Below are 72,089 nucleotides of genomic sequence, written 5' to 3' on the forward strand. Positions count from 1 at the left end.
TTTCTGATATTGATTTTGTAGTCTTTCTGGTGATACAAACCGAAAGGAGACAATAGTTATACACAGAACAGTAACAGCTATGTTTTATTAGAGTCATCTACCTTAGTTTGTCCTCTTTCTTTCTGCAATTGATTATCCTGTGAATTCTATACTGAACTTGCAAGGTTAAGCACCTGGCTAATTTACAATTGAAGTTTTAACATGAATCACTAAGAAACACTGAAACATAGGTCTTCACTGCTGGTAACTACAGAGATAAATTTACCTAAATGTGTATAAAGTTGTCTGAAAAAAATGTGACACCTGCTAATTATGCAATATCATACATTATCACATACAATTAAATAAAGGGAAACATAGCCAAAGGTAAGTATACATTATGAAGAGTGATCACAGCCTCCATATAATTTTGGGTGGATAGTGTACATTGAATTTCTTTAAGGTGTTTATTGCTGTCTTTCCCCCATTGAGGGGGCTGCTTATCACTTATTTAAATGACCTAGAACAGGAATCAATGAAACCTGAAAATGGCTGTGGTCATCTGCAGAATGAAGACTTATTTTATCAGTGAAGTATTCTGCCTGCATACTGTATGAACACTATCTCATAGTGGTTCCTTGTCATCAGTGATGACCGAAGCTGTCAGTGATGGGAAAGAGTCACCAGGGTCAGTTGGTGACTTTTAAGGGAAGCACATTTACTAATGTGTCCCAAGTATGGGGCATGGTGCTGGGTAATGTTGGTAGATGTTAACCAGTTATTTTTCTACCTTCCCAAACACTGAAAGAAGCAGTGGGGGTTCAAAGAAAGATCATTATAGTAGGGCTGCATTAAACTGAACATGTTGGTTGGGCCTACAGTGAAAAAACAATTAAGCTTTGTCGTGTATAAGTACAGATTACTGATTTGTATCTTTTTCTGAAAACAGTGCCAGAGAAAGAGAGCAACATACCATGTCAGATGGCTTCAAGATTCAGTGATGATTTCAGGAGAAGCCCAGGCTACTGATAGTAACTGGCCAGACACCAAGTGTGCAGTGGTGTGACTCCATATCCTTGCAAGGATTAAGGCAGGCTGCAATCAGAAAGTAGTCCATTATCTGGACAAGGGTCAGGACAGAAGTTAATAAGAGATTTTTTTTATTATTCAAGCAAGGGTCAGGAACAGAAGAATCCACAAAAACACAACAATCAGGTACAGAACCAGGAAGCAGAATGCTATTACAAGCCTAGAGCCCTGAGCTTGTGATGTTCAAATAGAGTGCTACAGCACCAAAGGCTTTAGAGTCTACTAATACTTTGGGCAGAGCCTAGGCCAATCAGGGAGAAGAAGGCTAGGCAGACAGAGCTGACTCACTGCCTAGATGTTGCACTCTTTGAGCAACACTGTCGCCAGCCAATAGGAGAAGGGGTGTTTTGTTACCAGAGCTGGGCCTGTTGCCAGACAATCGCTAACACTAAGGGCTCAATAACACCATGGTGCAGTGATATCAGTTTTTCTGCATGACTCCTGCAAGGACACTACAAAATCAATTGTTCTTTAAGTGCCTTGTTCACACTTCAGCACTGGTATCAAGTGCAGATTTTTTCTGCTTAGGAATCTGCAGTGTGTATAAAACTCATTGAAGAGCACATGAAAACCGGTGTCTCTGCAAGTGAAATCTGTGTGTCCGTTTCCATCAGTTCTTCTGCATGTATGGTGTGAACAATGCCTAAGAATAGGGAAGGAAGAGTGGCTGAACAGCTTTGAGGGAGGAGAGGCAGCCGGAGTGGCCACAGGAAGGGATCCAGGAGAAGAAGGACTCATAGCACCCCTAAACCCCTAACAGTATATAGTTGAAATGGTGCTTAGTGGCTAAATGGTTAGTACTTCTGCCTGGAAGTACTACAGTCATTGGTTCAAATCCCAACCACAGCACCACCTGCCTGGAGTTTGCATGTTCTCCCTGTGCCTGCATGGGTTTACTTCGGGTACTCTGGTTAATTCCCACACTCCAAAGACATGCTGGTAGGTTAATTGGATCCTGTCTAAATTGTCCCTAGTATGTGTATGTATGAATGTAAGTTAGGAACCTTAGATTGTACGCCCCTTGAGGGTTAGGGACTGATGTGAATGTACAATATCTATGTAAAGCACTGCGTAAATTGACAGCGTTATATAAATAATAGTTTAAATGAACAGGCTTTAAATTATCTAACTGTAATAACTGTTGACATAGAATTTTACTTAAGGAAAAAAGTAATATAATAGTGCAATAATGCCCAAAGAGCAGGTAGGTCACAAACAACTGAAAGAGAAGTGTTACCTGCAATAAAGGAGAGACGTGAATTATTGGACTGGGTTAACCAACTTACAAACTTTTCACATTTATGAATTTCAAGTAGGTAGCTTGCTTTTGCTCTGCGTTGGTCTCCTGTATCCTACATTAAAACTCTTTACTTTCTCAAATAGCAAGAAGCCAGGAGGACTTTTCAGCAGCAGACACATATTGTGATACTTTGTCTAACATTACTGTGGATTTTATGAGCATGAAGGAAGAAAATACAGGCCTTTTATACGGTAATGTTTTGCATAGCATTCCTAAAACAAGGCTTGAGCAAACCATTCATCGAGTAATGTTATCCTTACGGCCCTAATTTGCACATTAGTAAGCCAAATGCGTAATGAAAGCTTAGACATAAAAATGAAAAAGCTTAGTTTCACAGTTAACATGTGACAACTCATTTATGTTTATGTGTTGTTTTCACAGGCTTGGATATATTTAAAACCTCCATCACTTTCAGACTTTGCTTATTTGTTTGGTTTCTAAGCACAGTCATAAAATGCTTGCAATTATAAACTAAAGGAAACCTGAAGCTTTAATGTTACCATTTAGTAATAACGAAATATCTAACCTTGGTCTAATTTATATTTTCTAAATGTGCATCATATTTCCTAACACTTCATTATTTATTAATAATGTAAATAAAGCAGATAGTGTACATATTCTTCAAACTTTGTCATGTAGCCAAGCTGCCAGTTCTTCCATTCCCTGCAGATGAGAAATTTCTGTGACCCAATCCTTGGTAGAAGGAAGGAGGTTAGATCTCCAGTGTCTGGGTATCACCATTATGGCAGCTGTAAGGGACAAATGAAGAACAACTTTCTTGGTACTTGAAAAGTATCCTGTGAGCATGGGGAGGAGGGCAACTTCTAGTGTTCGTGAGATGCAAAGGCTTGTCAAATGTTCATATATTGTAAAGATCTGCATCCAGAATGGCAAGATGAGTAGGCAGGACCACCTGATGTGTAGCATAATGCTAAAAAAGTGGTGGTGGCTAGACCTGAGCCTGCCAACATCCCTAACACAGCAATAATACCAATTGCCATCCAATGGGACTTTTTATGGAATATATACAGTCATTTATCATAAAATATATTTATTTATTTATTTATTCAGGATTTTGGTCTGACGTTTTGGCAGATAACATCTGATTCAGGTGGTGGTGGATAAGATTACAACTAAGCAGACAGAAGACCTTCTTGTTCTTGTGGCCTTTGTGTGGGCATGCTGTCCTCCTTGGTGGGCCCTCCCCCTTACTGGTGGCATGGAATGAAAAGGCTTTTACTTTTATAATGTTGGCTGATTTATTTGTGTATCTTTGGTGGTCATATTATATGGCATACCCTCAACCCCTGAAAAAGAAAAATGAAACTTGTTGGGTGTGTTGCAAATTTATGGATTGGTACAGGCAAACTGAGCACTATGAATTTTATTTAAAATCCCCATCAGGATTTGATGGTTATTCTGTAAGATGGTATATGTATTAACAATCATTTTGTAGAATGTGTATAAATCAAGATATATGACTTTATGATATATGATTGTAATATACACTATATTGCCAAAAATATTGGGACACCCCTCCATATCATTGGATTCAGGTGTTCCAATCACCTTTATGGTGTATGTGTATAAATCAAGCACCTAGGAATGCAGACTGCTTCTACAAACATTTGTGAAAGAATGGGTCTCTCTGATCACCTCATGATAGGTTGCCACCTTTGAAATAAGTTCATCCATGAAATTTCCTTGCTACTAAATATTCCAAGGTCAACTGTTACTGGTATTATTACAAAGTGCAAGCAGCTGGGAACAACAGCAACTTAGCCACGAAGTCAGCTCATGCTGAAATTCACAGTGCACAGAAGTTGCCAATAGTCTGTAGAGTCAGCTAAAGACCTCTAAACTTTATGTGTCCTTCAGATTAGCACAACAACAGTACATAGAGAGCTTCATGGAATGGGTTTCCATGGCCGAGCAGCTGCATCCAAGTCTTACATCACCAAGTGCAAATGCAAAGCGTCAGATGCAGTGGTGTAAAGCACACTGCCACTGGACTCTAGAGCAGTGGAGATGTGTTCTTTGAATTTGCAAATCATGCTTCTCTGTCTGACAATCTGATGGACTTGTATGGGTTTGGCAGCTGCCAGAAGAAAGGTACTTGCCTTACTGCATTGTGTCAAGTGTAAAATTTGGTGAAAGGGGGATTATGGTGTGGGGTTGTTTTTCTTAGAGTTTGGCCCCTTAGTTCCAGTGAAGTTAACTCCTAAGGCATCAGCATACCAAGACATTTTTGACAATTTCATGCTCCCAACTTTGTGGTAACAATTTGGGTATAGCCCCTACCTGTTACAACTTGCCTGTGCACTAGTGAACAAAGCAAGGTTTATAAAGACATGGATGAGCAACTTTGGGTAGAGGAACTGATTGGCCTGCACAGAATCCTGACCTCAACCGGATAGAACGCCTTTGGGATGAATTAGAGCGGAGACTGCAAGCTAGGCCTTCTCGTCTGACATCAGTGACTGACCTCACAGATGCGCGTCTGGAGGAATGGTCAAGCATTCTCATAGACACACTCCTAAACCTTGTGGACAGCCTTCCCAGAAGAGTTGAAGCTGTCATAGCTGCAAAGGGTGGGCCAACTCAATATTGAACCCTACGGACTAAGACTGGGATGCCAGTAAAGTGCATGTGTGTGTAAAAGCAGTCATCCGAATATTTGGCAATATAGTGTATATTGACTAAAAAATCTCATTGGATGGAAATTGGTATTGATGTTTAGCATACTACCTTTCTCTTTCATGTAATGCCAGCAGTGATCTGATAACTAGTGGGAATTTTGGTGTCCAGAGTTCAGCTTTTATCTGTTATTTGCAGTGCTATTGAGTTTCTGTGGAAATCTGTTCTATACATGTATGTGGTACCAGTAAAATATAACAGTCTGCTGTTGTCAAAACCAATTATTGAAGCAATAAAGAATGGTCTTGTCCTTTAATATTACAGCTGACTAGTTTTGGTAGTAAAGCTGTTTGATCTTTAGACCCTTAGGTCTAAATTACTGATTTACTAAAACTGTAACATCTGGTGCAGCTCTGCATGGAAACCAATCAGTATCCAGGTTTTTTGTCAAACCTTAAAACAAAACATCACCCACAAAGGGAAGTTCTGCTTGTTTGCCTCCTCCCACCCTCCTTTGCCACATTGGGCACTTTTTGTTTGGGGGGGGGAGGTGTAACGGGTATCTGGTTTTCGCAGTCTACATACACAGGTCCCAGAAGACTGTGAGGCCAGTCACATAGAGCAGCTCTGCTCACACAAGCACAGTAGGAAAATCAGCTGTGAAGCCAGAAGGCTTCACTACCAGTTTCCCTTAACCAAAAGGCTCCTGCACCCGAAGCCAACTGAAGAATCAGCTCGGGTGAGGACATCGCTGGTTTCCTGTCCTAATATTAAAAGATAGCAGATATGTATTTTTAGCTGCTGACTTTTAATATAAGGATGTTTTTTTGTGGGGGAGACTGGAGATCCACTTTAATTTAATTTAGTTGCACTCATCAGTTTTAGTAAATCAACCCCTTAGTGGCATGTGTATAAAGCAGTGAATTTGACTTTCACCAAGCCTTTACTGGTGGTGAATCAATCACTGTCAATTAAGACACATGCACCTGGCAGATTCACCTGCATTGAAAGTTTGGTAAATGTCAGATGTATTACTTTATAAAGATGCCCCTTACTGCTTACTGCAGGTAATGACTTTCACATGATATTTTTTTCAGTTATTTATGTAATGATGTAATTGTTTTGAAAAATTAAATATTTTCTTTCAAGAGACACCATCAAATTGCCCATACAACAAAAAGTGACAGTAGCTTTAAACTTTCCCTCCCAACCCCCTTTTCGACTATCCCCAACATCCCCCCATCACAGCCAACACCAAAATACCTGGTGTCAATGTCTCTAATTCAGGTGACAGTGGTTTAGCTTAGTGATTGGCTTGTAGTTCTGAGCACAGTCACATGAGCAGAGGTCACATGCTCACCCATACCCAGAATCACCAGATTTTTTGAGCCAGCCGAGGTAAAGGCAGAAGCAGGGGATCACTAAAAAGTAACATTGAACTTAGGGGCGGTCTTTTCACAAACACTGTCACTTTGCCCCTGAATGAGTAAGATGATAGTATGATTTGTTATATAAGTTCCCGAAAAGTTTGATTTACTATATTTTGACAGTTAGAGACAGCTAGAAGGATGACTTGATTAGGAGGTTAGCTAAAGAAACAGATTTTCGAAAACTCTGTCTTCAAATTGTCAAACAGTTGTCACCTGTACATAAACAATATATGGGTTGCAGTCCTGGACTGGGACAAAAAATAGGCCTGGACACTTTAGATTGTGCAGCCCACTCTAAATTACTGGGGTGGGGGGGAGTTAAAAAAGAAGAATCAATGGGTAAGTAGGAGGGGGGGGGAAGCACACACACACCTGCCTCCCTTGAATTTACAAGCTCACATACATACTCATATCCACATAAATACCTCCCTCCTGCATTTACACACATTCAACCCTCCTGACCATATATACATACACACCATAAATACACCCCCCCACACATTTACACACAAACACATATCATCCCCCCCCCAGCATTTACACACACACCTACCTGCACACAAATATACCCCCCTGCATTTATACACAAACACTCACCTCTACATAAATACACCCCCTGCATTTACACACATACTTACCTCCACATAAATACTACCCCCTGCATTATACAGTGAAAGGAAGGAAGAGAGAGACAGTGAGAGATAGAGGGAAAAACTGCTGGAGCTCAGCCACTGACAGCATAAATTTGTCATGGACTGAACAATCTAATACAAAAACAGTCAGAGTCTACAAAGGCACAATACCTGGCTCCAATGCTCATGCTAAAAAGCATACAAAATTTACAGAGCACCATTATTACATTCACTGCTCACTGTCACTTTCCATTCTTGGAACATACATTAAAACATACATTGAGGGGAATTCACTAAGAGTGGAGCAGCTCTGCATGACAACCAATCAGCTTCTAGCTTCAGCTTTTTGAGTTAAGCTTTGACAATGAAAGACAAAACCTGATTGGTTGCCATACACAGCAGCTCCAGTTTTGATAACTTCTTTCTATACAATATGGAGCAACTATGCAAATCAGCTTCAACTTGTTTGCTTAAGCATTGGTTATGAAAGCTAGAAGTTGATTGGTTGCCATGCACAACTGTTCCTGATTTGGCCTACTCCAGTTTTGGTAAATTCTCCTCAACAACATATGTCAACAATTGTAGGCATTTGTTGTAACATTTAGAATACATTCAGTTGTCATGTAACCTGGCAAAGTTACAAACACCAAAAGGGACATAATAAACAGCAGTATAGAATATAATAAGTAATGATGATAAGATAATATGCACAAGTACAGAAGCCCATCAGATGTAGCTGATGACAATGTTAGGTACAGTTTGAATGGCTGCTATGGATGGCAACACTTGGCACATGGGTACTTGATTTAGTAAATAATCTTGACACTCACAAAGCAATCTAATAAAGGTGTACTATGTGGCTTCAAATGTGCGATTCTCTGGACCTTGTTCAGATTTATCCAGCCCATAGCAGGCACTCACCTGGGAAACTTCATACAGCAGCTTATAATGCTCCTCTAGTTTCTGAAAAGTGGACATATTGCAACCTATTGTAATCTGCTTGAAGGGTATAAGGCGTCTAATTCCCTGTTCTGGGAGCAGAAGATGCTATAACAGGGGATCAACCTCCTGACTTGATTATTGCTTTTCACGACTCAGTGTGACTTCTACTCATGCACACCAGTGTGAGCTGTCAGCCAGGTAGTGATTGCAGCATCCTCCTCTGCCTTCCCTCTTAGCTTCTGACATTGCCGTACTCCCCATCACTTCCCATCCACGGGCAGTAGTCATTGTGGCGGTCACGGAGGAAAGGCAAGCCTGTGAGGTCCCTCTGTCTGCTATACCAGCACTGGGCTGGCCTGGCCCGATGGCCAGTCTGGGCCTGGTGAGTTTCATTTTCTGAAACAAAGAACAATGCTTTTTGGAGCCTATAGACACCTGAGATTCCAGAGAAATTGTACACAGACTTTGGAAGCCTTAACTTGCATAATTCTTTTATTTTTTTCTAGTTTAACAGCAAGCTGATCCAAAAAATCTGATTTATTCCCCAACAATGATCTTACATGACGTTTCTGATCCAAAAGCCAGTGTATTGATTTTAGATTTAAATGGCAAGTAATTAATTTTATTTTTTGTTGCAAAATAAAACACATTGGAGACGTGCTCAGTCAGTTTGTATGAACTGGTATTCAAACCAAATTTTTTCATCTTCATTCTATTAATATTTAGCTCATATAGACATTTTATTCATGTTCCAAGGCAGTTCATATCTTCTTGTATTGGTTTTTAGTACATTTCACACATGTTTTATTGTACCCGTAACATAAAAGTTTAAAGATAAGGGGAAAGTTCTTCTCAGAGGCATTTCATGGATGATAAAATTTGCTTGACCTTAAGGTTCCCTCATGAGATTCACATATTGGGAAATTAAATCAGGTCAGTGTTAAATTGCTTCCATTTACACTTTTCAAGGATACATTTAAGAACACATCTGTGCCTCCTTCTGCTGTATTCTTGGTGACAGAACAAGCCAAAGTATTTTTTTCCAAAACTGGTGAAAATAGTAGAAATACATCTTTTAGTAATCTCTGGAGCTGAGTGCAAAATATTATATATATATATATATATATATATATATATATATATATATATATACACACACCCACACACACTATATTGCCAAAAGTATTGAGACGCCTGCCTTTAGACGCACATAAACTTTACTGGCATCCCAGTCTTAGTCTGAAGGGATCAATATTGAGTTGGCCCACCTTTTCAGCTATGACAGCTTCAACTCTTCTGGAAAAACTGTCCACAAGGTTTAGGAGTGTGTCTATGGGAATGTTTGACCATTCTTTCAGAAGCGCATTTGTGAGGTCAGGCATTGATCTTGGATGAGAAAGCCTGGGTCGCAGTTTCTGCTCTAATTCATCCCAAAGGTGTTCCATTGGGTTGAGATCAGGACTCTATGCAGGCTGGTCAAGTTCCTCCACCCCAAACTCACTCATCCATGTCTTTATGGACCTTGCTTTGTGCACTTGTTAGCAGTCATGTTGGAACAGGAAGGAATCATACGTAAACTGTTCCCACAAGGTTGGGAGCATGAAATTGTTCAAGATGTCTTGGTATGCTGATGCCTCAAGAGTTACCTTCATTGGAACCAAAGGACCAAGCCCAACCCCTGAAAAAAAACCCCACACCATAAAATCCCCTCTACATCAAATTTTACATTGGGCAAAATGCAGTCAGGCAAGTACCTTTCTACTGGCAACCACCAAAGCCAGACAAGTCCATCAGATTGCCAGACAGAGAAGTGTGATTCGTCACTCTAGAGAACACATCTCTGCTGCTCTAGATTCCAGTGGCAGTGTGCTTTACACCACTGCATCCGACGCTTTGCATTGCACTTGGTGATGTAAGGCTTGGGTGCAGCTGCTTGGCTATGGAAACCCATCCCCTGAAGCTCTCTACGCACTGTTGTGCTAATCTGAAGGCCATACGAAGTGTGGAGGTGTTTAGCTATTGACTCTGCAGACAGTTGTAGACTTCTGCATACTGTGCACTTCAGCATGCACTGTGACCCCGTTCTGTTATTTTACATGGCCTACCACTTCATGGCTGAGTTGCTGTTGTTCCCAGTCGCTTCTACTTTGTTATAATACCACTAACAGTTAACTGGATGGATTTATTGCACAGGTGGCAACCTATCATGGTACCAAGCTTGAATTCACTGAGCTTCTGAGAGCAACCCATTCTTTCACAAATGTTTGTAGAAGCAGTCTGCATGCCTAGGTGCTTGATTCTATACACCTGTGGCCATGGAGGTGATTGGAATACCTGAATCCAATGATTTGCAGGAGTGTCCCAATACTTTTGGCAATATAGTGTATATTGCCATTTTTTTAGGCAAGGTCAGTATTTGTGTTGGTGCACTCACAGGTAAAAAAAACATGATTCTAAACTTTATATTTTTACTAGCAGTTGTAACAACAAAGCATACATTTATCAAAAAGAAACATGCAAACTCACACAGCTACATGGCCTTGATATCTGAATCCACAGACAACATATTTGGCATTTTCAACTTTCTCATGATGTATGTTATTCTAGACACTGCCATTCAAATGTTCCTTCTTTAAGAGGAACAATATGTAGAATTAGTAAAGGAAAAATGAATATAAACCAATTAGATACTAGCTATACACTTTCTAGAGCACGCTTTGAAAAAAAAGTAATTTAATTCTTGCTGACAATACTGCCACTGGTATTTTCCTACAGTACTTTAACCCCTTTGACTTGACTTCTGTGCACCTAAGGCCTGTTTACCTAAGAAGGAAATGAGCAGCATTGTCTGTCTATGCCTTAAAACAACACTAAAATATTGTTTAAATAAAAGAAAATTCTATTTTGTTGTGTATTCTTAAAGTACAAGTTCACCTTTTGGACAAAAATAATAAATGCACATTTTTTACCTGCAAAAAATGTGCAGCAGTGCACCAGTAATCAGTAGATCACTGATGCCATGCAGGTCTCCTGCAGACGTGTCAGAATATCTGCTAGTCATATAGGATGTACGGTCAAGCAGATATTCTGACAGGAAGCTTAAATGAACTACCATAGTGCTCCACAGCGCCATGGTAGTTCATTGAAAACTACCAGCCGCTAAGGCTGCCAGGACTTGTAGGCACTCATTCACAGAACTCTGGGAATGAGTGATGTGGCCATGTGAGTGAAGCCCAGCATGGCCACGCTATTTTCAACTCTGACAGATAGTACGGGGAAACTTCTCCCCACACTACCTGTCGGAGGGAGCGGGGGCATCGGGCACTGCTGCGGGTGGAACACGTAACATGTTCCAAAGGTGAACTTATCCTTTAACTCAGAAACGTACCTTCTATTGCTCTCAGGATCCTAAAAATCTCCAAGTTCCTTATTTTTTCTCTTGTGGTCCGACATCTTGTTATAGGGTGGCACGTTCATTCTCCTTGGTCCCACTGTATATAGGAATGTAGCCACCCTCTCTTTCTTGTTTTCTAGATGGACTAAGGACTATGGACTATGAACCATGAGATGTGTAGGGTGTATAGAGCACACAACCACAACTAATGTGCACTGCTCTTTCCAAACAATGGAAGTTAGAGGGGAAAAAGGGAAAATTTGGGAGGTCACTGGGGATGTTACATGGAATCAGAAAAACAATTCCATGAACTATAGAATGCAGGGACATTTTTTCATTTGTAAAGATTTGGTAATGATTGAATACCCATCATTTTTTGTCTGTCAGTCTGTGTCCCTTTAGGGAGAATTACCTTCACTTCCTGTCCAATACACATAACAGGAAAAAAACAATTATATTATAAACAATTATCACCGAAATAAGTTCTCCCATTCCTTTGTGTTCCTGTTCTACATTTTAGATTGATGCTTGCTTACAGTCCTCTGTGTGAATCCCCCATTGAGGTCACAGATAGCAATATAAACCTGGCATGCATTCTAATTCTTCCCTTCTCTATTCAAAACTATTGCCACATAGTTTGTGTTCTTCCATGCTTTGTTCTATGGTATTTGAGCACAGAGAATACATATTTATTCATCAATAAAAGAAAGCAGCCTGCTATGGAACATTATTTGCAGTGAAGTAGTGTTTTGTCTAAATCTAAAGTAACCTTTCCAAGAGATCTTCTGATACAATAGCTATGTTAAATAGGTATATTGTAACAGGCTACACTAGGTATATGCCTATTTGACAGAGTAGTAACTTCTGATGCTACAGGGAATCTTAGGATGTAAAGGATATGGATGTCCTAAGCTCATTAATAGTATTCTAATTAAGTACTTTTTTGAATGAGCTTCTGATCCCAAAAAATACTCATTCAGTAACTACAGTTGAAAGGTACTGTGGACATACAATTTAACACTGTTCAGTGGTTTTGGTGTCTTTGTAGCAGCATCTAAAGTGTAAACTCTAGACAGCAAGAAATTCCAAAGGTATTAACTCAAAAGCATATGGTAGGTTACTAAAGCTACTATTTGAGCATCCAAACTCTACAAAATACAAATCGGCCAGAGATACAGGTTTTATCATGGATGAACAACAGAATGAGTGTCCTGCTAAACAACCAAAGATCCCCTTAAGCGCTGACTTCACACTAAAACAATTTAATATGCTTCAAAGAACTTACATTACTATTAGATGTTTGATAATAATGGGATTTCTAATTATGTATGTGCTATCAAAGAGATCGATAAGGACTCATTGCACTTGCTATGGAAATGCCCCAAGTTATTCTAATATTGGTAAAAAGTACTCCACCTAATAAATAATGTATTTCCAGTCCAATATTCCACTGAAACCCTGTTGTGCCTGCAAGGTGTTTAAGTGAATAGAAATGCGATGATATAGTGGACATTGTGTTACTAGGAGCATTATTTTGCTTCACAAGGCAATAACAAATATATTTCTTTGCCCTGCGAATAAACAGTGGATAGCTGCCTTCAGTGCTGTCAATGGAAATAAAGGACTAGAATACCACTGATCAGGAGGATGTCTTAGCAGGCCTGAAAGATTATGGTTACACTAACCAGACATAGCTATGTAGATCTCACATGGTACAAGATCTATGCTGGAGAGTTGTTTTAACATTTTTAAATGGATATATTTTGTCTAGTCCTGGGGGTTATACCTCCCATGGACTCAATGGATTGTCTCGTTGGCCTAACAACAAATTGTAACAAAAGACTGTAATGAATGTTGGAACCTACTATATACAAAATTAATGTAATTCGTATATGTAATACCAAGAGTCCAATAAATAAACGTTCTAAAATTTTATAGTTAAATTGATTGTGGTGGTACTGTAAAAATCCTATTAGTTGTGTTTAAATGAAATTTCTTTATGTCTCCTTGGCCTAACATATCCAGGCATTTCCAAAACTTCCAAAAAATTACTACCCATATTCTACCAGCAGCCAGGAGACTTATCACTCTCCTTTGAAGGATGATGGTTGTCCCATCCCAGACTCATCTTTTGGATACAATTATGGACATTAGGAGGATGAAACATCTGACAGGCAAAAATCTGGAATAGATTGTAAACATTTTCCCAAACATGGGCTAATTGGGATTATTCACCCAATGGTTTCCCCACTCTTTTTTCTTGCTACTGCATTCTCTTCCTTCAGCTCTCTCCTTGTAATGAGGTACAGACTTTCAGTTGGAAAGCTGGAGAAAGTGTTAATGGACTAGGAGTGTTGTAGTTCATTCACAGATCTCTGTGAATGAATGTCACATCTGTGCAGATGGAGCCCTCACTGTTACAACATTTTAAGAAGTGACAGCAGCTGCAGGGTAGAAGAAGCAGTACATGCTGCCAAGGGGGGGGGGGGGTTGATCTGGGAGTGGAATGGATTTGCTTAGCAACATGTTACATGGTGCCATTGGCAGCCTCATCTGTCAATCACTGGGTCCCTGCCAGAGATTCCCCGCCGGCACCCGGCAATCGCCAAGTATCACTGACAGGGAAGAGACCTGTATGTAAACAATACAGATATCTCACCTGTCGACTCCTGCACATTGCTTTGTATGGCTCTGCATAGCAGAGCCATACAAAGCAATGTGATGACACAGTGAAACACACACAGCACATAGTAAAACAGCACACAGCATACAGTTAACCCTTTGATTGCCCCAGATGTTAACCCCTTCCTGCGCAGTGCCATTAGTACAGTGTCAGTGCTTTTTATTAGCACTGATCACTGTATTAGTGTCACTGGGGATGTCAGTCAGAGTTAGACAGCTCATTCCCAGTGTCAGAATGCCCACCACAGTCCCGCAGCCCCGCAATAAGTCACTGATCACTGCCATTACTAGTATACAGAAAATAAATCCAGTATACAGTTGCAAGAAAAAGTATGTGAACCCCTTGGGATTACGTGGAGCTTTGCATGAATTGGGCATAAAATGTGCTCTGAACGTCATCTAAGTCACAACAATAGAAGAACACAGTCTGCTGAACATAATACTACACAAACATTAGATGTTGCCATGGTTTAATTGCACATAACATGTAAACATTCACAGTGCAGGGAGGAAAAAGTATGTGAACCTTTGGACTTAATAACTGGTTGACCCTCCTTTGGCAGCAATAACCTCAACCAAACATTTCCTGTAGTTGCAGATCAGACCTGCACAACGATCTGGAGTAATTTTGGACCACTCCTCTTCACAAAACTGTTTCAGTGTAGCAATATTCTTGGCATGTCTGGTGTGAATCGCTCTCTTAAGGTCATGCCACAGCATTTCAATTGGGTTGAGGTCAGGACTCTGACTGGGCCACTCCAGAAGGCGTATTCTGTGCTGTTACAGCCATTGTTTTGTTGAATTACTTGTATGCTTTGGGTCATTGTCCTGTTGCATCACCCATCCTCTGCGGAGCTTCAGTTGGCGGACAGATGGTCGTACGTTTTCCTGCAAAATGTCTTGATAAACTCTGGAATTCATTTTCCCATCAATGACAACAATCCGTCCAGGCCCTGAGGCAGCAAAGCAGCCCCAAACCATGATGCTCCCTCCGCTATGTTTTACAGTGAGGATGAGGTTTTGATGTTGGTGTGCTGTGCCTTTTTTTCTCCACACATAGTGTTGTGTGTTCTTCCCAAACAACTCAATCTTGGTTTCATCTGTCCACAGTATATTTTGCCAGTAGTGCTGTGGAACATCCAGGTGCTCTTTTGCAAACTTCAAACATGCTGCAATATTCTTTTTGGACAGCAATGACTTCCTCCGTGGTGTCCTCCCATGTACTCCTTTCTTGTTTAATGTTTTCCTTATTGTAGATGTGTCAACAAAAATGTTAGCATGTGCCAGAGATTTCTGTAGGTCTTTAGCTGACACTCTGGGATTCTTCTTTACCTCATGCAGCATTCTGCGCTGTGCTCTTGCAGTCATTTTTACAGGACGACCACACCTAGGGAGAGTAGAAACAGTGCTAAACTTTCTCCATTTGTAGACAGTCTGTCTTACCATGGACACATGAACATCAAGGCTTTTGGAGATACTTTTGTAACCCTTTCCAGCTTCATGCAAGTCAACAATTCTTGATTCTTGGTCTTCTGAGAGCTCTTTGCTGCGAGGCATGGTTCACATCAGACAGTGCTTCTTGAAACCAGTAAACCCAAAACAGGTGTGTGTTTTTTAAGGGCAGGACAGCTGTCAGCAACACATCCAATATCATCACACTGATTGGAGTCAAGGTTGCCTCACTCCTGGCTCCAATTAGCTCTGGGAGAAGTCATTAAGCTAGGGCCTCACATACTTTTTCCTCCCTGCACTGTGAATGTTTACATGTTATGTGCAATTAAACCATGGCAACATCTAATGTTTGTGTAGTATTATGTTCAGCAGACTGTTTTTTTCTATTGTTGTGACTTAGATGACGTTCAGAGCACATTTTATGCCCAATTCATGCAAAACTCCACGTAATCCCAAGGGGTTCACATACTTTTTCTTGCAACTGTATGTACCGCCGTTTGTAAACACTATAAGTTTCACGTAAACCAATTAATTTACACATATTGGGATTTGTTTTACCAAAGACAGGTAGCAGAATACATTTTGGCATAAATTTATGATGAAATTAGATTTTTAAAACTTTTTTACTGGACATGTTTTATAGCAAAAAGTCCAAAATATTGTTTTGTTCTCAAAATTTTCAGCCTTTTTTTTTATAGCGCAAAAAATAAAAAATGCAAATACCAGAAAGAAAAAAAAAATGGTCTGTTCAGGAAGTCGGGTAAACCCTCTGGAGGTCAAGTGGTTAAGGTTATAGAATATTGCAGCAAAAGCTGGTTTGTTAAAACACTGCTTTCAAATTATTCCTTATTTTTTCAGTTTCTTTTCTTTTTCTGTGTGTTATTTTAGTGTTCAAAGAACCAAGCAAATTAAAAACATAACTTAAACATAATTAAAATTGTCCCTTTGTGTTACCTACTTCCATTAGATGATAGCATACAAAAGTGAACACCAACAGGGTCTATCACCAACCTTCTGAATTTTTTTTGTGAAAAAAATGGTAATGCTCAAATGAAAGAAAAGGTAAAATAGAATGGATGTGCTGTTCTTTTTTTCTCACTTTTAAAATAAAAAATGTTCAGTCTGTTCCTTTTTGTAGTTTATTCTAAAAAATACAATTAGACAAAAAAAATCAATAAATTAAAAAAATACATGTAGCTTATTGGCTGCTTTAAGTGCAGAGTTACAATTGGATGTATAACACCCTTGCAATGAACTTGCAGAGAAAGAGAATGTATACTGTAGATAAGTATAGATCCTTGCAACACCTCCCTGGAGCATTCACTTACTTTGGTTTTGCGTTTGCTTTTACCTCCAAAGGAAACACAAATTATGTTTTTGAGCAGTTCCCTATGAACATACCGACTTACAAGTGTTTTATGGCAAATCTGAACCACCATGTTGTATAACAATATAGGTAGAAGCTGTACTGTTCAATTTAACTACCAGTGAATTCTTTGTTTTGCAGAACTTAAAATAGAAGGATGTCTATTATACCAGAATATTCAAAGCACAATTTTATAAGAAAAGGGATGTATTATTAAAGTACTGCATATCAATGGTAATGTTGCACAGAATAGATTGAAATTGCTTCAGTCAGTGTTTAAAACTATTAGTCTTTGCAGTTAGGCAATTCAAAGTGTTGTTGTAATGAGAGCTGGAAATGGATGATGTGAAACATTGCAGCAAGTGACATACTTATCATGTCTTCAGATTTCCTTTGTGTATAGTCTGTAAGTGGCCTAACAAATGAACTCAACTTGTACCTGTGAGTACCTGACAGCATGAACAATGGAAATGATTGTTTTGTGCCTGAACTAAGCATGACTTCAAACCTTAAAATGCGGTCCCTGCAGTATACAACAGAAAAGAGGAAGACACCTTGATTTAGCTGCTCAGCAAATTCAGTTCAAAATAAAGTGTGTTGTCCACATACCAAGGTCGCACATAAAAAGGCCAATAAAAATTAATTAAAACTATATAGATTCCATTTGATGCCATCTCAGGGAAGCATATGCAACTGATTATTGGTTTAGAAAACACATGCATTTTAGTAATGCATAATTATACTAAAATGCCTATGTGACCTTAATATACAAACTTAAATAACCACAAAAATTCCATTTGTTTTTTGGAAAGAAAGGTTCTCAAAAAGTCATTATAATGCAAGATACTAAGACTGTGAGCAAGGTGCAGCAACCAATACCAACCCATTAAAATATATGTGTTTCTGATCTGGCTACAGTAAACTAAAACCTGATTTGTTACTTTAGATTTTTACACTTTGCGCTGGCTCATTTCTTAGGCTATATTTGATTTAATGACAAATTTAGGGAACTGGTTACTTGACGTTTTAATTTTTACTTGGAAAGAACAACATATGTATTACATATAAATGCACATTAACTTTCTCAATAGACTATGAACAAGCTTAGGATTTGGATATAGAACATTTTTGCCTATTGACTATGATTCTTGTTAAATTAATCTATGGCCACTTAGGTCACGTTAACAGCCCAGGGAGTGAAATATGAAATGAGCATTAATATTATTAATAAGACAGACATGAAAGCAAACCAGATAGTGGTTAATGGTTCTTTTAATCAAAATGTATTAAAATAATTGCCAGCACACTTGAGAAAGTTGGCTGGGCAACAAAATGCCCTGCTGCTTTCCATGACTACACATCCTGAGATATGTTCATATGACTTGATCAGCTATGTAGAGTGATATTAATTGAATTTTTTGATCCAGATCCATTTGGTGGGGTGAAGAATTTTGAATTGATTTGCTCTTTTCTCATTACTTTTCACATCTAGTGATATCTGCCTCTTCAATAAAGAAGCCATCATTGATAAAACTCGATAATGCCTTTTACATGGTTGGGCTTGGATACTGTCCCATTTGCAATTATTATTGGTATTTAACTATCTCTTGCAACAGTTTCAGAAAGCATTTTATCTATTCATCACAGTCAGGAGGCTTGATTGTTGCTCATTACAGTGTGCAGTTTCTCTGGAGAGCTACACCATGTTGATATATATATTTATGGCCATATAAAGCATACAACATAGGTTTTGACCAACATTCTTTGCACAGTTTGGATTTAAATCTGTGTTTTTGGTGTGCTATATTTAGCGCATTTGTTTATGGTTTATGGCACAATTACACAGTTATATGCATTACGTATGAGTGATCAAATTCATATTATAACTGCTCCTTTATGATTAAATACACCAGTTTGTGCAAGTTTACCTGCCGCACATATCTATTTTCAGTATTATTATAAATTTACAGCCAAGGTAACAATGTTATGTATGTTACATATATTATAGGGCTCTGGATTTTTTTTTAGATTTTATATATTTGCTGTACTAGGAGATTGCACATATTGATTATACTTTGATTATATCTTCATCTCACATGCAAGTATCTTGTATGGATTAATATCTTCCATTGTATATTGAAAGTATGGTCTATTTTGATGAGAACCAAAAAGCTGTTTCTTTAGAATATTTTTTTTTATTTGTGTGATTTATTTTTTCTTACTCATATTATGGTGACCACTGTATACACTGCAAACAATTCTGAGGACTATTATTGGGTTTAGGGGAAAGCATGTTGGTTCCTCCTAGGGGACATTAGGATTGTTTCGGGGTACAGTCATCTGAATAAATATAATTTTATATATAATTTTTTTGTATATTGTTTGAGTATTGATTGAAATAAGGGCACCTGAAGCATTTATATATTACTATATTAACCCCTTGACGCCAACCCTAAGCAAATATGTGGCCTCTCAGTGGCTGGGCTTTGACGCCGAGTGGTAGCCTATTTGCGTACTATTTGAAAACACATATGTGCTGAGAGCGCACGCCCTGTGCGCATTCAGCACATATATCTCTGTGTCTCATGGAAAGGTCCCGATCTCCCCTTGCGATCAGGACTTTTTCCAATCAGGTGACCGCCGTGACGGTGAATCACGATGGTCACATGACCCTAAAACACCGGACCCGGCATCTGAAACCCCTTAAAGGACCAGGAGGCTCTGGCGTGAAGAGGTTAAATAGTAGTTATGTATTAAAACAATGTAAGCAATACAACAAATTATGAGAGTATTTAAAAGCAAATAGCGAATTTAAAGTGCAGAAAGGTCTTACTATATTGAGCAACAGATAAAAAGAACATAATCACGGATGTAATTTTTAAGATTATTTTATCTATGTCATTGTATTTAGAACCACTATTGCTACTACTTTTTCTTTTGGTTGGAATTTTAATGCTTTATAAACAGCAATTTCAGCAAAACAATAGATTGATGCTCTCTGTATACTTGAAAGTCATTGTGCTTTTCTTTTTGATTGTAATAATCTTCTTTTGAAATTCTCGTCAGAACTAAAATTGGACTTTTTTTCTGGAATTGCACAGCTTAGTACTAATCCAGTTCATCTGTACTGAGAATGACTGCATTGCCAGTTCCAGTTCTGAATGGTTGCACAGGTAAGCTCTTAAGGCTTGATTCTTCTTAGGCTTTTATCCTTACCAATTTATAGAGATGACAAGGACAGATTCAAAAGCATGATTTTGATGGTGTCATATGACTCTCAAAGATGACAGAGTTTGTTTATGGTATAGAACTAATTGTAAGCATGTTTAAGAGGCTATGTGCTCCTTAGCAAGATGTAGAATGACATGCTTTGTAGAAACAGGCTCCCAATGTGACCTGCCAATTGCATTTTTGATTCTTTTCATTACATTTCTCTTATTTCATGTTTTTGCTGCTCTAAGAACTGTGCCTAAAACTACATGGATAGGGATTAAAGTCAGACATGCTCTGGCTTAGTGACTTCAAACACCATGAACAGTGTGAGACTGCAGTATATTGAAAGATGTACGCTTTTGTTACAACACAAAGCACCTCATTTTGATTTCATTAGTGCATGCTCTCTGCTGCTTTTACAGAAACTCAGACACCCATTAGCAGGGATAAATATTACATCCACTGAGATTACAAGGCTTGTAATCCTCACCTTATTAGCCGAAACAGGTGCTGTTATCACACATATATTAGTTTGCTAAACTGAAGCAGACTACAGCTTTTTGTAAAAGTCACCTGCTTAGTCTCCTGACCTTCGGAGACTAGCACTTCGGAGATAAAAATACATCTTCTAAAACTGACCAACACTCCACAGTAACCATGGAAACTACATATCTGTTTTTTAACTATTTTTCAGGAATTCAAAATATGCTAAACACTTTTATCACCCTCATGATACTTATATTTATCATAAGATATTTTAAGTTTAATTACCTAATACATATTTGATGGGATGCATTAATATCTTATGAATCACTTGGATTAATGATTTGTGAGTGAGCATAAGCCCCCTCTTGGGATAATACATTCAATCCTTACCCACAGAATTTAAAAGTGCGATGTCAAATGCAAGTATAGGTGCCTTACCTATTAGTATGATTTATTAGCACAGCATCTGCTTTCATTATTTAAATAGCATGACATTTGCTTTAATGAATGATCATAATATGGCATTTTTTTAAGGAACTGAATGTGGGAACAGATTAATGGGCAAATATGCTGAGATTTTATATGGAAATGCTGTGCTGTATATTTCTCAATATTATGGGACTGAAAGTGAACCTATATTACAACAATGCCAGACAAAGTAACAGGCACTTTGTACAGTAGGCACCATAAAATTCCTGTCCTTATCGTCGGTTTACTCCCTTTCTACCCTTATCCACCAGGCAAAAGAGAATGTTCATTAGTGTCCATACCTGAAGGTACTCGGTTCTTTCAAAGTCCCAGCAGAAGAACTGCAGACTGCAAGGTATAAAGTCAAGAGCCTGCTGTGCATTCTGGATGCTACTTTGCCTAGTGGGGGCAAAGTATGAATTAAATTTAAAGGCACACTCTAATCAGTTTCCATTTTAAATGATTAAGCCAGCACTACTTAAAGTGATTCTAAAGCCACAAGATGTTTTACCTTAACTGGTTCTCAACCGCACTATAGCCGAAGGACAGCTACAGCACGGTTGTGTAATCCTGGGACGACGTCCATGGACATGATTCTAGGACACGCCCCCTGCCCTGCCAGTGATAGCTGTGTTCTACAGACACAACTGATCACGTAGTATGGTAAATGACCAATCATGGCGGCTTTTTACCACGCAATCAGCTGTGTCCAATGGCACAGCGATCACCGGGTAAATACAGTTGCTCGTTATTGGCTGCACTTTCCTCATGCTGTCACAGCGTGAGGAAAGTACTGCCCAGAACCGGTGATTGTCAGTGAAAGGGATCGGCACTGATCATCAGGGCACTGATGATCAGTGTACAGCAGTGCCACCCACCTGTACCACCCTCCTGTGCCCAGCAGTGCTGCCATCTTGTACCGATCAGTGCCACCCACCCCCATCAGTGCCACCCACCTGTGCCCATCAATGCCACCCACCTTTGACCATCAATGCCACCCACCTCAAGTGCCACCCACCTGTGCCACTCATCTGTTCTACTGAGCTGTGCCACCCACCCGTTCCACTCAGCAGTGCCACCCCCTGTGTCCTGCAGTGCCACCCAACTGTGCCCAGCAGTGCCACCCATCAGTGCTGCCTATCAGTGCAGCATTATCAGTGCCTCCTATCAGTGCCGCCTATATGTGCCACCCCATCAGTGCCCATCAGTGCTGCCTATACATGCCCATCAGTGCTGCCTATCAGTGCCCATCAGTGCTGCCTATCAGTGAAGATTCATCAATGCACATCAGTGAAGGAGAAAAATTACCTGCAAATTTTTATAATAGATACAAAGAAAAACTTTTTTTTTCAATTTTTTTTGTTTATAGCACAAAAAATAAAACACCCAACAGCGAGTAAATACCACCAAAAGAAAGCTCTATTTGTGTGAAAAAAAATGATAAAAAATTCATATGAGTACAGTGTTGCATGACTGCGCAATTGTCACTCAAATTGTGACAGCGCTCAAGGCTGAGAATTGGCCTGGGCAGGAAAGGGGTATAAGTGCCCAGTGGGCAATAGCTTAATGCATTTTATACATTAAGGTAAAAAAACCTTCTGTGTCACAGACTCCTCCCTCACCCCCCTTATACTTACCTGAGCCCAATGTCAATCCAGCGCTGTGCACAAGAGCTCTCATGGCTTTGTCCTTCCTCAGTGGGCAGATTGATAGCTGTGGGAACCATTGGCTCCAGCTCCGGTCAATCAAATCCAGTGACAAGGAAGCAGGACGTGGGGCCAAGCTATCCTGCCTGTGTCAATAAACACAGGCAGGGAAGCTCAAGAGCATGCCCACACACGTGCCCTCATTTAAAGCGGCTTTCCATGGGGGTAATGGGTGGAGGGGAGGAGCCAAGAGTGCCAGCAGGGAACCCAAAAAGATGAGTATTGGAACTGTTCTGTGCAAAATCTTTGCACAGAGCAGGTACTGTAAGTATAATATGTTTATTATTTTGATTACAGAAAAAAAGAAGCTTTAATATAACTTTAATACCTGTTATGAACAATAATTACTTTGATGGCCGTTCACACCGGAATCACACAGGAACGTGCTCCCTGAGTTTCCTGCACCACGTTCCAGTGTGAACGGGCACTAAAACAAGCCTCATTCACCTCTGTATCTATAAACATTGTGGAAACATTTCATTTTTTTATACAGAATAGATCTTGGCAGGCTGCCAGGTCTCTAATGCAAATAACCAGCAGGTGTTTCCATGCTGTTGGAAAGCAACTGAAATCAGCTGATTTTAGTTTGATCTTTAAAGTGGTAAAGTGGTGGCTGAAGGCTTTTTACCTACATGCATTCTAAGCATGAAGGTACAAAAAACCTCCTGTGTGCAGCAGTGCCCCCAGCCCCTTCAATACTTACCTGAGCCCCATCGATATCCAGTGATTTGCATGACAGCCTTGGCTGTCCAGGGTCTCTGCCTTCTCATTGGCTGAGACAGCAAGCAGGAGCCAATGGCTCCTGCTGCTATCAATCACAGCCATTCAGCCAACAAGGAGAGAGGGGGTGGACCCAAGCCACGGCTCCATGTGTGAATGGACACACGGAGCAGAGGGTGCTACCATAGCAAGCTGCTTTTTTAATAAAATAGTTTTTTGTGAGCCACCAGGAGTTAACTTACTCTATTATTAGTGTTAATTGTGTGCTTAAGTGAATATTTATTAAATATTAGATCGCTAGGCACTAATTACAGCCTCTCTAGGTGTATAAATATAAACTATGAATTCTTATACTGTACCGCGCTCCAATGTTATCAACCTTTTGTGATTGGCCTTGTTTGATTGTGTGAATTTCTTAATATACCACCTATAATCCAATCATTACTTACTTCTATGGTGCTTAAATATACAATTAACATAAATTAATTTATAAATGTGAATTAAAAAATTATATGTGATTATAACAAATATTAAAAAAATTAATGAAAAAATTGGAATGTCAATTCTATGTGAATAAAATTAATAAAAAAAAAAAAAAAAAAAAATTTATAAAACATTAATAAAAAATGGGAATGTCAATTATTTTCTTTGAATTTGAGATGGTGTTGTTATTCAATTTAGTTTATGTGATAAGTCTGTGTTGGCAGCTTGAACCTCTCCCTCTTGTCTCCTCTCCTCTCTCCTCAGCTCAGCCTTCTCAATTGTGCTTTCTTCACTGGCTGCTTTGTTTATTCAACACAGACCTAATAACAACACAGACTTATCACATAAACTAAATTGAATAACAACACCATCTCAAATTCAAAGAAAATAATTGACATTCCCATTTTTTATTAATGTTTTATTAATTTTTTTTTTTTTTTATTAATTTTATTCACATAGAATTGACATTCCAATTTTTTCATTAATTTTTTTAATATTTGTTATAATCACATATAATTTTTTAATTCACATTTATAAATTAATTTATGTTAATTGTATATTTAAGCACCATAGAAGTAAGTAATGATTGGATTATAGGTGGTATATTAAGAAATTCACACAATCAAAAAAGGCCAATCACAAAAAGTTGATAACATTGGAGCGCGGTACAGTATAAGAATTCATAGCAAGCTGCTTGCTATGGGGGCACCAGACAGAAATAAGGAGTCAAGAGAGCCTGCGGGAGACCCAAGAAGAGAAGGCTCCAGTCTGCTACAGAGCAGGTAAGTATAGAAATGTTTGTTATTTTGAACAAAAAAAGAACCTTTAGTATCGCTTTAAGTATGCACTGTTAGTTTTTTTTGGTTCAACCTGCTGAGCTAACAAATTCTTCCATCCACACAAACGAGGTGGATGGGGGAATATTCCCTGCCAGAACATTGTATTCTGAAAGCGGCACCTGCCACTGTCAGAATACACTGCCAATGGGCTGCAGCTGCTGATTGAGGAAGATTTTCCAACATGTCCCTTCGATAGAAGTTGATCAACAGATTGACTTCTGTCAAGCAGAGATGGACACATACTAATCAAATTTGATCTGTCCCTGTTCGTGCTGTTCAAGTTGTTGCTCTGTGTGTGAATGGACACAAGGAGCAGCGGGTGCCGCCATAGCAAGCTGCTTGCTATGGGAGCACCTTACAGAAAGGAGGAGTCAGGAGAGCCTGCGGGAGACCCAAGAAGAGGAGGATCCAGTTTGCTCTGTGCAAAACTATTACACAGAGCAGGTACAGTGAAGGAAATAAGTATTTGATCCCCTGCTGATTTTGAATGTTTGCCCACTCACTAAGAATGATCAGTCTAAAAATCAAATGGTAGGTGTATTGTAACGCTGAGAGACAGAATAGCAACACAAAATTCAAAAGAAATGCATGTCTAACAAATTATGCAATGATTTGCATGTTCATGAGGGAAATAAGTGATCCCCTTCACAAAACATGACTTAGTACTTGGTGGCAAATCCCTTGTTGGCAATCACAGAGGTCAGACGTTTCCTGTAGTTGGCCACCAGATTTGCACACATCTCAGTAGGGATTTTGGCCCACTCCTCTTGGCAGATCCTCTCCAAATCATTAAGGTTTGGTGACTGACATTTGGCAACTCGAATTTTTAACTCCCTCCACAGATTTTCAATCGGATTTAGGTCTGGAGTCTGGCTAGGCTACTCCAGGACCCTCTTCTTCTTCTTGAGCCACTCTTTTGTTGCCTTGGCTGTGTGTTTTGGGTCATTGTCATGCTGCAGCACCCATTTACGACCCATTTTCAATGCCCTTGCTGAGGGAAGAAGGTTCTTACCCAGGATTTGAAGGTACATTGCCCCATCCATCATCCTTTTGATGCGGTGCAGTTGTCCTGTCCTCTTAACAGTAAAACACCCCCAAAGCAGAATGTTTCCACCACATTTTTGACAGCTGGGATGGTGTTCTTGGAGTCATAGGCAGCATTCCTCCTCCTCCAAACAGTTGATGTTGATGCCAAAGAGCTCGATTTTGGTCTCATCTGACCACAACACTTTCAACCAGTCCTCCTCTGCATCATTCAGATGTTTAGTGGCAAAATTCAGTAGTGTGCTACCAATTGTTTTCTTGGTGATTGTGGTCCCAGCTGCCTGGAGATCATTGGCAAGATCCTCACGTCTAGTTCTGGGATGATTCCTCACTGTTCTCATGATCATTGACACTCCATGAGTTGAGATCTTGCATGGTGCACCAGACCTAGGGAGACTGACAGTTGTTTTGTGTTTCTTCCATTTGCGAATGATTACACCAACTGTTGTCACTTTCTCACCAAGCTTCTTGGCAATAGTTTGGTAGCCCAGTCCAGCCTTGTGTAGGTCTACAAGCTTGTCCCTGACATCCTTGGACAGCTCTTTGGTCTTTGCCATGCTGGAGAGTTTGGGATCTGATTGTTTGATTGCTCCTGTGGACAGGTGTCTTTTATACAGGTAACAAAATGAGATTAGCAGCACTCCCTTTAAGAGGCTGCTTCTAATCTCAGCTTGTTACCTGTATGAAAGACACTTGGTGGCCTGAATGATAGGGGATCAAATACTTATTTCCCTCATAAACATGCAAATCAGTGCATAATTTGCTAGACATGCATTTCTTTTGAATTTTTTGTTGCTATTCTGCCTCTCAGTGTTACAATACACCTACCATTCGATTTTTAGACTAATCATTTCTTTGTGAGTGGGCAAACATTCAAAATCAGCAGGGGATCAAATACTTATTTCCTTCACTGTAAGTATAGACACAAAAAAACCCTTTATTATCGCTTTAAGTAGAGTGCCCCCTAACATAAAATGTGCCCATCAGAGTGCCCCTTAACATAAAATAAGGAACATGCTGATGGGCACATTTTATGTTAATAGGCACTCTGATGGACACATTTATATTAAAGGGGCACTCTGATGGGCATGTTTATATTAAGGGGCACTCTGATAGGTACATTTTATGTTAAGGGCCACTCTGATGGGCACATTCTATATTGTGCCCATCAGAGTGCACCTTAACATTAAATGTGCCCATCAGAGTGCCCCTTAACATTAAATGTGCCCATCAGAGTGCCCTGTAAGACTACACCCTACCTTGAGGGCAGACAGGAGCTGTGCCGGGATCCTTGCTGAAGGATGCTTGTGTACAGGCAGGTAGTAAGAGCCGGACAGACAGTGAGCTGCAAGGGGCAGGGCGCACATGTGATGTCATGTTGCCGTGACGACTGCCCTACTCAGTGGTGAATCTGTCATTACGGGCTGCCAGTCCAGAAGGGAGCACTGCTGGGGCCGTTCATAGACCAAGGTCTGCCATTTAGTGACCACTGTTCTAGAGGTTCATGTATTATGGGGCAAATGGCAGCAACATGTCCCAATCCTTGGCAGCAATACCTAATATACAAGGATTTTTGTCTATACATATCCTTTGAAGGATAATTATGACCATGCACTATAGATGGATAGGAATAAAATTTCCCTCTGCAGTGTATTCAATTTTTTTTTTCACTGAGTGGAATAAAATATTTTTGAATTGTTCATTGGAACAGATGAAATTGGCCAGTTTTACATTAGGAAACATTACAGAGAATACAAACTGATATGAAAGTTTTTACACAAACCCTGATAGGTTACAATCAACTCTGTATCAGGACTTTGATACTAAATTGCAAACAATTTTGAGTCAACTAGAAATAGAAATTTTGGGAAAAGAATGTGTAAAATACCTCAGGGAGGTGCAGAACTATGAGGATAAAGTAGCTTATGAATGGGGCCACCGACGATCTAAATACAGGAAAACCCCTCAATCTAATTTTCAAAGAGGAGATAAACACATGAGCTTTATTTCTGACAAATTGGACATATAGTCCAAGGCACCAGAAGTGGCTAACTCTAAGGGGTCTGTATCCTGTAGGACTGATCTCAGTCAGATCAGTTTATACTGATCATTCAAATAAGCCCCATGACTGGGCAGGAAACACCAAGGAAGACAAAAGTTATCCTCAACTGAAGAAAACAAGCAAGAAGAAATAATTTATGTTATTAATCTTTCAAATGTATTATTCGATTATGATCACATTTATGTGCTTTCAAATTATCTTTCTTCTTCTCTGACATATACATAACATTAGTGTTTTTGACTTCGTATGTGATGTTTGTCAGAAATAATGCATTGTTAAACACATTTTTTCAGTCAAAAATCAGGCTGATATAAGGGTTAACAGTGTTGATCCTTTAAAGCAGAGGTCTCAAAACCTTTCAAACAAAGGGCTAGTATACTGTCCTTCAGACTTTAGGAGGGCCAGATAAGGACCAGTGAGGATAGAAAATGTCCTGGCCCCCAGTATCAGTGAGAATAAACATGGCTGCAGGGTTGATGGTCAGTAGGAGGAGTAGTGCCCCATGATTGGTATTATTGGGAAGAATAGTGCCCCATTATTGGTTTTAATGGAAGAAGCACTGCCCCATTGTTGGTCTCAGTGGGAGAAATAATGCCCCAAGGGCCTTGGACCACAGTTTGGAGAACCCTGCTTTAAAGGAAGACACAGGAGATATGACTTTTACTTTTCAGTTTAATGACCTAACAACCCTTTCTGAATCTGTGTTAAAAAATGGGATGTGCAATTTGGATAAGTTAAATATGGGTGATAAGCATTTTGTTTCAACTCACAGGCCAGGAGTGCAGCTAATGATGCTTTACAGGAAAAGGTAGAAAGGGAGCATTTGAAATTAAACACAGCTAGGAATTAAAATCCTAAAAGATAGCAAATATATTACAATGAGAAATGATCATAAGGGGGGATGGTGGTTGCATTAAATACCAATGACTATAAAAATGAGACAACTGAATGACTTAGAGAATTATAGTACAGTAGAATTATAGTATGCTCCTGTCAGTGGGAAAGCTTCTTTAGTCATAATTATTTTATGTCTGATAGGGTTTAGTACCTGCAGAGATACAGGGCTTCCATGGTGACCACAATGTGAAGAAATCATGCAAATAATTGATAGAAAAATATTTATTTATTTAAACAATTCAATTTAAATAATATAATTTAATAAAAAAACAAGATTTAAAGTATTTTGAACGATTTGTGTACATCTTGCAGTAAGTGAGCACCTTGGATGTGTACTGAGGAGTACCTAGTACAAAAGTCCATCCCATTTGAAGGACTTTTTGAAACATTTGCGCTGCGGGACCTGTGTTAGGGCTTTATGAAGGCTAATGTCTCCTGATAGCTCTTAAGGCAGCTGGCAGTTTCTAGCGTAAACATGAGTTAAAATGACATTTATACAGCTTAATTGTTCTCACTAAATAGACATAGTCCTTGTGGGCACAAATTACTGTATATATATTGTAAAGTGATTTTCATATAATAATCATTATGTACAGGAGCAAAGAGGGTTCATCAAAACCATTGCTACTATATCAGGAGTTTTGCCAGGAGACCTGGCTTTCTAAAGGAGGCATACTTCCACAGTTCAGCCTCTTACTTGTAGAATCCATAGGCTTAGGCCAGCAAATAAATTCCTGTTATGTCCCATATTAGTTATCAAAGTATATCAAGCCAAAATCTCAACTGCATATAGGTAGCACAGCTTACCTGTTGAGTAGTCCAGTTCCTGATCTAGAGAATACTGTACTGCATCAGTCATCCCAGATTTCTTTAATCTGTAATAAGGTGACCCTGGAACCAGGGGCGGACTGACCATTTGGAAACTCGAGGGCCCGGGGTCAGTAGGGGGCCCGATGAGATGCCCCTTGTACCTTTTTCATAGGCTTTTTTGAGTTTGGGCAAGGACACAGGGGCCCCATGATCCCCTATTGCCCGGGGGCCCCATGAGTTGTCAGTCCGCCCCTGCCTGGAACTCATTTGCTGGTGATGCTGGAATACCCTCCTTGCTTCTCTAATCACAGCATTTCTGGAGTAAAAAGTGCTAGTAGACTATTCTCACAATCAAATTAAAAACTGCTTTGAAAGTTTCACTGTGTTTAGGAAGCATAAAGAGAGGAACTTAGGGCTTTTTCACACTTGAGGTGCTCTCTGAAGAGGAATCTGCATATAGATTGCTCTTTAGAAAGTATTTGACAGGTAATAAGGGGCAAAATTCCTACTGTATGTGTACACCCCAGGCCACTGTCTCTGCAGCTAAAGGGGGGTAGCTGTTGGGTGGCAATAAACGCATGGCTTAACCGTGGGGTTTTATCACCCCCCCCCCCAAACGCTATTACTGAATAGTTCTTATTAAAATCTACAGAAAGTTTGAGAATTCATTTTATTTTACATACCATTATTAAAACAGTAAAATAGATCAGGTATTATTTAGGAAAAAGGCATTTATTGCTTGTTAACAAAAGTATAAGTATTTTTATGTAATTTAGATATTACCACATTTTCCAGAAACTATTAGAAAAGAGGTTATTTTGGTTTTAGATTAAAATTAGCTCTAGTCTCATGTTGTAATAATAAAACATTTACATTTTCTACTCTCGATTTTTCTTAATCTAAAACCCTGTATTACATCTGCTATGTTGTACAATTATGCTTTAGATTAAAGTTTATTCATTTTAATGTATGTATGTTGCCCATGGCAATATCAAATTAATACTCATAAATTCTTCATCACAAAGTGCTTACAGTTTACATTAAAAAAACTGGCAAGATTTGCAGCCTAAAAGTAAATTATGTTTCCAAGGAACAATCAGCATAATATTTATTGTATATTTTATTCTCTTTCCTGAATAAATTGCCCCTGATTGCACTCACCGCATTTATGTCCTCTTTTTATATACAGTGGGGATCGAAAGTTTGGGCACCCCAGCTAAAAATTTGTATTAATGTGCATAAAGAAGCCAAGGAAAGATGGAAAAATCTCCACAAGGCATCAAATTACAGATTAGACATTCTTATAATATGTCAACAAAAGTTAGATTTTATTTCCATCATTTACACATTCAAAATAACAGAAAACAAAAAAATGGCGTCTGCAAAAGTTTGGGCACCCTGCAGAGTTAATATCTTGTACTGCCCCCTTTGGCAAGTATCACAGCTTGTAAACGATTTTTGTAGCCAGCCAAGAGTCTTTAAATTTTTGTTTGAGGTATCTTTGCCCATTCTTCCTTACAAAAGTCTTCCAGTTCTTTGAGATTTCTGGGCTGTCTGTCACGCACTGCTCTTTTAAGGTCTATCCATAGATTTTCAATTATGTTGAGGTCAGGAGATTGTGAAGGCCATGGCAAAACCTTCAGTTTACGCCTCTTGATGTAATCCCCCGTGGATTTCGAGGTGTGTTTAGGATCATTATCCATTTGTAGAAGCCATCCTCTCTTTAACTTCAGCTTTTTCACAGATGGCATCCACTTACCATCCAAAATTTGCTGAACCTTTATTGAATCCATTTTTCCTTCTACTCGTGAGATGTTCCCTGTGCCACTGGCTGCAACACAACCCCAAAGCATGATTGATCCAACCCCATGCTTAAAAGTTGGACAGAGGTTCTTTTCATTCAATTCTGTGCCCCTTCTTCTCCAAACGTACCTTTGCTCATTCCGGCCAAAAAGTTCAATTTTAACCTCATCGGTCCACAGAACTTGTTTCCAAAATGCATCAGGCTTGTCTATATGTTCATTTGCAAAGTTCAAACGATGATTTTTGTGGTGAGGACGTAGAAGAGGTTTTCTTCTGATGACTCTTCCATGAAGACCATATTTGTACAAGTATCTCTTTATAGTGGAATAGTGTACCACAACTCCAGTGTCTGCCAGATCTTTCTGGAGGGATCGTGCAGTCAAACATGGGTTTTAAATTGTTTTTCTCACAATCCTGCGAGCTGTTCTGTCTGATATTTTTCTTGGTCTTCCAGATCTTGCTTTAACTTCCACTGTTCCTGATGACTGCCATTTCTTAATTAGATTCCGAACAGAGGATATTGACATCTGAAAACGCTTTGCTATCTTCTTATAGCCTTCTCCAGCTTTGTGAGCGTCAACTATTTTCAGTTTCAGTTTTCTAGACAACTGCTTAGAAGAACCCATGGTGCTGATTGTTGGGGCAAGGTCAGATGAGTCTGGGCATTTAAAACCTTTGACATTGACATCACCTGGTCTTCCCAGACGATGATTGAGAACAATCCATGACACTGGCAGGTCTCAGCTTGGCAAAGGGGGCAGTGCATGCTATAAATTCTGCAGGGTGCCCAAACTTTTGCAGACGCCATTTTTTTGTTTTCTGTTATTTTGAAAGTGTAAATGATGGAAATAAAATCTAACTTTTGTTGACATATTATAAGAATGTCTAATCTGTAATTTGATGCCTTGTGGAGATTTTTCCATCTTTCCTTGGCTTCTTTATGCACATTAATACAAATTTTTAGCTGGGGTGCCCAAACTTTCAATCCCCACTGTACATATTCTTATGCATAGTATCTTGAAAGAAAAATGTTGTTTTTACCTTATTTTTTTTCTTGAAATAATCAGGACTGAGTGCCCTGACAGCAGAATTTCTTGTTACTACTGCATATCCAAGCATTTTAAGTAGGGCTGCATTTTCATCACTTTGATATGTAGGCATACAAATCTCAGCACCCAAGTACTACCCTCTGCTAACCTCTTTTACAGAACATTTTATGGCCTTTATAAACTCATTGTGGCAATGCCCACCAAAACGCAGACATTAGCATACAGTATGTTTCTGAAATACATGGCAGTGCATCAGTTCTTCAGTGGGTTACATAGTTACATAATTACATAGTTAGTCTGGCTGAAAAAAAAACAAAAGTCCATCCAGTTCAACCATAGAAAAAAAAAAGTCATAATCCTATACCCAGAGTTGATCCAGAGGAAGGCAATCATTGCAAATTTCACCTCATTGCATTGTACAGTAGAGCACAACACACAGCGCTTTACAGCACACATAATGTGCGTTGTGGTACACTGCATTTATAAAAAGGGTTAGGTGTGTTTTCGATTTTTTGAGGTGTGTTGGGAGCCCATTTATAATGCACCTGAACAGGTTGTTAAGGTGGGAATTCAGCCTACTGTTTTAATGGTACATACTTGGCTTAGAATAATGTGACAACGAGAATATTATACAGGATGAATGTTTTTCTACTGATAATGGGAAAAATGTATGGCCTGTATCTATACTGGTAAAAGCTGCCTCAGATTCTGCTGTCTAAAGATACAGGTCTAATGTATCTCATTGTTAATCCAAATTATAGGTACATCAGGAGTATCTATAGGTATATCAGGAATAAGCACACTCAATAGTCTGAACATTCTTTGGGTTATAATGGGGGGTTGCATGTTGGGTTGTTCCTGGCCTCAAAGAGAAGTAGACAAAATATATATTTTTGGGGGGTTAGGGATTGGTAGTGGAGTTCCCCTTTATAGGGCTCGTTACTATGTGATAAGGTCCCTTTAAGTGAATGGTCTGATTAACAATTAAGTTCACTCTCTTTTTAATGTATGTTTTTTGTATATAAATGTATGTGAATTACTTATGAATAAGTTGCGATATAGTATGTTTTTATAGCTTGCTTAAGATGTTTATATCTGCACCAATTGAGCGGCGGTGTGTTGTTATAGCGCCGCTGTAATTGGTTAAGGAGGACCGCTATGCAGAGTGCGAGCGGTATATATGATACTGAGCTGACGTCTGTATCCATGCCGCTCCGTAAGGACGTCAGAGTGACGAAATGCGTAGGGCGGAGCCTGTTGGATGATGTCAGGACGTTCCCTGTGGCTGTCGGCAAGGTGTCCGCGGTGAGCGGAGCTCGTCCATCTCTCTTGTCCTTCTTTGTTTTCACACCAGTGTCGGTGAAATGAAATTTTAATAAATGTAAACGGTTTTAACTTGCTGCACCATCATGCCTTTCCTTTATTTCTGAATGGTATTGCCATACACTTGGAGGATGATCGATATATAAAGGGTCCTGGCCATGCTACAGAGTGTCTTCTTAGTATTGCTCCTGGTATCTGGATGATTTCAAACCACAGAGTATTGCTTCATGATCTGGATTCATTCATCGCTCCCAGAGCAAATACGCTTGTGCTGATTTATAATTTGATCAGCATTGAGCTCTGGTGAGATTATCCCATTTATCTGGTGGTGGATTAAGCACGGTGTTATAAACGATTAAGAAGATTAGTTGGTGTTTGAATTTTTCACATTAATATTTACGGACTGTTTTACTGTGGAATTTTTGTATATGTTGGACTTATGGTGTTTGGACTTTTTCTGCACAGTATATGGACTTTCTCATATATTTTTAGCGCATTCTGATTTTGATTTATGTTTTACACCAAATTTGGGTTAGAGGTTTGCTGCTTTATAATATTGGTATTATTGATTGGCGCTTTCTTTCTTTTTTTGTGACACTCAATAGTCTGCATTTGTTCGTTTTTATAGCAAGATAATAATTTGCTCTTGTACTCTAAATTTGCATACTCTGTGAACTATTTTTGAAAGTCTTATGAACAACTTAGAAAAAATATGGTGAATTCTCATTCTGTACTGTTTTTTTTTCTTCTCTATTCCAACTCACTTAGCCCCAGCTTACTGGCTGCTGTTAAGGGCAGTAGGAAATTAAAAGAAGCTTGAAAGGCATCTAGGACATTTTACGGGGGGCAATCGACAATCATAAATGTGTACTAGTGGAGACAAAATGGTCCATGCCATATATATACTCTCACTATCACTTTGTCTGACTTATGAAACACAACACAGAAAGATGCTATTTAAGCAGGTATTCTTTGTTCCTTACTCTGACATTCTCATTTTTTCCATGCTGTGGATTCCATTTTTCTTCCACATGTGGCAACCTCTGTTGGAAGCCCATCAACAATGTTTTTTGCACAGAATAGGTTTTGTCTTTCTCAAATTGTGCTACTGTTGTTCTGTCGTAGTTTAATTGTAAAATGGGTAAACGTATTAATAAGAGTAAATCCTGACTGGTTTTGCAGTGTGTAAGGTTGCATTCACATTTTGTGTTTTGTAAACATTTTTGCACCATATGCATAGGGCAGCTCATTGATTTAAATGGACTGCCCTATATGCAATAAACTTAGCAGAGTAGCTCATGTACCTCTTTGAGCATTGAGCTAAAGTTTTTATATTCAGGTAATATGTGCAATGTCATTACAGCCAAAAGAGTTTACAGCTTTTTGGTTTTTTTATATATTTTAAAGTTGCACTTTTAATTGTCAAAAAGCAATATTTTTGTTTGTTTATGATACAGGAGATTTTAGTCAACTAAAATGTACAGGAGATTTTAGTCGACTAAAATACGACTAAAACTAAAACAATTCAGATGGCTAAAATATGACTAAAACCTAAATGGCATTTTATTCAAAAGACTATGACTAAAACTAAATTGAAATTTTACAAAGTGCTAAAGTGTGAATACAGCCTTAGTGTTACTGGAATATATTTAGTAAAGAATTATCTGTTTACTACATTCCTAAAAGGAATAGGCTTGTGAACACCACAGTTTAAAAAAAACTGACATCTGCAGATTTCCTTAGAATTAGTATTTGCACAATAAAGTTAATAATATTTTGCTTGGTTCTCACTACAGCAAAAAGTAATAGGGTGACTCAGTGGCGTCCCTAGGCAGGTGCTGGGGGTGCGCGCCACCCTGGGTGACACCTACCGCATGGGGTGACACTGGACCCGCTCCACGAAAAGGTAAGTTGTAAAGCAAGCCGACGATCCCCGCAGGATGGATCGGATCTGTGGATTGAGCATAATGGATCGGAGTCTGATCCATTATGCTCCCCAATCTGCAGATCCGATCTATCCTGTGGAGATTGTCGTCTTGCTTTACAACTTACCTTTTCATGGAGCGGGTCCAGTGTCACCCCCTATAGGTTGCATGCCAACGATCCCCGCAGGATGGATTGGATCTGCGGATTGGGGAGAATAATGGATCGGACTCTGATCCATTATGCTCAATCCGCAGATTCGATCCATACTGCGGGGATCGTCGGAGGGGGTGTCACCAAGTGTTATCGCTCCGGTTGACACCAACCATAGGGACACCTCTGGGTTGACTTATGTAGAGTCTTGTGGAATTTTGTCCTACTGCTTGCTATAACAAAACAAATATGATCCATAGGGTATTATCCCTTTATTGATAGGGGAAGCTGTAAATCAAAATTCATTCCCAGGAACAGACAATTATACACTAGGGTGAGTGAACTCGGCAAAATTTGGTTCACAGGTTTGCAGACAAACCCAGCAAAAGTCAGTTTAGCCCAACATTGCAAGAAAAGTCTATGGGAGTTGAATTGTGTTTTTTTTAATGGTATTTTTAATTACCAATTTACAGATTTCTATTAAAACAGGGCTAGCTTGGCTCTGCCATATGAGACATGTACCAATTCAAAGATGTGTTTTTAAAAATAATATACTATCATGTCATTCCACAGGGTAGTGCTAGTGTCATTTTTAACAACATCAGCTGGAGGTTCAGACTGGCGAGCTGGCCAAATATGGCCAGGTTGTCTGCTTGTTTAATGAACTGTGAACAGGCTGGGTTTGGGTCTAACTCATGTTCAACCCACACCCAAAGATCACATAACACTATGTTGCATATATAAACTGAACCCTTCCAGTAATGCAAAAATGAATAATCATATTGCGTAAGGTACATCTAATAATATATCTGCTAAAACTTGTCCCCTTATGATAGCTGTATATTATTAGATGACACTAATACTTACAAGCTAATTTATACTGACAAGCTTGTCTGATGAAATAAAATATGTGACTTATGGTTACTCAACTATGATGGAACCTTATATACTGTATTACTACCTACTTCTATTTATTAGACTTGTACAGTGCCAGAAAAATAGGCCATGGGATAGTAATTTGTAGCAAAGTTTTACTAGGAAGCTGATGAAAAGAGTTACACAAAAAGTAAAAAAAAAAGTGCTTATTAACCTCCTATTATATAAGAACGAGACATTATTTTTCTTTTTATTTAGTATAGATAGAGCAGTGAAGGGTTAGAAACTCGGTCAGGTTTTATTGTAGTCTATCTTGTTGAGTAGTACACAAGAGTTAGCCAATTTGTCTTCAAAATTTTACAAATGTTCTGTTATGTAAATACAGCTACTATATATATTTGGATACAATTAGAACATAGTGCGTTATCAGTGACCTTACCTAACCTTCCCAGTCGGAATGTAATTGTTGGACTTTAATTTCATTCCAGCCCAATCATAAAGGGCTCCTATTTATTAGATTCCAAGTTAGAATCCAATACTTGTGACTTTTTATGAATGAACTTGAGAGAAAATAAAGTCCATTTAATAGATTCTGACTGAGAAGGTTAAGTGAGAAGAATGGTGATTCACAATTTGAATAACTTTACCACAGAGTACTAATATATGAATTAATATTTAATAAGTGAAAAAGACACCATATCAGCACTCAAGTGTTACAGGACATGGCAAAGGTTCTTAAAACTGAGGGGGCTTATTAGCTAGCCCATGGTGTCTCAGGATTCCACCCACAGACTTGTAACACTCTTGAGATTGGGGAAATCCGCAATTCCAAAGAAAAAAACAAAAAAGGAAGCACACCAGACTAGGTCATTATCTTTAAACACCATTTTAACCACTTGCCCTCCAGAGGATTTTACCCCTCTTCCTGACCAGGCCATTTTTGGCGTTACGGCGCTACATTACTTTAACTGACAATTGTGTGGTCATGCAACGCAGCACCCAGATGAAATTTATATCCTTTTTTCCCACAAATTGAGCTATCTTTCAGTGGTATTTGATCGCCTGTGCGGTTTTATTTTTTACGCTATAAGCAAAAAAGACCAACAATTTTGAGAAAAAAACGCTATTTTTTACTTTTTGCTATAAAACATATCCAATAAAAAAAATCTAATTTCGTCATAAATTTAGGCCAAAATGTATTCTGCTACATGTCTTTGCTAAAAAAAAAATCCCCATACGTGGTTTATGTGAATGTTATAGCGTTTACAAATAGCAGGATAGATACTGTGCACAGCCATCCCCAGCAATGTGCCCGAGCTGACAGGGAGGAAGACTGTTTGTAAACAAAACAGTTTTCCTCCTCGTCAGTGATTGTTAGTAATCACCGGGCGCTGACGGGTAATCACTGGCCGGGACCCGGTGATTGACATCCGCGGCCGCAAATGACAGTGTGGGTAGGGTGCACATGGCATATATATACATGATTTTGTGCACCCATGCCACAGTGTAGCAGTATATCTGTTATACGGCGGCGGGTGAACGGTTAAAAAAAGTTTAAAAACATACTCATAAAAGCTGTAAATAAACAAACATGTAGCAAATCCTATGGCAGACTCTTTTGGACCTCTATGACCTGGATAGCCAATCTGGAAGAACTTTGCAATACTGAACAGCACAATGCAAGAATTCTACCACATTTCATGGGATATACCTTCTTCCTCCATTAAGACAGTACACTATAGTGCCAAAAGTATTGGGACACCCCTCCAAATCATTGGATTCAGGTGTTGCAACCACCTCCATGGCCACAAGTGTATAAAATCAAGCACCTAGGCATGCAGACTGCTTCTACAAACATTTGTGAAAGAATGGGTTGATCTCAGGAGCTCATTGAATTCAAATGTGGTACCGTGATAGGTTGCCACCCGTGCAATAAGTCCATCGATGAAATTTCCTTGCTACTAAATAATCCACAGTCAACTGTTAGTGGTATTATAACAAAGTGGAAGCAACTGGGAACAACAGCAACTTAGCCACGAAGTGGTAGGCCACGTAAAATGACAGAGTGGAGTCAGCACATGCTAAAGCACACAGTGCACAGAATTCACCAACTGTCTGCAGAATCAATAGCAAATGACCTCCAAATGTCATGTGGCCTTCAGATTAGCACACAAATAGAGAGTTTCATGGAATGGGTTGCCATGGTCGAACAGCTGCACCCAAGCCTTACATCACCAAGTGCAATGCAAAGTGTGGGATGCAGTGATGTAAAGCATGCCGCCACTGGACTCCACTAGAGCACTAGAGCAGTGGAGACATGTTCTCTGGAGTGATGAATCATGCTTCTCTGTCTGGCAATCGAATGGACATGTCTGAATTTGGCGGTTGCCAAGAGAATGGTACTTGAGTGCCTGCATTGTGCCATGTGTAAAGTTTGGTGTAGGGGAGATTATGGTGTAGGGTTGTTTTTTAGGGGTTGGGGTTGGCCCCTTAGCTGCAGTGAAGAGAACTCTTAAGGTATCAGAATACCAAGCGGAGCGGTTGGTAAGGTGGATGAGTCTGGCCGCTGAGTTCAGGATAGACTGAAGCGGGGATAGCCTGCGATGAGGTAGGCCGGTGAGAAGGGAGTTGCAGTAGTCCCGACGTGAGATAATAAGGGAGTGAATGAGTTGTTTAGTAGTGTCTGGGGTTAGGAATGAATGTATTTTGGAGATGTTGCGGAGGTAGAGCCTGCATGAGTTTGCCAACGATTGGACATGAGGTTGGAAGGACAGGTTTGAGTCTAGAGTGACACCTAGGACTTTTTGCTTGTGGGGTGGGACTGATGGTGGCATTGCTGGTCGTGAAGGAGAGGGTGGGGGGGGGGGGCACGGGCTAAAATTAAATCCAAACGTGTCACGTTCCACCAATAAAATAATGTGAAATATGCAAAAACGGTATATACATAAATTAGATAAATCAATAAATATAATTTTAAATATTTCTAAATGACATAAGTGAGTCCAACTTTAGTTTGCAATCCTGCTAAAGCTGTATGCTTATTTCAAACCAACTTTGACTTATAGTGTGTTTTCCACTAGTGAAAAATATATTAAAAAAATATATATACACAAAAAAAAAAAAGGTTAGTAAAAAATATATAAAAATATGTCAAAAAATTTATAAAAAAGTCTACAAAATCTTTATCTTGAGTGCTCCTTCACCAGTGTACGCTCACCTGACTTATAAGACCAAACGGTTAAGTGAGGTCAAAAACAGCTTGTGTCCCTTTAATTGGACTTGGAGATGAGTGGATATCTGTATCCCTGTCCCAGATGGATGGATGGATGAGTGGAGTATTTCCCTTTTTCCAGCAGGGGGTCTCGCTGTTTCCTAGAGACTTATTTCCTGGAGTCGGATGGATGGAGTCATCCCTCTTCCCTCTAGGGGGTCTCTTTACTCCTTTCTGATTTATCTCTCCATATGCATAAGTGCCATGTAAAAAAGAGTAAAATATAGTGCCTTATCTTCTTCAAAAGGTATTTATTCAGCCAAAATATAGTGCACTCACATGATATAAATAATAAAATCGTTTTTGTATGCAATATTGTATGATCCTCTATATGTTTGCCACACTCCTAATACTTGCTGTGTATTTTCCTTTAAGCGTCATGACGTCAGAGACGCAGGGGCTATAACATAGAATTTTGATTATAGCAACACACTAGTATGAGTGTATGTATTGTGTAGGCGACCCACTCACTTATTTATTTATTTTATTTATTGATTTAATCAATAAGTATACACATAAGCACATTCATTTTGCACATAATATATATATTTTTTTAACTTTAATTATATATTTTTTATTCACTATATAAAGACATATATGCACTAAATACACCATAGTAGCTCACAAGTATCACATTTTTTTATACCAAATAAATGAACTGTTTTATTTTCATCAAACTGGCTACCTCCAGAGCTACCCCAGATTACACTGTTTTTGTCTAAGGGATTGCATAAAGCAGTTTTACTTATTCGATCCTCTACTCCTGCAAGCTTCTCAGTGCTGCTTGACTGGTCCCTGCAGTTTCTTCTCCCCTGCATTCTGTCGGTCTATGGTCTTCTGAAGTCATCAAGACAATTCCAGGGATCCAAGCCTTGTACTGGACATAAGGACACTGTGGGACAGTCGACTGCTGGAGCATAGCTGAGTGTGGGCTTGGGGAGTGAATGAGTAGGTAAGAGTGCTTTTCCTGTCCTCTAGAGAGAAACAAGAAGTTAATCCTCGCAGTGCAGGCGCAGCCCAACAAGGGAGGACTTTTACTTTTCTCAGAGTTTGCTTTAACTCCATACACAAGTATGCGGATAAGAAACTCTAAATTTTTGCCACAGCTTTCCTGATTTGTGTACTCATTGTACTCAATGACTCAGCAAATTTAGATGGCAGAGAAAAAGAATAACATCCAGTCAACTAGCATTTTCAGTGGAAGAGGTCAGTATTAGAATCCCTCATACTTCCCTTGTGGAAGGTTTACTTTAAGGCAAATTGAGTGAACTGGTTCTGATTTGGGCACAGTTACAGTGTTTCCTAGGCAGCATTATTAGCTCATTGAGTTGTTTTATGCAATGCCAGGAATTGCTCTTTCAATTAAAAAAAAATGTTACAAGTTCATTGAACTCTGTAATTGGACAGGTGGTACTTATTCTGAGTTTGTAATTAAACAAAACTATAGTCTGTATCTGTAAGATGAAGGGAGCTCCAGCTTTCAAATTAACTTTCTTTAGATAACATGCCTATTGATTGCCAGAAATGAGGGGACTAGGGAAAAGCAGATAACCCTACCTAAAAGGACATCTTTTTAAAAGTATGTCTAAAGCCAAAGTGTTTTTTTGTTTAGTTTTGTTTTGTTTTTTTATTCAGATTTTAATTTTAAAAATTTCACTAACAAACATATTAAAGGAAAAACACATCAGAAAACAATCAATTTAGCTTTTAATACAATAGCATCAACAGTTAATTGGTTCATTGTCAACCTGTATTCCAAAAGTAATAGTAATAGTAAAAAAATAGAAACCTATAATATATAATATTATTAAATTATTATTCTAATAATAATAATAATATTCCAGGGCAACCACTGTATCATCAACAGTATATAAAATAATTTTTCAACACAGGCCAGCTGACTCCACGGACACTAGCACTTTTTACTGTAGCATGCTCCAAGCTGGAGCATGGAGAATTTATCAATTTTCTCAATATTTTTTCAAAATTCCAAAAGGGATTTCCTTGAGCATAAGTATATTTCTCAAACACTATGTATTTATCCATTTACTGAATCCAGTCCCCAAGGGTTGGAGAGTTTGGTGAGACCCAGCGAGAAGCTATTAACCACCTTCTGCCTGCCATATAAGGCATATGACATCCTCCCACTCTAACCGCATGTGCGGATCACCGATCAGCGGAAAGAGCCGATGACATCAGCTCTGTCATGTAATCAGCTGTGTCCAATCACAGCTAATCACACGTAAATAAGGAAATGCAGGTTATCAGCATTCCTCTCCTCATGAGCTGTGACGCTGACAGCTCGTGAGGAGAGGAGAGCCGGTAATCGCCATTCCTCAGATGGGACATGAACACTGATCATCGGGTCACTTCAGTTCCGCCTATCAGTGCCACCTAACAGTGCCACGTCAGTGCTGCCTAACAGTGCCAGTCAGTGCCACCTATCAGTGTCAGTCAGTGATGCCTATCAGTGCCGTCTAGCAGTGCCATATATGAGTGCTGCCTTTCAGTGCCCATCAGTGATGCCTGTCAATGCTTATCAGTGCCATCTACTAGTGCCTCCTCATCAGTGCCCATCAGTGCCGCCTATCAGTGCCCATCAGTGCCACCTATCAATTCTCATCACTGCAGCCTCAGTAGCGCACATCTGTCTAAAAAAAATGATTAAAAAATTCATATGAGTACAGTGTTGCATGACCGTGCAATTGTCATTCAAAGTGCGATAGTGCTGAAAGCTGAAAATTGGCCTGGGCAGGAAGGGGTAAAAGAGCCCGGTAGACAAGTGGTTAACCTGTGGGCCATAAAGAGTGATCTTACAATGGCCACTATCTGATCATATTCCCTGTAGTTAGAATTTACATATCCAAGGAGGCATAAAACAGGGTCTAGAATAAACACAGTATCGTATACAGAATTTATCAGATATATCACATCTTGCCAATACCGATGTAGTTTTGGTCATCACCAAAACAAATGAATAAAAGAACCAGGAGATTGAGCACACCTTGCACCTTCAGAATTTTCTTTCCAACCTACCATGTGCACCAGCTCCAGGGAACAGTAAGCCCTATACAGGATAAAACGTTGAGTAACTCTGTGAGCTGGAGATAAAGAAAGCAACTGAACATTCTTCATTATTTAATCCCATATATCCCCTATAGCCACATCAATATCCATCTCCAATTTCTGCCTACATGGAATAGGAAATTTAAGAAGCAGGTCAGATAGTAATCACATATACATTTTAAAAATGAGACCCCTTGTATTATTAGCTTGAGACACACTATCCATAATGGGAATGGAAAAAAATAAGCATTTGGGGCCAAACCTTAGTCTTCAAAGCATTTCTTAATTGTATGTATTGAAAAGACTTCTTTGATCTAAATTGTAGTCTGTAAAGAGCCGTTAAGTTTTAAACACTCCATTGGAGTACAGCTGCATCAAAGTGACGATCCCTCCAAGTTCCCACCTGGAAAAAGCCTCCAGCTGGGAAATTTCAGAGAATGCTCTGTTTGACCATAATGGTGTAAATCTAGTGTATACTGTGGTATCCAGTAATTTTTTCGTTGATTGCCAGACCTTGTAATATAAATATAACATGGGATTGGTATGTTGATTGAAGGGTGGAATAGAGGAGTCCAAAGCCAGTAAAGGGTTACAGTTATAAAATAAAGAACTAAGTATATTAAAAGAAGATATATGCAAGACAATATTTTCCCATCCTGCAAGATGTTGAAGGTGGGCAGCCAGAAAATATAGCCAAGGATTTGGTACTGAAAACCCTCCTTGATTAGTTGGATATTGTCAATGTTCATATTTAATTCTAGCGGGCTCATTACACTACAGTTGCAAGAAAAAGTATGTGAACCCCTTGGGATTACGTGGAGTTTTGCATGAATTGGGCATAAAATGTGCTCTGAACGTCATCTAAGTCACAACAATAGAAGAACACAGTCTGCTGAACATAATACTACACAAACATTAGATGTTCCCATGGTTTAATTGCACATAACATGTAAACATTCACAGTGCAGGGAGGAAAAAGTATGTGAGTCCCTAGCTTAATGACTTCTCCCAGAGCTAATTGGAGCCAGGAGTGAGCCAACCTTGACTCCAATCAGTGTGATGATATTGGATGTGTTGCTGACAGCTGTCCTGCCCTTAAAAAACACACTCCTGTTTTGGGTTTACTGGTTTCAAGAAGCACTCTCTGATGTGAACCATGCCTCGCAGAAAAGAGCTCTCAGAAGACCTATGATCAAGAATTGTTGACTTGCATGAAGCTGGAAAGGGTTACAAAAGTATCTCCAAAAGCCTTGATGTTCATGTGTCCACGGTAAGACAGACTGTCTACAAATGGAGAAAGTTAAGCACTGTTGCTACTCTCCCTAGGCATGGTCGTCCTGTAAAAATGACTGCAAGAGCACAGCGCAGAATGCTGCATGAGGTAAAGAAGAATACCAGAGTGTCAGCTAAAGACCTACAGAAATCTCTGGCACATGCTAACATTTTTGTTGACACATCTACAATAAGGAAAACATTAAACAAGAATGGAGTACATGGGAGGACACCACGGAGGAAGCCATTGCTGTCCAAAAAGAATATTGTAGCACGTTTGAAGTTTGCAAAAGAGCACCTGGATGTTCCACAGCACTACTGGCAAAATATACTGTGGACAGATGAAACCAAGATTGAGTTGTTTGGGAAGAACACACAACACTATGTGAGGAGAAAAAAAGGCCCAGCACACCAACATCAAAACCTCATCCCCACTGTAAAACATGGCGGAGGGAGCATCATGGTTTGGGGCTGCTTTGCTGCCTCAGGGCCTGGACGGATTGTTGTCATTGATGGGAAAATGAATTCCAGAGTTTATCAAGACATTTTGCAGGAAAACGTACGACCATCTGTCCGCCAACTGAAGCTCCGCAGAGGATGGGTGATGCAACAGGACAATGACCCAAAGCATACAAGTAATTCTTCAAAACAATGGCTGCCACAGCACAGAATACGCCTTCTGGAGTGGCCCAGTCAGAGTCCTGACCTCAACCCGATTGAAATGCTGTGGCATGACCTTAAGAGAGCGATTCACACCAGACATCCCAAGAATATTTCTACACTGAAACAATTTTGTGAAGAGGAGTGGTCCAAAATTACTCCAGATCGTTGTGCAGGTCTGATCTGCAACTACAGGAAACGTTTGGTTGAGGTTATTCCTGCCAAAGGAGGGTGAATCAGTTATTAAATCAAAGGTTCACATACTTTTTCCTCCCTGCACTGTGAATGTTTACATGTTATGTGCAATTAAACCATGGGAACATCTAATGTTTGTGTAGTATTATGTTCAGCAGACTGTGTTCTTCTATTGTTGTGACTTAGATGACGTTCAGAGCACATTTTATGCCCAATTCATGCAAAACTCCACGTAATCCCAAGGGGTTCACATACTTTTTCTTGCAACTGTATATCAAATCACGAAAAATCATACCAAATTTCTTGAAATATTTCTGTGGTATCCAACAGGGCGAATTATGTAAATAATTAATTAACTGTGGCATCCATATCATTTTCAAAAGATTAACATGGCTTGCCACAGAGATTGGAAGTTTCCACCAAACGTTAATCTGCAATCTAAATTTCTGAAGTAGTGGTGACAAATTTCAGAAAATATATTCCTTAGGATGGATAGAGATAATTACCCCTAAATATTTAATCTTCATATCCACCTTAAGTTGTGACCCTGCGAGAAGGAGAGGATCCTGGTGAAGATCCAATGGGAGTAGCAGGGCTGGGACTAGGGGTGGGCAGAAGGGTTGGTTGCCCTGGGTACGTTGGTACCAAGTGAGTTGGGGGCACACCGTGAAGAGTTTCTGCAGCTCCAATCTTACAGAAGTGTTGACAGCAGCTTTGCTACTTCTGTCAGCATTCACAAAGCCTAATCTGAAGAGAAGGAGAGAGCTGGGAGGAGGCTTGCGCTGTGCTATCTCCATCCTGCAGGTCACTGCAGCATTTCTCAATCAAGACTGTCACATCGGACTGAGCAGAGTTTGCTTACCTGCCCCCATTTCCTCCTAGCAAAGAATATGGGTAGGGGGCAGGTGCTCAGAGGGTAAATTTGAGGAGTAGAGGATTTGTGCTAGGAGGGGGGAATTAGTGGAAGGAGGGGATTTGAGCTGGGAAGAGGGATAGGGGCATAGATTTATGCAGGGTTGGGGATTGTAATGAGGGCGTAAAATTTGTACTGGGAAGAGGGGGAATATTTGTTTGGGAGAATTTGGCTTTCAAGGGAATGTATGCTTAAGGGGTAAGCGTGCAGATTAGTGCTGGGATTTTTTTGGGAGGGGGGCATTTTTTACTGACACACAATGCTCATACATCTTGGGTGGGGCACCGCTTGGCATCTTTGCCTTGAGGGCTAGATGGCCTTGTCCCGCAACTAAGGAGTAGTATAGATTTGTTCCAACTGATCGTAAGGTAGTACCAAACTTCTTTATAACAGACATTTATTTATTTATTATTTATTTCAGGTGCTTATATAGCGTCGTCAATTTACGCAGCGCTTTACATATATATATATTGTACATTCACATCAGTCCTAACTCTCAAGGGGTGTACAATCTAAGGTCCCTAACTCACATTCATACATTGCAGTAAACAATGGTCCCTGGGTCAAGGCCTTTGCCATCGTATATAGGAGCCTGACCCAGTTGCAAAAAGTATCCCCAAATCCAAATCGCTTAAGCACCTCCCACATAAAACACCACTCTATGCTGTCGAACACCTTAGCGGCATTTATAGGCAGCAAAGCTCTATTTATCAAGTTATCAACAGGAGTTTGAATATTCAAAAATGTACATCTTATATTAACAGCAGCTTAGGAATTGGGCATAAACCCTGTTTGGTCTGGATGGAAATTTGATGTAATAACTGTATTTAACCTATTAGTCAAAATTCGAGCTAGTATTTTAATATCCATATTAGGCAAAGAGGTTGGTCTATAGGAGTCTAAACATAGTAAGTCCTTCGCTTTCTTATGCAGGACCACAATGATAGCCTCTGTCATAGACATAGGGAGACATCCATCCCTAAGAGCAGCCTTAAAAGTCTGTAACAAAAATGGTAAAAGTATCTTGTCATATTGATTACAGACCTCATTAGAGAGGCCATCTAAACCAAGGGCTTTTCCTTTTAGCAGGGATGCCACAGCATTTTCCAGTTCCTCTAGAGTTATTGGGGCATCCAGCATTCACCTGTCTACTAGGGACAGGGTGGAAAAATGAATATTATCTAGTTGAGAAAGATCCGGTATAAATGGCCCTAGAACTATAACATTCCTGATAAAGGACTTTAATACCGCTAAGATATGTGCAGTGTCCCAGCTACTGATTTAATAGGAGTTGTATAAGGGGTATTATCTTATAAACGAGCAATAGCAGCCAGTAGTTTGTTGCCTTTTCCCCCTCTGCTCAAGCCAGGCATTTGTTAAAAAGTTGCTTGACCTGTGCTTTTTTCTCCATGAGAAATTTAAGCTGGCACTGTGTCTTTGTTCAAGACGAAAGATTTTCAGAGGTTGGATCCTGTACATTCATAGCCTCAGCTGCAATCATTCACTTTATTTACTTCCTATCTGCTCTTAGTTTTAACCATGCTAATTTCTTTAATAATGAGACTAAGATAGGCTTTCATGATATCCCAAACAGTCATAGCAGAAGCTGTATTTAAATTAATGTCTAAAAAAACAGTTAAGGCCCTTTGTACAAAATTATGAGCAGTGATTATCCGAAGGCAGAATGGATTTAATTTCCACATAGCCCGTCTGGTCTCAATAATAAAACCCTAGGGTAGATAGCAGAGGTGGGGGGTAAGGGGGAATGATCTGACATGCCCCTAGCCGGGATATCAATAGAAATAATATACCCCAATAATTCATAATAACCCAGAATCAAATCGATGCGGGATAGAGCAGTATAGGTCTTTGAATAACAGGTATATTGCACTTCTACCACTAGCAGATTACCCCAGAGGTTGTGCAGACCAAATTCCCCACATAGCTTACCCAGGGGAGTTAAGCATTCTACATCAATCTGCCTAGGTGGGGGAAACCCACCTATGTAATATTAAAGATGTTGAATTCGCCCATTAGCAAAACTGGGATGGGTAGTATATCAGCAAAAAATGTAATAAACAGCTGAAATACTTCACATGAATATTGGGGTGAGATATATACATTAGCAATCACAAAGTCTACAACACAAAAAGACATATCTTCCGTATTTATCTCTGTCTGTTCACAGGAGAATCCACCACCACAGTACACCAGAACAGACACGCCCTTGGCATGCATGGAATATGTGCAATGGTAAGCCATATTTACACTGTGGTGTGTCAAAATTTGAGTTGTTTCTGGGGTTGCGTGAGTCTCCTGCAAACAGACAAGATCAGATATTAGATTTGTGAGAGCATCAAAACTTGACTGATGTTTCAAAGGGATATTAGCTTCTCTTACATTCCATGAAACAACCCTCACTACCTAGCCAGTCTTATATACTGTATATACAGAAGGAGAAGGGAGGCCTGTCCTGGAATACCTGAACCTACATTCCATATAGGAAGACTAGGTTTGATACATGTATAGATTTAATATTGAACTGTTGAACAAAAATTGGACCTAAAAGAAAGCCCTAAAAAAAGAAAGAAAAAAAAGTTAAAAAAAATATAAATATAAATACACAAAACACATTTTGTTACAGAATATATTCTGAACCTGTAACATACAAAAATGTGATCAATTCAGATTCATGTAAAGTCCATAAGGTTCTTTACTTTCAATCACAAATCGTTATGATTAGGATGTGGCACTTTGGAGCCTGGTTTGTATCCCCACAGTAACCATCCTGTGTTGGGAGCATTTTCTTTCAATCAAAATGTGCAGCAAGTCCAATCTTTAATTAGCTGGAATCGCTCTGGGTTCTCTGTGTAAAGAAAAAAAAAAAAAAGCAAATCCATCCCAGCTGTGTTCACAAATAAATACAAAATGGCTAAAAAAGGGGGAGGGAGAAAAAAAGGGGGAAGAGGGGAAAAAAACTCAGTGCCACCTTTGGGCACTCAATATTTATTTATAATACCAGTGGCAGCTTGAGCAATTTCAAAGAAATGAGCAATATCATTTACCACCATTGGTGGGATACAGCATAGAATATTGTAAATGCAGTCTTTGCAGTCTTTTTTTACATCTTGGAATCTATTACAACTGTTTTTGTACTTCAGGAGAGAAATCAGGAAAAAACATTTTTAGCTCCGTTAAAAAAACATCCTTCAATGATCTCACTTTCCTAAGGATAAGGTCTCTGTCATGAAAGTTAGCTCCTTGGTGTTGACAGTATGCAGATATGCGGCCTATCAGTGGCTGGGTCTTGATGCCAAGAGGCTGCATATTTGCATACCTGATGTAGACAAACGTGCTAGAGCACGTTACCTGCACCTCACGGAAAGCAAGTAGCAATCGGGAGCCTTTAGATCATGTGACCGCTGTGACAGTCAATGACGTTGGTCACATGACCCTAAACCCCGCCCCACCTCCCAGAATCAGAAACCCCTTAAAGGGGTGAGAGGCACCAGCGCCAAGGGGTTAAGGAGTCTTATTAGAAATTAGAGCGGGTGGTTCCCAGATGGCAGAGGCCTAATAGGTACACAATGAGCACTATCCACAGAAAAAAGTTGGGGAAAGATGTTCTTTCTCTATAAATTTCCCAAAGCCATGTTTCAGCAAATTCTGTGGGTTTGCAACCTTGAACATGCTCAGGAAGACCCACCAGTCTAATATTATTACAGTGCAAGAAATTCTTTAAATCTTCCAGTTTATGATTAATATTGATTTTTTTTTTGGCAATATCTTTAACATTCATATGTTTTGGTTAGATTGTATCTTCTAGCTCACTGACATAGCCTTCTAGAGAAATTGTGCACTCCTGCACTTTTTGTACTTTGTGACGGAAAGAGTAAATTCCTCTCTAAGAACCTATGCTTGGCTGGTTAGAGCACAGAGTGAAGTTTAGCATTGCTGTACTGCCATAAATACATCTAACAGTGTTGGTTCTCAAAGCACTGGTGATTCAGCTACAGTATTAGACAGTATGACAGCAGACATTTTTGCATTCAGACTAGACATTTCACTGTGGCACAGCTCTCCTGACCTAATTGCTTAAATTGCAGTGTCATCATCGACTGCTACATAGGGGTCTTTAGGCTCTTTAAACTCTTCACTTGCAACATGATGTGGGTCCTCTCTCTCTCAGTATCTTTTGAACCCTGGGCAGATCTCTCTGTTTTAGCATTCATTACTTTTTTGGCCTCTTCATAATCTTTAACCTCCACTTATGGAAAAAAAAATAATCTATAACATCCTTGGCCTCTTTAAATATCTATTTTGTTAACTGACTGGCCTGTGATTGTTGAAGAGGGACCACATTCTGCAGCCTCTTGTCCTTCCTTTATTCTAGTAATGATATAAAGTGGTTGGCTTTCCTTACTTCTTTTCTCCTCTCCCCCTCCCCACTCCTGCTGAAGTGGCTTTAAATAGTTTATATCAACTTTTAAGGGTAATAGACCTGTAATGGTCAATAACCTTCAGAGACAAAGAGGTAGCCAGTCAAAGCAAGCAGAGCAGTCAGAGCCATACTCCAGTCCAGTATATTCCAGTAGCTGGTTTATACAGTTTACACAGGGGACCAGATATCCATATAGTTCATAGTCCTTATAGACTGTAAAGTCTTATTATTATTATTATTTATTTATCGAGTTTATATAGCGCCAAAGGGTTTGCTCAGCGCTGTACAATAGAGGGGGGACAATACATGAAACAGTACAGTAACATCAAACAGCACACAAGGGGTAAGAGGGCCCTACTCTTTCGAGCTTACAATCTAGGAGGGAGGGGGTAGAGGTACAGGAGGAAATGGCTGTGGGGGATGGAGTGGAAGGAGGAGGGAAGGGCAGCGGCTGTTAGGTGAGGGTGGGGTAGGCTTCCCTGAAGAGGTGGGTTTTCAGGGAGCGCCTGAAGGTGAGGAGGGAAGGTGACAGTCTGATGGGTTGGGGTAGTGAGTTCCAGAGGATGGGGGAGGACCTGGAGAAGTCTTGCAGTCGTGCGTGGGAGGAGGAGACCAGGGAGCAAGATAGAAGGAGGTCCTGTGAAGAGCGAAGGGTACGGGTAGGGTGGTATCTGGGAATCAGGTCGGTGAGGTAGTTAGGGGCAGTGTTGTGAATGGCTTTATAGGTCAGAGTGAGCAGTTTGAATTTAATGCGTTGGGCAATGGGGAGCCAGTGGAGGGAGAGGCAGAGGGGGGTGGCAGAGGTGGAGCGGCTGGTGAGGTGGATGAGTCTGGCAGCTGAGTTCAGGATGGTCTGAAGCGGGGTGAGTTTGCACTGGGGTAGGCCGGTGAGGAGGGAGTTGCAGTAGTCAAGGCGTGAGATAATCAGGGAGTGAACGAGTAGTTTAGTGGTGTCTGGGGTAAGGAAGGAGCGTATCTTGGAGATGTTCCGGAGGTGGAGCCTGCATGAGTTTGTGAGAGATTTGATACGAGGTTGAAAGGAAAGGTTTGAGTCCAGAATGACGCCAAGGACCTTGGCTTGCGGGGCGGGATTGATGGTGGTGTTGTTGGTAGTGATGGAAAGGATGGGGGGGGGGGCACGGGAAGGGGGAAAGACGAGAAGCTCGGTTTTGGAGAGGTTGAGTTTGAGGAAATGGAGCGACATCCAGTCAGAGATGTCGTTTAGGAGGTGAGTGATGCGGGCGGAGAATGTGGGGGTGAGGTGAGGGGTGGATAGGTAGATTTGAGTATCATCAGCATAGAGGTGGTAGTTGAAGCCGTGGGAGTGTATGAGTTTGCCAAGGGAGGAGGTGTAGATGGAGAAGAGAAGGGGTCCAAGGACAGAGCCCTGGGGGACCCCAACAGAGAGGGGGAGGGAAGAGGAGGTGGCGCCGTTGTAGCAAACGCTGAAGGAGCGTTGGGATAGGTAGGAGGAGAACCAGGAGAGAGCGGTGTCTCTGATGCCAAGGGAGAGTAGTTTATTAAGGAGGAGGGGGTGGTCGACTGTGTCAAAGGCCGCAGAGAGGTCTAGGAGAAGGAGGACAGAGTAGTCGCCTTTGGCTTTGGCGGTTAGTAGATCGTTGGTGATTTTGAGGAGGGCAGTTTCGGTGGAGTGTAGGGGACGGAAGCCGGACTGTAGTGGGTCAAGGAGGTTGTTGTCAGTTAGGTGGGCGCTTAGGCGATCGTAGACCAAGCGCTCAAGGAGCTTGGACGTGAGTGGCAGTAGGGAAATTGGTCTGAGGTTGTTGAGGTCAGTGGAGTCCAGGGAGGGCTTTTTGAGTATGGGGGTGATGTGCGCATGTTTTAGGGGGGAGGGGAAGACGCCAGTAGCGAGGGAGAGATTGAAGATGTGGGTAAGGGAGCGGATGAGGGAAGAGGGGGGTGACCGGAGGAGTTGAGAGGGGATAGGGTCCAGGGGGCAGGTAGTGAGGCGGGCTTCTGAGAAGACTCTGGTGACTTCCTCAGTGGTAGTAGGGCTGAAGGAGTGCAGTGATGGGGGGGTTACGGTAGGCAGGGCCTTGGGTGTGGTGGGGGGCAGTGCCGTTGCAAGGTCAGAGGAGGGGAGAGATGAGAGGGTGATGGAAGGGGGGAGGCTAGATGGGGAGGTAGACTGCAAGTTGACTATGTCCTTGCGGATTGCGTCAATCTTGCTATGGAGATGAGTGGCAATCTCGTGGGCGGTAAGTGAGGTACTGAGTGGAGGAGGGGGGGGAGAGAGCAGGGAGTTGAAGGTGGAGAAGAGTCGGCGAGGGCAGTTAGAGAGGGTGTTGATCAGGTCAACGAAGTAGGCCTGCTTGGCGGCGTGGAGGGAGGAGGTGTAGGTGAGGAAGGCAGATTTGTAGAGGGAGAATGCATGAGGGGACCTGGTTTTGCGCCATAGTCTCTCCAGCGCACGACTGCGACGTTTGAGGCATTTAGTGTGGTCGTTCTGCCATGGTTGGAGCGGTCTGGGTTTGATGTTGCGTGTGGTTAGGGGTGCCAGAGAGTCTAGGGTGGCTGATAGTGAGTCGTTGTACGCGGTGGTGGCTAGGTCAGGACATGACAGTGGAAGGATGCTGTCGTGCAAGCGGTCGGCAGCCGAGTGGAGGGGGGCCGGGTGCAGGTTGCAGAGGTTGCGGCTGGTGATGGTTTGGCGCACTGGGGGGGGGGAGTTAGGGGAAGGGGAGATGGAGAACGTGAGGAGGTGGTGGTCGGAGAGAGGGAAGGGGGTGTTAGTGAAGTGGTTAAGGGTACAGAGGTGGGAGAAGACGAGGTCCAGGGTGTTCCCATTGATGTGGGTGGAGGATTGAGTGTGTTGTGTGAGCGCGAAGGAGGTGGTTAAGTGGAGGAGTCGAGAGGTAGCTGGGGTGTTGTCGTTGATGGGGATGTTGAAGTCCCCGAGGATGATGGTCGGTAGCTCAGAGGAGAGGAAGAAGGGAAGCCAGGCGGCGAAGTCATCCAGGAAGCGGGCTATGGATCCGGGGGGCCTGTAGATCACTGCGATCCTTAAGGGGGTGGGTGAGAAGAGCCGGATGCAGTGAGCCTCGAAGGAGGAGAAGGTTAGGGAGGGGGGGTTAGGGAGGACCTGGAAGGTGCTCAGCGGTGATAGGAGCAGGCCGACACCACCACCTTTGTGACCGCTCAGTCTTGGTGAATGGGACCAGATGAGACCTCCATGAGAGAGTGCCGCAGGGGAGGTAGAGTCGGTGGCCTGTACCCAGGTTTCGGTGATGGCTAGGAGGTTGAGGGAGCGGGAGATAAAGAGGTCATGGATGGCAGTTAGTTTGTTGCAAACCGAGCGGGCGTTCAGAAGTGCAACCGAGAGAGGGGGGATGGATGTGGGGAGGAGGTGCACAGGTATGAGGTTGAGGGGGTTGCGGCGGCTGGCGGGAGCAGGGGGGTCCCTGGAGGGGGGGAGAGGTGGTGAGGGGCCAGGGTTCGGGGAGATGTCCCCAGCGGATAGGAGAAGGAGAAGGGCGAGGAGGGTGGCATGGGAATGGGAGGTGCAGGAGCGTGTGGGTCTGGTAGTGGTGGCACGTGGGTCGACCGAGGAGTGGAGTACCAGGAGGAGGTGGTGAGTGCCGTAGTGGGGAGAGGGCAGAAGTGAAGGGGCAATGTAGAGCCGTTTTGGGGGGGTGGGCGGGTAGAGGGAGGCGATTTTTGGGATGGAGGAGAGGAAAACGAGGAGGAGAAGTGCAGGTGGCATGCTGGGGTGAGTGCAGTGCTGTTCGGGTCAGGGGAGGTGAAGGGATACGGGTCAGGGCGAGGTGATGTGGAGAGTCTATATCACCGTGGAGGAGTCCACTAGAGTCCTTCTGTAGGGGGAGAGTGGGAGTAGAGTCCAGCAGCTGGCTGGCTGCAATCTGTGGGTGCAGTATGCTGGCGTCCGAGGGGGCATCAGTGGGTCTGGTGGATCGGCGAGTGGAGGGGACGTAGGGTGCGATGTTGGGGGGCGTTGGCAGGCAAGGCGTCTGGTGATGCTGGCGGCTCGGTGACTGGAGATTCGCTGGGTGGTCCGGGTCCGGGAGATTCGCTGGGCGACGTCTCGATTCGCTGGGCGACGTCTCGATTCGCTGGGCGACGTCTCGATTCGCTGGGTGGTCCGGGTGTTGGGTGACCAGAGGTGGTAGCTGGGTGCCCGGTAGCTGGGTGCTGGGTGTCCAGGGGTGGTAGCTGGGTACCCGGTAGCTGGGTGCTGGGTGTCCAGGGGTGTTAGCTGGGAGCTTAGACTTCGAGTTGCCAAGCAAAGGCCAAGAGATGGGAAGGACGGGAGAATCCTCATCAACAATGCATTGCAATATCTGGAACGGCATTAAAGACCCATGGTTTTTCGGAATCCCCTCGATGCAGGTAGCGGAGGTGCGGCGTTGTCCTGGAAAGGTTCCTGGTCTGGGGCTGGCTGGTGCAGGGTGGCCCGCAGGGTGCTGGGAGGCCTGAAGCAGTTCCCATGCAGGGTCGCCGGGTGCGAGCAGCTGGGTGCCCCGAGGTGGCGGCTGGGTGCCAGGTGGTCTGGGGTGGTCCCAGAGCTAGGGAGGGCTCCAGGGAGACCGTGAGGCCGTGCCGGTTCCTGGTGGTCCAGGGTGATCAGCAAGGACCCAGGGCTGATGGGGAGGGCCCTGGGCAGGCAGGCAGGTCGGCGGGACCCGGTGGGCAGAGCGGTGACGGTCCGGGTAGATGTCCGGCGATCCGGTCCGATCGCGGCTCGGCCGCGGCCAAAATCGAGGCCGCGGCTTCGGGTGCGCGGGTAGGCCGCGATTTCCGGGGCTCCGGGAAAAGGTCCAGAAGTGGTCCCTGGTGGTCAGGCTGGGCCGGGAGTGTCTTAGGGCCCCCGCTGGGTTCCGCTGCGGCCCGGATGGCAGCGGATTGGGGCTAGGAGCGCAGGAGCTCCTAAAGCGTGTCTGCTCCCGCCGCCATCTAGGAGTCTTTAATGTTGAACAAAAACAGAGTCATCCAGAGCAGCAGTGGTGAAGCAAAGATGGTCACAGACCACAGGCCATAACAGACAGTAACAGTGGCAGTAGTAGTGGCCAAGAATAACAGTAACAGTGATAACTGGGCAGCACAGTGGCTAAATGGTTAGCACTTCCGCCTGGCAGTACTAGGGTCGTTGGTTCCAATTCTAGCCACGGCACCACCTGCCTGGAGTTTGCATGTTCTCTCTCTGCCTGTGTGGGTTTCCTCCGGGTACTCCGGTTTCCTCCAAGACTTCAAAGACATGCTGGTAGGTTAATTGGATCCTGTCTAAATTGTCCCTAGTATGTGTATGTATGAATGTAAGTTAGGGACCTTAGATTGTACACCCCTTGAGGGTTAGGGACTGATGTGAATGTACAATATATATATGTGTAAAGCGCTGCATAAATTGACAGCGCTATATAAGTACCTGAAATAAATAAATAACAGCGGTGCAACCATTAACAGCTATAGTAGCAACAGGAACAGTCAGCAATCATAATCAGCTACAGTCACAAGAACCAGTAAAAATAATCTATTGTCATAACAGCATTCAAATAAATGAAAGAAAATGTGGTGCACTCTCTCATCATAAATAGAACCATAAGCTTTGAAAGCATAAAGTGACAGTCCAAAACAATTTAACAGATAATGAACGTCCAATCCAGTATATGCTGCATTAACATCCAGCCATATTCAACATCATGCTTGACTTGTAGCCCCACTCCCTGCTCCCCTTGACCACTGACCTATAAATTATAATAGGCCAAAAACACACTCTGTAAGGAAAATGTGTCTCCAAAATCTCTGATCCGTGATGTGTTCCTTGCACATTATGCTTCTTTAAACTCCAGTTCCAAGCAAAATAAAACAAAAACATATCATAGTGCAACACCGTTTTATATGACCAAACATTAAACATGTTACAATATCCACTAACATTAAATAAATGATATGTGACTCCGAATTATGGTGAACATATATGAATTACTCCACCGTGCCGACTATATTGTGGTGTTTCCCATCTCCGGGTAGATGTTACTTTCTTTAAAGGAAGGAAGTAGCATTGCAGAGAAAGCAGTGGCTGCACAAAGATAAACAAAGAATAAAGCAGGATTACCAACATGAAACTACTCATGCTGTGCACCAGAACCTATTTCCATAAAGGTTTATCCATTAAAAAGGTAAACCTTCTGTGCTTCGAGCCAAAAAGAGCATTAGCTTTTAAAATCCTAGGAAACCACTGCAGGTATTTACAAACTCTTGACAGAATAGCATATTTCAGAGCATTTTTGTAATTTGTAATTTATTTACCTCACAAAATAGCAAGGAGCGCACACATGTGCAGTGTAAATAATATCAAAAGTACAAGGAGTGCAGCGCTACATCAAATTAAATGGCCAAAAAAAAATGTAAATAATATGCACGTTAAAAGATAACAGGCATGCCTTGGCCAAACAAAACAGAAATGCATGGAAAAATGTTCAGTTTGTCCGAGTGTGATTATTTACATGAAAAATCTGTTTTGTATTTAAAGTGGTTCTAAAGGTGGAACTTTTTTTTTTTTTTACCTTAATGCATTCTCTGCATTTATGTAAAAAACCTTCTGATCGCAGCTTCCTCCCTCCCCGAGCCCCCCCTTATAGTTACCTGAGCCTGATCTCAATCCGCAGATGTGCAGAAGAGTAGAAGCTCTCTTTCTCCTCATAGGTTCAGAGACAGCAGCAGGAGCCATTGGCGCAAGCACTGGAGCAAGCACGCACAAGTGCCCACAGAGTAAGCAGCATGCTATGGAGTCATTCAGTGTGGGAGGCAGCCAGAAGCACCAGTGGAGGCCCAAGAAGAGAAGCATTGGGGTTGTTCTGTGCACAGATCAGGTAAGCATAATATGTTTCTTATTTTATTATTTTAATTACAAAAACATTTAGTATTTACAGTCATGCTAAGCTCTCTAACCTCAGACTGACTAACTGACTACTATACATATACAGCTAGTCTGTTCTTCAATTTTTCTGTAAAGTTGTATTGTACGTCCTCCTGGAACTGCTGCACACACACAGTCCTGTAATCACACTGTGACTGGACACAGCGGACCATAGGCAAAAGGCACAGAGCCAATGAGAGTGGCTCTATACCACACAATCACTGTGGCCTATCACAGAATGTAAACAAATGCTGCTGTTAGTAGCTATGACCCATTTATGCTCACCCCATACATTATAATCTGATTATACAACCTCCTGTAGATCTACCAACAAGTACTGTATGTAGTGCAAGGACCTTCCTAATTGGGTACAAATTGACTGGATAGTTTAGGTAGGTCCTCATTATACACAATTTTGGTAGATCTAAGGTTGATTTCACAGGGATTGTACAATTAGTTTGTCACGTGTATGGTAGCCTTTTTTCATCTCTCACAATGATCAGTGTGTGAGAGGAAAGAAAGCCTCCTTACCACCAACTAACACCAGTGCAATCCAATAACTGTGCCAACAGTATTAAAATCCACCACTCTGTTGTCATTCACCCCATAACAGTATGTCAGCCCCATCTTGTCTCTCATCTGAATATTAACCACTCACTTTTCCTATTCTGCACATCTGTATATTAACCCCTTCATTTCCACCATCCCACTATTACTGACATGCACATGCTTACATACTTCTTCACCTCCTGATCCCTCTGTTCATGGCCTGTACATTTAATATATCTGATGCATCATTACCAAGATCCATGTTTTAACTCCCTCAATACTGGCATGTTTCAAAAAATGTCAGCAAAAAATCAGATCACCTTGGGGTGTCTACTTTCCAAAAAGGGGTCATCTCAAAGGGGTCCTAACATTTTTACTTGCTATGTTTTAAAATAGGAAGTAAGAGACAGTTATTTTCTATTTTTGGGTATTTTTCCCTTTATATGAGACAGAAAGCTCTGTCTCAAAAATTATTATAAAACTAATTTGGGTGTAATTGTTCAGTCAAACTATCATAGTGCTGAAAACAGAAAAATAGCCTGGTAATGAAGGGGATTAAACATTCTGCTACTGAAGTGGTTAATGTACACCTATGACCATCCTTCAGTTCAAGTTTAATTAAACCTTTAATTCAAAGAATCAGGCTGCACACCAATGACATGTACAATGTCCAGTCAATTTTAATGAACATGCAGGTGAAACGAACAGCACACACTGAAAAACGTCCCACCTGAGGCCCCACCCTAATGTGCTTTGCTTCCTCTGGGGCTTAATCACCTTATGATTAAGACCCTGCAATGTATAAAATGCATTAGGAGCATGGCCAGGGGCGGACTGACAATTCATGGGGCCCTGGGCAATAGGGGATCATGGGGCCCCTGTGTTCTTGCCCAAACTCAAAAAAGCCTATGAAAAAGGTACCAGGGGCATCTCATGGGGTCCCCTACTGACCACGGGCACTCGGGCAACGCCGAGTTTCCAAATGGTCAGTCCGCCCTTGGGCATGGCATCAGATAGTCAGATTGACATTGTGTGCTGCATGTTAAATCTGCAAGCTCAATAAAATCAACTGAATGTTCTTCATCAGTGACCGGCTAATTTTCTGAATTCATGTGAAACAGCAGCTGGCTTTTGGACTTGGCTGCACCACCAATAAGAAGCTCTCTTTGGAGGAACTTTGGAGTGGTGACTCACGCATAAATCATTCAATAACTCAACCTTACTTTAATATCATTTATATATGTAAATTATTGATTACCAAAATACGTATTTATTATTGCAAAATTTTCAAACTCACTTTTTGAGAATTTGCTTTTATCCATATTAATTTTACAGATGTGAGAGGACATGAAAACAGGGGGAGCAGATAAAGAGTAACAAACAAAATACCATTACTGGGAACTGACACTTATTATTGCATATTGCCGGTTATATTTAGTACTATTATTAGCATATTTGATATAGTAAAGTAAAGTGCTATTACTTATTGCAAAGTGCAGTAACCATATTTAATTGAGAAAAAAATCTAATGTGACAATTATTTTTATCTATGGTACTATTACGTTTCCATTGTTATTTTACTTTTCTTTTTCTTTTATTTAAGTGATTCCTCTGTTTAAGTTAGTTGTTAAAAAAAATAATATAAAACTGAAATTTTATTTTTGATTGTTCCCTGAGGTGATGACTATCAAGAAAATGGATATATGCGTTTACAGCCTATTTCCACCCACATTTGCCCTAGAAATACAATAGTGAATATTGGACATGACTGTTTCTGCCTCTTGTAATATGACGTTTATATAACTATTTTCAATTTTAGAAGGAATGCAGGCAATGCTGTATGTTTAGATTCATGCTGAGCTTGGAATAGGAAAACAGATAGCTGTGGAGAGCCTTACTTTTCATCTGTTACTCTTCTCTCATGACAAAACAGCTAGTGCACGTATCACTTACTTGACATTGGCTATTAATGAGAATTGGAAAATTGAATGCCACATGTAATTTCAACTGCAGCCGCTACATAACACAAACACATGTCTGAAGCATTTACTATCTTATCATAGTTAGTTTATGGGTCAGGCTCTGCTGTTTACAAATGGAATGTTAATAAACTCTACAATTTAAAGCAAGTCAGATCGCTACACTGATCAATAGCTACATTCTCATGTGTTGACCATGACCATGTGTTGAATGATGAGTAGACATAACTGAAAGTGAGACACCAGTTTAATACTACATATATTAAAAGTATAAACAGCATATGTGTGCCTGATCTTTTCACAGATAATTAAAAATTTTAGTGACATTATCCTTCCTGGACTTCTGCCAACTGAAGAAAATACAAAGAGAGCTTTTACGGGAAATAATCAATATTTTACATATTATTTTTATATTAGGTAAATGTTTAGCAGTTAAACTTTTATATTTTCAAAGTTTCTATATCTAAGGTGTTTATTTACTAAAGACAAATAGATTGCTTACTTTTCAAAGAAAAGTTTCCATAGCTTAGTGAGTGAGGTGAAGTTCTGTTGACTCAATCATGTATAAGCAAGTATTTTTTTTTTTCTTCGATGTGATTCGGTATCCTTTGCAAAGTGATTTTTTTTGTACCACATTCACTAAGCTAAAGGAAATTTCCTTACAGAATGAAAAGCCTGTTTGCCTTTAGTAAATCAGTTTTTATATGTTTTACCTATATTTTTACCTACCAGAATTATGTTAATTTGTATTTGGTATATATTACTTATGTAGCACCCCTTTACTCCCAACAGCTAGATGAGGACCCCCAGACAGCTCAATGGGCTAGCATTTCAAACCACAGAGTGGCAGGCATACTTGACTCTTTGTTGGGTGCAACAAATTTAGCACCAGTCACTTTAAAAAGTTTAGCAGAGTTTATTAAAGCTCAATAAACTCAGGAAATGAGTTTAAGGGCACAGGATACCCAAAAAGACAATTAAAAAATGACTCCAGGCATCTTTGCTGATAACAGTAAATACAGAAATAAGAACCTTAAAATACAACACCATCAATCTGTACTCTTCAGACTGTTGAGCAGCTTTGGCAGAACAAATATTTTTCAGTTGAACCATGAAACTTAACGCAAAATCTACTGGCAACAGCATGAACCCAGCTCTCCAAGACTCTTGTCAGATCCTTCCCTTATTGCCTTAACATGTAGCACCCCTCTACCTCTTTATAGGTGGATGGGGACCCCCAGACAGCTCAGTGGGCTAGTATTTCAAACCTCATGGTAGAATACTTGACATTTAGTTGGGTGAAAGAAATTGGGCACCAATAATTTTAAAATGTTTAACAGAGTTTACTAATGCTCAATAAAATCAGGAAATTATGATATGGCACAGGATACCCCAAAAAACAACCAAAAATTATTCCAGGTATATTTACTAATAACAGTCGATACAGAAAAAAGAACATTAAATCCAGGACCAGCAAACTATACTCTTCAGACTGTTGTGCAGCTTCTGGCAGAATAAATGCCTATTCATTTGAACCACTAAACTTCCTGCAATGTCTATTGGCAACAGCTTGGACCCAGCTCCCCAGGACCCTTGTCAGATCCTTCCCCTAGTGCTTTAACATGTCTCCAGCTTCACTCCTCCTAGATATACCCTCCTTTCAGGCCTCAGACTCAGGCCCTCTGCTTACAGAAACAACCTTGTCAAGGTAGCAGGCTGGGAGGTAAGAAACCTTCAGAACAACATTTCCCCAGGCAAAGTCTGAAAGAACAAAGACTTTTTTGGAAGGCCACTCCAAAAAGTTGTATATTCCTTTCCAGCATGCTCCATTGGCAATAAACTTCCATATGGTTGTCCAGGAAGACATAAATATTCATAGTTTAACAATATTATTTCTTTTTACACTACTGGTAAGGAACCCTCTCTGCAACAGGTATAAGTAAACATTACCCTGACCTTAGTGAAAACCCTGCAAAAGTAGATCTGCACCAGTTCAAGCTCTGGTTGCCCACAGCCTAGCTACAACACTAAATATAGACTAGGGACACTCTAGCTTATGGCAGGGTCTCTACACTTACTTTGCATTTGAGTACAGTTTGGCCTTTTCAGTTGGTTCCAATAAACAATACATAAATAAATAATTAGGTTTGGTCTTCTGTAATTGTAATAAGAAACGTCTAGAAGTAAACTGAAACATTTTTTTTATGTAACTGTGTTCTGCTTTCTTTTCCCTTTATTTATCTACCATATTAGACAGCTTTTTCATCATCCTTTCACAAGCACAGGCAATGAGGCAGTACTGAGTAATGATGATGTACAAAGTACAGTTACTCATGGCAACGGAAAATAAACATTAGCTGATTCAATTAACCACTTGCCCTTCAGAGGATTTGCCCCCCTTCCTGATTAGGCCATTGTTTTGTGTTACGGCACTGTGTTACTTTAACTGACAATTGCACGGTCATGCTACGCTGCACCCTAATGAAATTTATGTCCTTTTTTCCCATGAATTGAGCTTTATTTTGGTGGTAATTGATCGCCTGTGCATTTTCTAGTTTTTGTGCTATAAGCAAATAATTTTATAATTTTGAGAAAAAACAATATTTTTGACTTTTTGCTATTAAACATGTTTAGTAAAAAAAATTTGAAAAATCAAATTTCATCATAAATGTAGGCCAAAATGTATTCTGCTACATGTCTTTGCTAAAAAAAAGATCCAAATATGTGTAAATTAATTAGTTTACATGAGTTATAGCATTTACAACTGGCGGTATAGATATTGGGATTTTTTTTTATCCTACTACTAAGCGACTTTCAGTGGGACTGCGGAACTGCAGTTGGCATTCTCACACTGGGGGGGGACTAACTTGGTGTCACTGACATCCCCAGTGACACCAATACAGTGATCAGTGCTAAAAAAACAGCACTGACACTATACTAATAACTCTGGGCAGGAAGGGGTTAATGTGAGGGACGATCAAAGGGTTAACTGTGTGTAGGGAGTGTTTTACTAGGGGGTGGGGAGTTTGTTCTTCACTGTAAGCACACTGATAGGGATGGCTGTGCTGTGCATAGCCAACCCCAGCAGTGTGCTCGAGCTGACAGGGAGGAAGACTGTTTGTAAACAAAACAGTCTTCTTTCCCGGTGGTGATTGTCGGTAATCACTGGGCACCGGGACCTGGTGATTGACATCCGCGGTCGTGAATGACGGCGCAGGTAGGGCACGAGCGTGGTTCACGCAGCCCCCTACCTGGAAATGCAAAATCACGTGCTGCAGTGTAGCAGTATATCTGATACACGGCACCAGGTAAGCGGTTAAGCTGAAATCTAGTTGTTCCTACCACTTTTTGTCTGCAAGTACATTAAACCAAATTTAAGCCACTGGAGATACTACTGCACTCAAAAAAGATGCTAGTTGCTAGAGCAAAGCTACTTCAGTGAAGGAAAGGCAACAGAAAAACACTCAATTCTGGGGGGGAAGAGGGGGAGAGAGAACAATTTCACAAAATCCTGAAGAAGTCACGTGTTTTTAACGTGACGTAACGCGTAGGTACGCGGGGAGGAACGTCTGGTATGCGGTGGCGTCTTTTCCGGCATGGGCGCCATCTTGGTGCACCCTATACCCATGCAGTACACCCATAGTGTGTGGTGTAAAGGCGAATGTTTTATTACAGATATGTGAGTGGGCATTTTTATCTATATATTTGGCTACATTAAAACGGTATTATACTATGGAGGATCTTTTTGTTTCATTACTGTGGTCCTGTGTGGAGGGTAAAAGGTGTTGCTGATGCCGGTGGCTGGAGGAGACCTGTAAGGAGAGGAGTGAGTGCCACCATTGATGACATTGAGTGGGTGATTGACCCACGAAGAGTACTACCTGTGAGGATCGTGGTGTGATTCTAAAAGCAAGCTGGCCCTGTGGGGTCACTGTAAGGAGGTGAGGGGGCATTTTGGCCATTTGAGGATGTGCACCTGTGATGTGAACACGACTACACAATACCACCTGCATTTTTTTGGAAAATGTGGAGCACGATTTGATTTGTTTTTGGACTGTATTCATTTAAGTATTTATGTGGGAGGTTTTGATTTGTGTTTGTGTTTTACTGTGGATTTTTGTCAAGTGTGGTTCACTGATCACATTATAGTAATATATCCCTGGTTAGGGATGCACACACTGTTTTGCACTATTTATCTTTAATTAAGTGATCTCTCAAATGTGGATTGGAGGGCGATTTTAGATTTTATTCTATTTTTGGTTCACGTGTGTATATAATTATTACTGTGTCATGTATATATATTGATCTATTTATGATCCTTACACTATTTGGAAGGAGTTAGTTTTTTATAGCGCTGCACTATTATATATTGTTTTTGGAGTCACATACACTTTGGGGTTGAGGTATCAAGTGCTAGCAGCTTAGGGGTAGGGAATATCCATATAAGCGCAGGAGGACTTCATATTGTCATCAATTTAATAAAATGCTTTTATACATACATACATATTAAAGGAAATGATTGTGCATTTACAGTGAATTGTTGGGGCAAGTATTCAAAATCAAGTATGTCATTGTATGTTACAGTGAACTCATCATACTAAAATTACCAATTGATTGAAGTACCTATTAAAAGGCAATTTCTTTTTTTATTGATTTGTATACCAGTTTCAATTACTTGCTGCCCATAAACTGGGGATCTATTGAAATACTAGGTTTTAGTTGTGGTTGAAAGCTGTTAGATAGCTCCAAATCTACCAGCAAAATTGTCAGGTATATGGTCTGCATTAGGAAATACATAGTCAGGTTTTAACGTGATCATTAGGGTTAGCTATAAGTCTACTTTACTATTAAATATGGAGGACCTCCACTGTAAAGTAATGTTGTAAATGTACTATATAATAAAAACTATGTATCAATAAATATATAAACATGTAGTGTAAACCTCTTAGAAAGTGACTGATATATATATATATATATATATATATATATATATATATATATATATATATTTAGATATATATATACAGTGGATATAAAAAAAAATGTATACACCCCTGTTAAAATGTCAGGCTTCTGTGATATAAAAACAATGAGACAAAAACAAATCATGTCCAGGGATGGACTGACCATTCGAGCACTCGGGCACTGCCTGAGGGCCCGGGGTCAGCAGGGGGCCCCATGAAATGCCCCTGGTGCCTTTTATAAGCTTTTTTGGGTGTGCTTTGAGTGTGGGCAAGGACACAGGGGCCCCATGATCCCCTATTGCCTAGGGGCCCATGAGCTGTCAGTCCGTCCCTGATCATGTCAGAACTTTTTCCACCTTTTAATGTAACCTATACACTGTACAACTTAGTTTAACAACAAACTGAAAACTTTTAGGTGGAGGAAAGTAAAAATAAAAAACTAAAATAATATGGTTGCATAAGTGTGCACACCCGTAAACTAATACTTTGTTGAAGCACCTTTTGATCTTATTGCAGCACTCAGTTTTTTTGGATATGAGTCTACATCTTGACTTGGCAATATTTGGCCACTCTTCCTTGCAAATACACTCCAAATATATCAGATCGTGAGAGCATCTCTTGTGCACAGCCCTCTTCAGATCACCCCACACATTTTTGATCGAATTCAGGTCTGGGCTCTGGCGGGGCCATTCCAAAACTTTAATCATCTTCTGGTGAAGCCATTCCTTTGTTGATTTGGATGTTTGCTTTGGGTCATTGTCATGCTGAAAGATGAAGTTCCTCTTCATGTTCAGCTTTCTAGCAGAAGCCTGAAGGTTTTATGCCAATATTGACTGGTATTTGGAACTGACTGAACTTGACTAAGGCCCCAGTTGCAGCTGAAGAAAAACAGCCTCAAAGCATGATGCTGTCACCACCATGCTTCATTGTGGGTATGGTATTCTTTTGGTGATGTGCAGTGTTGTTTTGCACCAAACATATCTTTTGGAATTATGGCCAAAAAGTTCAACCTTGGTTTCATCAGACCATAACACATTTTCCCACATGCTTTTGGGAGACTTCAGATGTGTTTTTGCAAAATTTAGCCGGGCTTGAATGTCTTTCTTCATAAGAAAAGACTTCTGTCTTGCCACTCTACCCCATAGCACAGACATATGTACCACACAGCCAGTACTTGCCAGATATTCCTGCAGCTCCTTTAATGTTGCTGTAGGCCTCTTGGCAGCCTCCCAGACCAGTTTTCTTCTCGTCTTTTCATCAATTTTGGAGGGACGTCCAGTTCTTGGTAATGTCACTGTTGTGCCATATTTTCTCCACTTGATGATGACTGTCTTCACTGTTTTCCATGGTATCTCTAATGCCTTGGAAATTCTTTTGTACCATTCTCCTGACTGATACCTTTTAACAGTGAGATCCCTCTAATGCTTTGGAAGCATGGCTTTTGTTGTAGGTTGCAACTAAGAAAATGTCAGGAAAGACCTACTAGAACAGCTAAACTGTACTTGGGGTTAATCAGAGGCACTTTAAATGATGTCATGTGTGTACTGACTCCTATTTAACATGATTTTGAATGTGATTGCTTAATTCTGAACACAGCTACATCCCCAGTTATAAGAGGGTGTGCACACTTATGTAACTGCATTATTTTAGTTTTTTATGTCTACTTCCATCCTAAAGGTTTTCAGTTTGTTTTTCAATTGAGTTGTACAGTTTATAGGTCACATTAAAGGTGGAAAACGTTCTGAAATTAGTTATCTTTGTCTCATTTTTGTACATCACAGAAACTTGATATATTAGCAGGGGTGTGTAGACTTTTCATATCCACTGTATATATATATATATATATATATATATACACATAAAAAAATAAAATGTGATAATACGAACACAAATACATAAAGCCCCAGAAAATTATCTTTCTGATTCCATTTTTGAAGGAGAACAGTGCTTCCTGACATGCATATGACATACGTGCCCCTTAAAAACTTGCAGATGTGCTCCACCACAGTACACCTCTCAATGTTGCCGCTTACCTCAGGAATTGACCTACACAAAGGTAAGGTCAGAAGTGCTTTCCCAGCACCCTGGGTATAAAACGTCACTGTGCTCCTCCAGCCAGCTTGTCACTTTAACACCACAGACTCCATTCAATTCAATGAGACAAATAAAATAGAAAAAAATCTCATGGTGCAGTACCAAACTCTTTATTTCAATTTATTAAAAAAGGATAAAAAAACACTCACAAGAAAAGTGCACTTGTAATATCCAAAGCACCAGATAAATCACCTTTTTAAAACACTCTTCATAGAATCACATTGCCCCCTTAAAGATGAATATCCATGAATCCATGTCAAAAAGGTCAAACTTACACTTCCAGACGTGATGACACACATAGCCCCACTTCTGCTGCATTTCACCATGTTATTAACCCTACAGGGGCACATTCACACTTTGCGATTTTTAACTATTTGAGTCACCATGATTCTGCCAAGGATTCCAAATTGCACTGCAATCGTGGCAAAAAGCAAAATGCGTGTTTATGGGGCCATTCATTTTTAATGGCACCTCAAACATGGTGGGGTCTTGCTGCAATTGTCGTGTGACAGTATTGCATGGCAAACTGCATTGCATGATGCAGGAGCAAAAAGTAGCAATTCAAAATCATAAAGTGTGAAAGCAGCCTTACTCATTTTGCTCAAGTGGTGATATTTAAAGACAAACCCTTCCATTCAGGAATTAGTCTAGAAAGGAAACCGTTATTTCTGAAGTGCTAAAAAAGGTAGGAATCTGCCAAAAAGTTTGTTAAAAGAAAGACAAAATTGCTTTTTTAGCAAGAGTTTCCTCTGATAGATTAAAAATAAGAACTGGAAACTGATTTGAACTGATGAAAAGCCAAGGGATGCAATTCTATACATCTGCAGTATCAGTTAGTGACTACAAATGTTTAGCACATTGCCATTACTGTCATACAATTCAAGAATTTATTCAGACTACTTTATTTAAATACTAAAATAAAAAGATGGAACGTTACTTGCCTGAGGGCTTTAACCAAAGAAATAACTACTGATTTATTCTGCTCATTTATGTGCTTCTGTCAATACCTTGCTTAATGTTCCATCTCTGAACTAGCCACTTCAGAACAGCTGTGCTTCGCTCATCAATGCTACAATTGTATAATTTCCTAAGATATACATTTCATTTTTGCTAACAAATTGATTTGTTATCAGAAAAATCAATTTAGCATCTCACTCAGTACCTTATAAAATAAAATGTTTACACTGTAAACATTCTTTCCAACTATTATTAAACTGTAGTTTGTATTATATATATAAAATAAGGAAAACAATTGCTCATTGGTTTTATTTATCATTGCTGTGGTCGTGATGGTACCTGACCATAGCGTTTGTCCTCTGGAAATTCAAAGAGCATCTGAGGATGTTGTGCCTACAAAGACAGCACCTTTGATGTTCACCACACAGCTGGATGCAATCATATGTTTCAGACCTTAGAGAAGAAGTATCTCTACAAGTATAACGTTTTTGTTAAATTACCCAGGGGAAATGTGCACATAACACTTTTAAAAGCTAAGGTCACCTTTAGGAATATGTTACACCCGTATTTAGGGTGTAACATGTAACATGTTCCTAAGCATCCATAGAGTCCAGAGACAGGAGAACTCACGGGGCGGTGAGGGGACCATTGCCCAAGATAATAAGCAGAGAAAAAATTGTGGTCTTCAGGGAAAGATATTAGCTTTTCCCTTCGAGGAAACTATAACTTTGATCCATCGGGATTGCTTATGCGAGGTGTTTGGAATCAAGAAGTGAGGTAAAATTATTTTTCCCCCAGTGTTGGACTTAAAAAAAAATTGTTAAATAAAATTTATAATTAGAGATGAGCGAATCGAACCAGGCGAACCGGAATTCGAGTCGAATTTCAGGAAATATTCGATTCGCGGCGAAACCGAAATTTTGCCTACTTCGGGTGCGCGAATCGAACATTTCCCGATCAGCCGGCAAAAGTGTCCCTGCAGTGAGCTCCGCTATTTCTGACAGTTCTCTGACAGAAGGAACACATGTTTAGCGGTTGAAACATTGTATCTATTAGTTTACATTTAGGATACAGATGTTTCAACCACTGTTCATGTGAAGAAGCTGTGAGAGAACTGTCAGAAATAGAGGAACTCTGCACATACACTTTTTGCCGGCTTGGAATTATTCTTCTTTTCATCCTACTTCTTCTTCTTCTTCATCTTCATCCTCAGAAGAAGAGGATGAGGATGAGGATGAAGAAGAAGAAGAAGAAGTAGGATGAAAAGAAGAATAATTCCAAGCCGGCAAAAAGTGTATGTGCAGAGTTCCTCTATTTCTGACAGTTCTCTCACAGCTTCTTCACATGTACAGCGGTTGAAACATCTGTATCCTAAATGGAAACTAATAGATACAATTTGTATCTATTAGTTTCCATTTAGGATACAGATGTTTCAACCGCTGTACATGTGAAGAAGCTGTGAGAGAACTGTCAGAAATAGAGGAACTCTGCACATACACTTTTTGCCGGCTTGGAATTATTCTTCTTTTCATCCTACTTCTTCTTCTTCTTCTTCTTCATCCTCATCCTCATCTTCTGAGGATGAGGATGAGGATGAAGAAGAAGAAGAAGCAGTAGGATGAAAATAAGAATAATTCCAAGCCGGCAAAAAGTGTATGTGCAGAGTTCCTCTATTCTGCAGATACACTTAGAGGAGCTCTGCACATACACTTTTTGCCTGTTTGGAATTAATCTTATTTTCATCCTACTTCTTCTTCTTCTTTATCCTCATCCTCAGAAGAAGAAGAAGAGGATGAAGAAGAAGAAGAAGAAGAAGAAGAAGAAGAAGAAGTAGGATGAAAATAAGAATAATTGCAAGCCGGCAAAAAGTGTATGTGCAGAGTTCCTCTATTCTGCAGATACACTTAGAGGAGCTCTGCACATACACTTTTTGCCGGCTTGGAATTAATCTTATTTTCATCCTACTTCTTCTTCTTCTTCTTCTTCTTCTTCATCCTCATCCTCATCCTCAGAAGAAGAAGAAGAGGATGAGGATGAGGATGAGGAAGAATAAGAAGAAGAAGAAGAAGTAGGATGAAAATAAGAATAATTCCAAGCCGGCAAAAAGTGTATGTGCAGAGCTCCTCTAAGTGTATCTGCAGAGCTCCTCTAAGTGTATCTGCAGAATAGAGGAACTCTGCACATACACTTTTTGCCGGAAACCGCTGTATGGAGGGAATGTCCCAGAACTGTCAGAAATAGTCTATTTCTGACAGTTCTGGGACATTACCTCCATACAGCTGTTTCAACCGCTGTATGGAGGGAATGTCATAGAACTGTCAGAAATAGACTATTAATGACAGTTCTGGGACTGTCCTTCCATACAGCGGTTGAAACATTGTATGTATTTGTTTCCATAAATGGATCCATTTATGGAAACAAATACATACAATGTTTCAACCGCTGTATGGAAGGACAGTCCCAGAACTGTCATTAATAGTCTATTTCTGACAGTTCCATGACATTCCCTCCATACAGCGGTTGAAACAGCTGTATGGAGTGAATGTCCCAGAACTGTCAGAAATAGACTATTTCTGACAGTTCTGGGACAATCACTCCATACAGCTGTTTCAACCGCTGTATGGAGGGAATGTCATGGAACTGTCAGAAATAGACTATTAATGACAGTTCTGGGACTGTCCTTCCATACAGCGGTTGAAACATTGTATGTATTTGTTTCCATAAATGGATCCATTTATGGAAACAAATACATACAATGTTTCAACCGCTGTATGGAAGGACAGTCCCAGAACTGTCATAAATAGTCTATTTCTGACAGTTCTATGACATTCCCTCCATACAGCGGTTGAAACAGCTGTATGGAGTGAATGTCCCAGAACTGTCAGAAATAGACTATTTATGACAGTTCTGGGACATTCACTCCATACAGCGGTTGAAACATTGTATCTATTTTTTTCCATAAATGACATTCTGCAGATACACTTAGAGGAGCGCTGCAGATACACTTTTTGCCGGCTTGGAATTATTCTTATTTTCATCCTACTTCTTCTTTTTCTTCTTATGAGGATGAGGATGAAGAAGAAGAAGTAGGATGAAAATAAGATTAATTCCAAGCCGGCAAAAAGTGTATCTGCAGCGCTCCTCTAAGTGTATTTGCAGAATGTCATTTATGGAAAAAAATAGATACAATGTTTCAACCGCTGTATGGAAGGACAGTCCCAGAACTGTCATAAATAGTCTATTTCTGACAGTTCTGGGACATTCACTCCATACAGCTGTTTCAACCGCTGTATGGAGGGAATGTCATGGAACTGTCAGAAATAGACTATTAATGACAGTTCTGGGACTGTCCTTCCATACAGCGGTTGAAACATTGTATGTATTTGTTTCCAAATAGACTATTAATGACAGTTCTGGGACTGTCCTTCCATACAGCGGTTGAAACATTGTATGTATTTGTTTCCATAAATGGATCCATTTTGTGGAAACAAATACATACAATGTTTCAACCGCTGTATGGAAGGACAGTCCCAGAACTGTCATTAATAGTCTATTTCTGACAGTTCCATGACATTCCCTCCATACAGCGGTTGAAACAGCTGTATGGAGTGAATGTCCCAGAACTGTCAGAAATAGACTATTTATGACAGTTCTGGGACAATCACTCCATACAGCTGTTTCAACCGCTGTATGGAGGGAATGTCATGGAACTGTCAGAAATAGACTATTAATGACAGTTCTGGGACTGTCCTTCCATACAGCGGTTGAAACATTGTATGTATTTGTTTCCATAAATGGATCCATTTATGGAAACAAATACATACAATGTTTCAACCGCTGTATGGAAGGACAGTCCCAGAACTGTCAGAAATAGTCTATTTCTGACAGTTCTGGGACATTCACTCCATACAGCTGTTTCAACCGCTGTATGGAGGGAATGTCATAGAACTGTCAGAAATAGACTATTAATGACAGTTCTGGGACTGTCCTTCCATAGAGCGGTTGAAACATTGTATCTATTTGTTTCCATAAATGGATCCATTTATGGAAACAAATAGATACAATGTTTCAACCG

The sequence above is a fragment of the Staurois parvus genome, unplaced genomic scaffold, assembly GCF_062004578.1.
Source record: "Staurois parvus isolate SC_StPar_1 unplaced genomic scaffold, SC_StPar_1.0 ptg000652l, whole genome shotgun sequence".
Taxonomy (NCBI): domain Eukaryota; kingdom Metazoa; phylum Chordata; class Amphibia; order Anura; family Ranidae; genus Staurois; species Staurois parvus.